Source organism: Entelurus aequoreus, linkage group LG08, assembly GCF_033978785.1.
Source record: "Entelurus aequoreus isolate RoL-2023_Sb linkage group LG08, RoL_Eaeq_v1.1, whole genome shotgun sequence".
NCBI lineage: Eukaryota > Metazoa > Chordata > Actinopteri > Syngnathiformes > Syngnathidae > Entelurus > Entelurus aequoreus.
The window spans coordinates 10,985,874-11,057,962 of record NC_084738.1 but is presented as its reverse complement, the minus strand read 5'-3'; the positions used below and the strand labels follow the sequence as shown (position 1 = coordinate 11,057,962).

The window sequence follows — 72,089 nt, the reverse complement described above, 5'->3', positions numbered from 1 at the left end:
GGTCTCCTCTTCACTAATGGTCCCCGAGGCTTCGCCACTATCTATTGATCTGCTGTCACCCAATTTCTCCGTGACTTATGCCCTTCTTAATTCCCATTACTGTGCACACTGAAGCCTTATCAAGGAGAACAATAGGCTTGTTGTCACTATGGGTGCGGGGGCAGAAAATATGAGTTGGCCCGTAACAGTGTGAGAGCAAACTCATGACTTCTTACCGCCGGAGCCCGCTCGGTGACCTCTACGCTCGTGTAGGCTAGCGTGAATGCTAACCTCCCTGTTCGCAGACAAATCAGAAAATTGCATCTAAACCTTTTTTCATAAAAAAAAGCTCCCCTCAAAACACAAAGCGGCCTAGAGCTATAAAAATGTCCGTGTGATGGGTCTCTCCGGCGATGAGTCCCCAATTCGCCTTCCTTTCAATTATGTTTCTCTTCTCTTTTTAGACAAAGAGTAATAAAGCCATAAATTGCATATCCGGCAGAAGGTACGGACATTCCGTCTCTGAACTGCAGCTAAAGGTGCCATAAACCACCCACAAAGTCACAGATAAGGATTTACAGTTATTTAACATCACCTAGTGCCTTAAATCACTCCGATAAGAGCATTAAGTGATGGGCTTTTGGTTCTTTGTCCTCTAGCTATTGAGTTTTCTAACGCAGATGGCCACTGCAGTGTTTATTGGGACTCTTTGCCTTGATTAGGTGTGGAATTGTGGCTTATTGTCTGTAAATGACATTTGTGGCGCCCCCTATGACTTGTGCTCAAAATGCTTTGAGTTTGAGTACAACATGATACATCATAATTTCCAGTTTCTCTATTCAACATGTTCGAAAAGGAGTGGGAAGAAGCAGAGTTTATTTAATCCTACCCCTTTTCCTTTACATAGCATTTGCTAAAACTTTTGTTCACTTCCTGTTCTGAATTTATTCACAATATACTCCATAAGTAATAACATCCATCCATCCATTTTCTACCGCTTATTCCCTTCGGGGTCGCGGGGGGGGGGCGCTGGAGCCTATCTCAGCGGCAATCGGGCGGAAGGCGGGGTACACCCTGGACAAGTCGCCACCTCATCGCAGGGCCAACACAGATAGACAGACAACATTCCCACTCACATTCACACACTAGGGCCAATTTAGTGTTGCCAATCAACCTATCCCCAGGTGCATGTCTTTGGAGGTGGGACAATATAAATAAATAAATAATAATTGGTGAAGTTATATTTCATATGGTGAGATGAGTAAGATTATCTTGAAAAGGAATGGATGGATGAAATAAATTCAGAATGTTTATCATGGTTCTTCATCTTTGTACGTTGTAAACACTTTAAGTTTGAAGAGTTTCTTGAAGTGGATCATATTAGTACATTGTTTGATTTATTTGCCTAATCCAGTGTTTTTCAACCTTTTTTGAGCCAAGGCACATTTTTGTTCATAAAATAAAATACGAAGGCACACCACCGGCAGAAAAGGTTAAAAAATGAAACTCCACCAAGTTGTCGTGCATTATTTTGAGTTTGTTGTTGTTTCCTGTGTGTAGTGCTTTAGTTTCTGTCTTGCGCTGTTAATTTGGTGACCCTTCCTGTTTTGTTGGTGTTCTCCTGTAGCAGCGTCACGCCTTCCTTTGAGTTCCAATGCCCGCACCTGCTTTGTTTTGGCAATCAAGACTATTTAAGTTGTGCATACTCTATCCTTCTTTGTGCGGACATTGTTGATTGTCATGTCATGTCATGTACGGACGTACTTTGTGGACGCCGTCTCCGCTCCACACGCTGGAAGTTTTTGCTGTCGTCCAGCATTCTGTTTTTGTTTACTTTGTAGCCAGTTCAGTTTTACTTTTGTTTTGCAAAGCCATCCCTATGCTTCAGTGCCTTTTGTTCATTTTTGGTTTAAGTATTACATACCTTTTACATACCAAAAAAGGTTGAAAAACACTGCACTAGACAACGGCACATTATTATAATTATTGATTTGCAAAAAATATTTTTTGGCCCAATTAGGTGAAGTTGCATAATTTCCCACGGCACACCAGACAATATCTCACGGCACACTAGTGTGCCGCGGCACAGTGGTTGAAAAATACTGGCCTAATCCATTCCATAATTGAATTCCACATACTGACATACTGAATAGGGGTGTGGGAAAAAATCGATTCGAATTCGAATCGCGATTCTCATGATGTGCGATTCAGAATCGATTCTCATTTTTTTAAAAATCGATTTTTTTATTTTTATTTATTTATTTATTTTTAAATTTTTTAATTTTTTTTAAATTAATCAATCCAACAAAACAATACACAGCAATACCATAACAATGCAATCCAATTCCAAAACCAAACCCGACCCAGCAACACTCAGAACTGCAATAAACAGAGCAATTGAGAGGAGACACAAACACGACACAGAACAAACCAAAAGTAGTGAAACAAAAATGAATATTATCAACAACAGTATCAATATTAGTTACAATTTCAACATAGCAGTGATTAAAAATCCCTCATTGACATTATCATTAGACATTTATAAAAAATAAATAACAATAGAGTCACAGTGGCTTACACTTGCATCGCATCTCATAAGCTTGACAACACACTGTGTCCAATATTTTCACAAAGATAAAATAAGTCATATTTTTGGTTCATTTAATAGTTAAAACAAATTTACATTATTGCAATCAGTTGATAAAACATTGTCCTTTACAATTATAAAAGCTTTTTACAAAAATCTACTACTCTGCTTGCATGTCAGCAGACTGGGGTAGATCCTGCTGAAATCCTATGTATTGAATGAATAGAGAATCCTTTTGAATAGGGAGAATATCGTTTTTGAATCGAGAATCGCGTTGAATCGAAAAAAAAAAAATAGATTTTCAATCGAATCGTGACCCCAAGAATCGATATTGAATCGAATCGTGGGACACCCAAAGATTCGCAGCCCTAATGCTGAAGGTTTTAAGTGTTGTACGTGCGTACAAATTTTTTAAATAAAATGTTTCTCTAAGATTATATTTCTCCTCTTTTGTTGAGAAGAATTGTTGTACATTCTTGGGTAGCAGATTATAGTTTGCTTTGTGTATAATTTTAGCTGTTTGGAAATGTATGTTAGCATGTTAAAGACATGTTAGCGTACGCATTTGAAAACTATCCTCAAATTTTCATAATCATTGGAAACAGGGTCAGTGTAGCCAATGGCAGCGGAACTTCGATTTACGAACGGCTCTATTTGTGACCTTTTCGGTTTACGGACCTTTACATTGCGCCAAATAGGTCTCTGTGTGCGAACCATGTCTTGGCGTACAAATATTTTATTCATTCATTCATTCATTTTGCCTGCCCCTGGAAGCCTTAGGGCGCTGACATTTTGATGACATAATTTCCTGTACACACCACAGCACGAAAGAACAATATAAGGCGAGCAGTGGGGTGGTTCGAAAAGTTAAAAAAGAGGACCGGTTGGTACACAAGCTCACCTCACATTGCTAGTTTGTGCTAACGTGAGCGGTGATTGTAAGGTTAAGCCACTGCTTGTTTACCACTCCGAAACTCCCAGAGTGTTAAAAAAATGCCACAAATATTCGTGGACGCCGACACAAGGTAAAAAGGATTTTCCTTTTTTTTGTTTTTTATTGTCGCAACATCGTTGTTAACGTTTTGGAGAATACCATAGGCAAAGGGACTTTTGTGTGTACGCGCACGTTGACAGTTAAGCTTGCTGTTGTTTGGATAAAAATTGTCGAGCCAATATCTCCTTATGTTAGTTTGAGATATACAGTACAGGACAAAAGTTTTGACACACATTCTCATTCAATGCGTTTTCTTTATTTTCATGACTATTTACATTGTAGATTGTCACTGAAGGCATCAAAACTATGAATGAACACGTGGAGTTATGTACTTAACAAAAAAAGGTGAAATAACTGAAAACACGTTTTATATTCTAGTTTCTTCAAAATAGCCACCCTTTGCTCTGATTACTGTTTTGCACACTCTTGGCATTCTCTCCATGACCTTCAAGAGGTAGTCACCTGAAATAGTTTTCATTTCACAGGTGTCATAGTTTTGATGACTTCAGCGACAATCTACAAGGTAAATAAGTTAAGTACCAATGATTGTCACACACACACTAGGTGTGGCGAAATTAGTGAAATGAGAAGGTGTGTCCAAAGTTTTGGCCTGAACTGTATATATATATATATATATATATATATATATATATATATATATATATATATATATATATATATATATATATATATATATATATATATATATATATATATATGTATGTATGTATGTATGTATGTATGTATGTATATGTATATATATATATGTGTATATATATGTGTATATATATGTGTGTGTATATATATATGTGTGTATATATATATGTGTGTATATATATATATATATATATATATATATATGTATATGTATATGTATATATATATATATATATATATATATATATATATATATATATATATATATATATATATATATATATACATATATATATATATATATATATATATATTATGGCTGCAACTAACGATTAATTTGATAATCGATTAAAATGTTGATTATTACTTAGATTAATCGATTAATAATCAGATAAAAGAGACAAACTACATTTCTATCCTTTCCAGTATTTTATTGGAAAAAAAACAGCATAATGGCACCATACTTATTTTGATTATTGTTTCTCAGCTGTTTGTACATGTTGCAGTTTATAAATAAAGGTTTATTAAAAAATAAATAAATAAATAAATAAATAAATAAAATATTGCCTCTGCGCATAGCATAGATCCAACAAATCGATGACTAAACTCATCGCCAACTATTTTTATAATCGATTTTAATCGATTTAATCGATTAGTTGTTGCAGCTCTAAAAAATAAATATATATATATATATATATATATATATATATATATATATATATATATATATATATATATATATATATATATATATATATATATATATATATATATATATATACGACTTGTCCAGGGTGTACCCCGCCTTCCGCCCGATTGTAGCTGAGATAGGCTCCAGCGACCCCGAAGGGAATAAGTGGTAGAAAATGGATGGATGGATATACATATATATATATATATATATATATATATATATATATATATATATATAAATTATATACAAATTTATTTGGTTCTTGAACATGGTTCGCCAACTGAAACGTTCGTGAAGTGAAACAGATTTCTCCATAAGAAACAATGTAAACATGGTTCTAGACTGGACAAAAGTCTCCATTTGTATTATCAAATGCACACTTTGAAGACACTATGATGTGTACATATATTGTATATGTTTCAAAATAACATAACAAGCGGGTAATGGCTCAACAATCTCTTTTTTTTATTCAAACGTCACAACGGCAGCCAGCTTAACTGTCATTGCGTCCACACACACACACACACACACACACACACACACACACACACACACACACACACACACACACACACACACACACACACACACACACACACACACACACACACACACACACACACACACACACACACACACACACACACACACACACACACACACACACACACGCACGAAATGTTACCAAACACGTTGCTACAATAAAAAACAAAATAAGGAAATGATTTTACTTTGTGACTTTAACTATCTGTGACATTTGGTGAACAGTCTGGGAGAGGTAAACAAGCATAGCGTCACTTTCCACATGTTGCAGCAAACACTAGCATTAGCACAAACTATCAGTGTGATGCGGTCCTCCATCGGCTTGTTGTGTTTCGGTGTTTTGGCGAAAAAGATCCCCTCTGGGATCTTTTTCCAAAAAAGTCCAGTCTTATCACTGTTAAAAGATAGGTATAAATCTTCCCCGCAAATAAAATCCAAGTTGAAGAGTCAGCGTTGTCCGAGCAGTCTTGCTGCATCAGCGGGCATGCTGCGTCCGGCGCTGTGAAAGACGGCTTCTCCTTTAAAACTTTCCAAAACACTTCAGGCTCACCTTAAATTGTTATTCCGTGCTGGTTCCAGCATGGTCACTTTTGGACATCAAGTCGCCATATAAATGGCAAACCTTTTCTCAAATGATAGCCCCGGAAATGCTATTGCTGATTCTCATTTAGCTATACTAGCCGCAACTTTCCCACCTTCCCTTGCACGTTCTTTCTGTCCTTGGGAAGTAGGGTTGTCCCGGTACCAAAATGTATTTCGATACACAAAAAATGCCATTATTGGCTTTATTTTAACAACAAATCTTATTGTACATTAAACATATGTTTCTTATTGCCATCGAAGAATAGTTTTGTCCTTAAATAAAATAGTGAACATACAAGACAACTTGTCTTTTAGTAGTAAGTAAGCAAACAAATGCTCCTAATTAGTCTGCTGACGTATGCAGTAACATATTGTGTCATTTCACATTCTATTATTTTGTCAAAATTATGAAGGACAAGCTGTAAAAAATTGATTATTAATCTACTTGTCCATTTACTGTTAATATCTGCTTACTTTCTGTTTTAACATGTTCAATCTACACTTCTGTTATAATGTAATAATCACTTATTCTTCTGTCGTTTGGATACTTTACATTAGTTTTGAATAATAATGCAAATTTGGGTATCGATCCGATACCAAGTAGTTACAGGATCATACATTGGTCATAATTAAAGTCCTCATTTGTCCAGGGACATATTTCCCAGACTTTATAAACATAAGGAAAAAATTATTTGTGACGACAAAAAGTATTGATGTAATCATAGTAGTATCGATTAGATACGCTCTTGTACTTGGTATCATTACAGTAGATGTCAGGTGTAGATCCACCCATGGCATTTGTTTACATTGAGGCACACTTGCCAACCTTGAGACCTCTGATACCGGGGGGTGGGGGGTGGGGGGGGCATGGTTGGGGTTGGGGGTGTGGTTAATAGGGCAGTATATTTACAGCTAGAATTCACCAACTCAAGTATTTCATATATATATATATATATATATATATATATATATATATATATATATATATATATATATATATATGTCTTAATTAGATTATCCAAAAAAAATATAGTGCTCGATACCGTGGTAGAGCGTAATATGTATGTGTGGGAAAAAATCACAAGACTATTTCATCTCTACAGGCCTGTTTCATGAGGGTTTCCTCAATCGTCAGGAGATTTTAATGGAAGCATTCACATACCATGGTTTAAACCATGGTATGTGAATGATATCGGAATCGGTAATTAAGAGTTGGACAATATCGGATATCGGCAAAAGAGCCATTATCGGACATCTCTATGTACCAACCATGTTCAAGATCCAATTAAGTTCGTAAATCGAGGTTCCATTGTAGTTGCTAAGGCTCGCTTACGCCCCTGGAAAGATGTTTTGCTTTTTTTTCACAAATGTTGCTCAAATTAAAAATGTCATATTCTTGTCAGTCCCCTAAGGGTGCGTATTAATATCTGTTGTGATTTAACAAAACCCCCTGAAGTTACAGCAAGAGATTTTGGAAAACACGCTGAGGTATACGTTTGAGAAATTTCAAGACAATCTGCCTTATGGGGTCTAATAACAGCGCCACAATGTGGTGTATTTGTCTGACAAACACAGGGTTTCATGTCTCGACACATTTCTACCAGTTTGTGTGCAGCGGTTCAGGGGTTCAAGTGTTACACCATGGAGTGTTTAATTTTTTCACATTACCACCTTAATTCTAAGATCTTTTCAGAGGCAGTGAAACGGAACAAGTTCATCTTGATCCTGACAAGCCATTTCCAGACAAGCTGGAGCCATGGCTTTATGCTCAATTTCGTTTTTAGACCCCCCTTTTTTTTTAAGGATGTGGTACAGTTGCTCCACTTATCTTATTTTCAGCCGTTTTATTGCCATCAAGGCTCATGATGGATGCGCTAGCATTAACCACTAAATAAGAATCCTTGTTCACTTTTGGCTTCCTCAGACAAAAAAAAAACAACCCCATGACTGGATCCATAGGAAGACATCCATCTTTTTATGAAGTCTGGTATTAATATCAAACGCGGCAAAAATCTGCCGTTAAAGCAGCCATTGTCTTCACCAAACCCCCGAGTGCACGTCGCTCGTAGCGCCGAATGTCCCAGTTTGAACAAAGACATGTTTAGCTCAGTGGAAGTTAGTCACTCGTTTCAGCGTGAAAACACTTATGTCAGTGCCTCGGAGACGGCGGAGCAGCAGCCACTCGTATTCAACGTCTCGCTCTCCCGAGTTCACGACCCCGCAGCTATGATAAATGTCAAGCGCGACAATGTCCCGCTAACTAGGCGTGCCACTGCCAGCCAATCATCTCCTTATTGACTGGGAAAGCGTAAGAGGCTGTAATGTGACTCTAAATGCTACATTAAAGCCTTATTTATCCGACTAACCATGTGGGCCGGTTATTCCGGCTGATGCAGTCACTCACTTTGCCCGCGAGCCCAGCTGTCAGTTGCTAGTCGGCGTCACCCGACAGAGCTGCGCCATGTGTTGATATTTCCATCAATCCCGACTTACGTTGCCAAATTGTCGCGTGGAGGAAATTGTCCTGCCTGTATTGTCCGCCATCTCAGTTTGCGCATTTCTGCACTTAAAGTTAAGGTGTCAAAATGCAGATGTTGCACTCAAAATGGCCAAAAATGTTGAGTGCTGGACATGCACCACCTTCAATCGTCACATATATAGTAGTATCTCAACTCAAGAGTTGAATTCAGGGGTGTCAAACTCATTTTAGTTGAGGGGCCACATGGAGGAAAATCTGTGCACACACGGGCCGGACTATTAAAATCATACCATACCATACCAACTTTATTTATAAAGCCCTTTAAAAACAACCACAGTTGAAAAACAAAGGGCTGTACACCACAAAGAAATAAAGGCAAAGGACAGACTAAAAAATAACATTTAAAACAGAAGTAAAATACACATTAAAAAAGCAAATACAAAATTACCCTAAGAACAATTTTGTTAGATAAAAAGCAGTTAAAAAAGTTAAAAGTTAAAAACAGTTTAAAGTCTCATGCTGGGTTAAAAGCCAGTGAATAAAAATGGGTTTTAAGAAGGGTCTTAAAAATAGCCAAAGAAGGGGCCTGTCTCACATGAAGTGGAAGATCATTCCAGAGACATTAAAACTAAAAAATAAAGACAACTTCAGATTGTTTTCTTTGTTTTACTTTGGCCAAAAATAGAACAAACACGTTCTGAAAATATTACAATAAAAATGCAGAAAAAAATACCGACAGCGGTATAGTTTAGATTCCATGAAGGAAAGAAGAAAGTGAATTAATGTTTATGACTGAAACTATTTACATATGCATAAAAATGTGTTTTTTTTGGTATTATTTTTTTAAATTAAGTAAGTAACGTTTGTAACAACCTTTTTCCAGAACACAATATAGAATGTGAGATATAACGGGATAATGCATACATTTATCATTTGTTTTCAAAACGCTTACAAACATACTTGCCAACCTTGAGACCTCCAATATCGGGAGGTGGGGTGTGGGGTTGGTGGCGGGGGGCGTGGTTGGGGGCGTGGTTATTTACAGCTAGAATTCACCAACTCGAGTATTTCATATATATTTCATATATATATATATATATATATATATATATATATATATATATATATATATATATATATATATATATATATATATATATATATATATATATATATGTATGTATGAAATACTTGACTTTCAGTGAATTCTAGCTATATATATATATATATATATATATATATATATATATATATATATATATATATATATATATGTATATATATATATATATATATATATATATATATATATATATATATATATATATATATATATATATATATATATATATATATATATATATATATATATATATATATATATATATTTTATTTACATAGAAAAAAAAAAAATACTTGAATTTCAGTGTTCCGGTGGCTATCCATTAGATGGCAGTATAGTCCTGTTTAACTTCTCCGTTCATGATGAGTATATCATTTCGGCCACCGTGTTCAATGGAGAAGTCTGTTCTACAAAATGTACAGGCAACATACACCTTCCCCTTCAAACTGTCCTGGATGAACTGAAATTCTTGTTTCCATTCGTTTTGGAACTTGCAAGCGTATTTCTTCATCTTGCTCGTCGACGGCGTCGCCATGTCTGTAATTTCCTCGTTCTTCTGCTTCGTCTCCTTGTTGTGTGCGCAGTTGTGCACTCTACTCTCTAAAAGCCGTAGATGTTATGACGTCATTGGGCAGGCAAGCTGTTTATATTTTGTAATCTGCAGTATGTGATTTCCTTTTCGGTGCCATTTTAGTTCAGTCGTTCTCAGTTTTCATAAGTTACCGCCAACGTTGATGTGGTCCATTTTAATAGCTCCGGCAGTAGCGTATAGCAGTTAGCATTCCAAAACCCACAATGCATCTCTGCCATGACCCGCCCCCGCCGAGTTCTTATTGGTTGGCGTGTGTGTGACGATGGCTGCCATTTGCTTCGTCGCTGACGCGAATGAGATAAATAATATTTGATATTTTACAATAATGTGTTAATAATTTCACACATAAGTCGCTCCGGAGTATACACTACCGTTCAAAAGTTTGGGGTCACATTGAAACGTCCTTATTTTTGAAGGAAAAGCACTGTACTTTTCAATGAAGATAACTTTAAACTAGTCTTAACTTTAAAGAAATACACTCTATACATTGCTAATGTGGTAAATGACTATTCTAGCTGCAAATGTCTGGTTGTTGGTGCAATATCTACATAGGTGTATAGAGGCCCATTTCCAGCAACTATCACTCCAGTGTTCTAATGGTACAATGTGTTTGCTCATTGGCTCAGAAGGCTAATTGATGATTAGAAAAGCCTTGTGCAATCATGTTCACACATCTGAAAACAGTTTAGCTCGTTACAGAAGCTACAAAACTGACCTTCCTTTGAGCAGATTGAGTTTCTGGAGCATCACATTTGTGGGGTCAATTAAACGCTGAAAACGGCCAGAAAAAGAGAACTTTCATCTGAAACTCGACAGTCTATTCTTGTTCTTAGAAATGAAGGCTATTCCACAAAATTGTTTGGGTGACCCCAAACTTTTGAACGGTAGTGTACGTCGCACCCATGGCCAAACCATGAAAAAAACTGCGAGTTATAGTCCGAAAAATACGGTATGTATTTTTTTTTTCTGAATTGGTTCAACCGCCACTATCTTTATCTATTTAAAATCAATTTTTTTCGTCATGCACCCGCCCGACCCGCGGATTATCCGCGGAGCCCGCGGTTGTGTCCGCAAACCGCGCATCTCTAATGGCTGCCAATTTGCGCCCCCTTCTGACAGCCAATAAACATTCATTGACATTCATACACCAGTGTGAGCGGCACTGGGAGCAAGGCGGTTGAAGTGTCTCGCCCAAGGACACAACGGCCGTGACTAGGAAGGCGGAAGCTGGACTCGAACCTGGAACCCTCAAGTTGCTGGCACGGGATTAATATCAAATGCTGCAAAAATTTGCAGTTAAAGCAGCCATGGTTTTCACCAAAGCCCGGAGTGCACAAGTTTGAACAAAAACATGTTTAGCTCGGTGGAAGTGACTAACTTCCACTGAGCTTGTAACTCCGATTGTTGCTTGCAACTTAAAGCATAACAATTAGCCCAGCAACTTAAATTGAGGTAGCATAGTTTAAGAAAAGCAAGGTGTTTGTTGCAAAATTTGCACATAATCTGGCTCTTTTCCACGCCTCCAATAGGCAGTTTTTAAAAAATGTAAATAAATGTTACAAACTGACATCACACAAAACATTTTGTACGTCAGTGCTAACCGTGTACAAGCAACAATGAGGCCCTGAGAAAAGTTTGCCTGGAGTGCAAAATCAAATGCATTATTTTTGGGTTATTTGTCCCTATTTAGATAATTGTGCTTAACATGATAAAGTCCCGGCCACGTTATGGATACATCATGAAGCTGGGAATACACCCTGACACTGAAGCCCTTGTCTGTTTTCTACGTTTTTAATTTTTTACTGTCATCGACTTGCAATATATCCTTCTACAAGATCTCACTCTCAGCTGTTCACTTGTTTTAGTTTATGCAGTATTTGTTGAGAGATGTTAATTACATCAGGGTGTCATATTTTGTAGCGCGGATGTGGTGACAGAAATGAATGCATTTGAGCGTTGCTGCTTACTTTATCTTGACTTTACCCTTACCGACCGCCCCCCCTGTTTCTCCTCGGTACCCCTACCATGCTTTACTGCTTTCACACCCTCGATTATCCCCTTGACCTTCTCGAATCCCACTTTACAAATGTCCTCTGCAAAGGGTAGGTAAATGAACAACTCTTATGATTTTATTCATAAATCAAACTGTGGTACCTCGTTTTTTTTTTTTTAAATAATCCTTCTAAAAGGTACGACGAAGACGGAACAATGCTAAAAACGAAGCAATTTTTTCCATAAGAAATAATGTCCATGCATTCATTTTCTACTGCTTGTCCCTCTTGGGGTGGTGAGTGTGCTGGAGCCAATACCAGTGGCACTCTGGCGGCAGGTAGGGTACGCCCTGGACAAGTCGCCACCTCATCGCAGGGCCAACACAGATAGGGGAAATAATCCCAAAAATGTAAAAAAAAACAAAACATGTTTTATGCAGAATAATTTTAGTTTTACATGCAGCAAATAAATTGAAATCAAATGAATAAATCTAAATCTAACTGAACTTTTAACCTTTTATTGAAGAGAGACACACGGATGCCCCCTTCGTACATTGCTGCGAGTTCTTTCTTCAATTCAATTGTGTTTCTCACCTTTGTTGTCAAAGTACTAGTACCGTATTTTCCGGACCATAGGGCGCACCGGATTATAAGGCGCACTGCCGATGAGCGGGTCTATTCAGGTCTTTTTTCATGCAAAAGGCGCACCGGATTATAAGGTGCACTAATGTGGTCATACTATGATTTTTTTTCTAAATGTAAAACACTTCCTTGTGGTCTACATAACATGTAATGGTGGTTCTTTGGTCAAAATGTTGCATAGATTATGTTTTACAGATCATCTTCAAGTCACTTAAAGGCCTACTGAAAGCCACTACTACCGACCACGCAGTCTGATAGTTTATATATCAATAATGAAATCTTAACATTGCAACACATGCCAATACGGCCGGGTTAGATTAGTAAAGTGCAATTTTAAATTTCCCGCAAAATATTCTGCTGAAAACATCTCGGTATGATGACGCCTGCGCGTGACGTCACGGATTGTGCGGACATATTGGGACACCATTGTGGCCAGCTATTAAGTCGTCTGTTTTCATCGCAAAATTCCACAGTATTCTGGACATCTGTGTCGGTGAATCTTTTGCAATTTGTTTAATGAACAATGAAGACAGCAAAGAAGAAAGCTGTAGGTGGGATCGGTGTATTAGCGGCTGGCTGCAGCAACACAACCAGGAGGACTTTGAGTTGGATAGCAGACGCGCTACCGTGAGTACGCAGCTTTGGCTTCCAAACATTTGATCGCTTGCCCGTACGTGCGTGCCGCTATGTGCATGTCACGTACGTAACTTTGGGGGAATATATGTGCTGTATGAACTTTACGGAGGTGAACGGTACTTTGGGCTGTGGGATTGAGTGTGGTGTGCGGGTGTTTGATTTGTATTGGTGGGTTATATGGACTGGAGGGGTGAGGTGTTTGTTATGCGGATTAATTTGTGGCATATTAAATATAAGCCTGGTTGTGTTGTGGCTAATAGAGTATATATATGTCTTGTGTTTATTTACTGTTTTAGTCATTCCCAGCTGAATATCAGGTCCCACCCGCCTCTCACAGCATCTTCCCTATCTGAATCGCTTCCACTGCCCTCTAATCCTTCACTCTCACTTTCCTCATCCACAAATCTTTCATCCTCGCTCAAATTAATGGGGTAATCGTCGCTTTCTCGGTCCGAATCGCTCTCACTGCTGCTGGCCATGATTGTAAACAATGTGCAGATGTGAGGAGCTCCACAACCTGCGACGTCACGCTACTTCCGGTACAGGCACGGCTTTTTTATCAGCGACCAAAAGTTGCGAACTTTATCCTCGATGTTCTCTACTAAATCCTTTCAGCAAAAATATGGCAATATCGCGAAATGATCAAGTATGACACATAGAATGGACCTGCTATCCCCGTTTGAATAAGAACATTTCATTTCAGTAGGCCTTTAATGACAGTCGCTTCAGGATGCGCCGTTTTGTGGGCGGTCTTATTTACGTGGCTCACCTTCGACTATGGTAGCCGTAATGGGCCGACAATCCATCAAGCGGTGCGGCTTCAAAGTCGTACTAAAACATTTTGACAGATTTTTGAGCGCCGTATGTAATGTCCTATATTTTTAATGTAACATTTAAAGTTTTGGTGTTGTTTACTGGCGTCATATTGCAGTCTACACATATCTCTTATATGTGACTACCATCTACTGGTCACACTTATCATTACACCATGGACCAAATAAAATTGCTTCGAGGTCAGTAAGCACAACCAGAATTATTCCGTACATTAGGCGCACTGTCGATTTTTGAGAAAATGAAAGGATTTGAAGTGCGCCTTATTGTCCGAAAAATACGGTATTTTCAGCAGAGATGTAAAACTTTAGGAGCACGGCAGGAAGTTATTTTTGTGCATGGGTGTTGCAAATGCAGCGCATGCGAGAACTTATCGGGCAGCTTAACGGATCAGGTAATGACAGAGAGCACAGAGTGTCATGATCCGTGGTCCGGATCATGTTTTTGTTATGTTCTGTTAGTTTTGGACTCTCTTAGTTCCTGTTTGTGCACTCCTGGGTTTATTTTGGTCACCATGGGGATTAATTGGGTTCACCTGCCTCTGGTTAGTGGTCCCACGCTCAGCTGCTGTCAACGACTAATCAGAGAGCTTTTTATTCACCTTGCTCGCCACGCTCAGTCTGGCTTCCTTGTTTGCGGTATGCAACAGTCACGCAGGTTGATTTCTTGTTTCTTGGCTTCTAGTTCATGATTCCAGTGCTAAGTTTTGGTTCTTTAGCTTCTCGTGCGAACGGCACACTTTCCTTTTGCACGTTTGGTTTAAGCTATGATTTATGACAATAAATCATACTCCTACCTTCACGCTTTGTCCGGAGTTGTCCGTTCTGCATCCCGGGAGAACGACCCCGCAGTGAGCTTCGACCCTCCACGTGACACAGAGAGCCACGTTTTTGTAAAAACGACACTTTACAAATGCAGTTGGACGCACGTAGGTTACTAATAACCAGTGTTGGGTTAGTTACTGAAAACCAGTAACTAGTTACAATTACTAGTTACTTTATTTCAAAAGTAACTCAGTTACTAACTCAGTTACTTACACCAAAAAGTAATGCGTTACTGTGAAAAGTAACTATTTAGTTACTTCTTTCCCCCCCCCCCCTTTTTTAAGGCTTCCATTAATGCCCTTTCAGCCTTCATTTCAGTACTGTTATTGCACTGGAGAATAATACCATCTGTTGATCAACTTGACATGCATTTGCATCACTGAACTCAGAAAGCAATGTGGTCTACATACAACACACAAACAATGTGGTCTACATACAACACACAAACAATGTGTTCTACATACAACACACAAACAATGTGGTCTACATACAACACACAAACAATGTGATCTACATACAACACACAAACAATGTGGTCTACATACAACACACAAGCAATGTGGTCTACATACAACACACAAACAATGTGATCTACATACAACACACAAACAATGTGGTCTACATACAACACACAAACAATGTGGTCTACATACAACACACAAAGACAAAGATATGTTTCAAAGGGCCAATTTATTCCAGGCCAGAAAAAATGGACAAAACTATTTTAAATAGCTGCAACATAATGGCACTTTAACTTTAACTCCAAGTAGATAGGATCTTTGATCCAAGACACAACTTACATTGAACTAAAATGTTATTTTCTTTGTGCTCGACAAAAGAAAAGTATTGAGAATGTCTCCATGTTAAAAAACTCGACTTCTGGCTTCGCCATGATGTCTTGTTAGTTGTTATGAGAGTAGCGTATGTGTGTGTGTGTGTGTGTGGCCCTTTAAGATATGACAGCATGAGAGGTGAGTGACGTCAGTGAGTGAGTGGGCGAGAGAGGTGAGGGAGCGGCGACAGTGAGTGCGTGCAGGTGCTCTAGCTTGGTGGATGGCTGTGTGCAATAAAGTCACAAAGTTGCAACAAACCGCCGGGCTCGTCATTCACCCTCAGCTGTAAAGACCCTCTTCCGGGTAAAGTGAAGGTTGTTAGACCCGAAGTACGGCTCTGGAGGAACGTCTCCCCTGAAAGCACGCCTCTTCTTTTCCACCGGAGCGCTCCAATAAAACACACTCAGATCTTCAGTTTCTAGCCGATACTACATACAAATAACGTAAAATAACGCAGTAACGCATCATGCAGTAATGGTAACTGAGTTACTGTATATAAAAAAATAAAGCGTTAGATTACTAGTTACCGCTGAAACTAGCGGCGTTACAGTAACGCGTTACTTAGTAACGCGTTAGTCCCAACACTGCTAATAACACGGCAAGACTAACTCGAATCTGCGGAAACAGAAAAGTTCATTAGGCGCCACGGTTGGGTGTATGAAAACCGAGACAGAAGTAAACTTTTGACAAAACCTTTTCATCAAAAACTGGCACCTACACAAAGCGGGGTGCACGAAAACCAAGGTACCACTGTACACCTTTTAACCAAGCTGGCTAACTGGTGTTAGCACGCTAACAACAAAGCACCAAAGTGACGGTCACGTGACTGAAGGTATTTACGATGCCTTCCAACTGCTGAGGACCTCTGCCATGCGGTGACCATATATCAGTCCGAATAAGAGCTAAAGGGTCACTTCTATGTATAGCCAGATGGCTTTTATTTTGGTCGGGTGCGGGAGGGGCGACATTTCATCTTTTAGGACGTACACCCCCCCCCTTGCAGTCTGTCAAGTCTTTTAGTGGCTGCTGAGTGGTGGTTAGGCAGGTGCTAAGACTGTATTGACAGTGACCAGAGCACATGCCTGACTCCTTTAAATCCTCATCTGTTTTCACCGTTAACGCCAACCGCATATAGAAACAGGTCGATATTTAGACACATCCTCCAAATAAGTTTAGCATAGCGGTGTATTTTAATCGGAGACAGGTGCGGACGGCAGGCAGGGCTGTTTTGCACCTGCACTCTCACACTATGCGGGCCAACACATGGATAATGTGGCTTGACTTGTTCAGGAAATAGCGGACATGACCCTGAAGAGGTGTCTTATATATGTGATAATGCTGTGTAAACAATGTTGCCATATGCCTGTTAATCTACATTTTGGATTATGTTTTTCCCCTTATAATAAGACCTATGAGTATTTTCTTAGACCAGGGGTGCACACACTTTTTCTGCAGTCAAGCTACTTTTCAATTGATCAAGTTGAGGGGATCTACCTCATTCATATATATAGTTTATATTTATTTATTTAGGAAAGAGACATTTTTGTTAACAAGTTAAAGGTGTTTAATAACCTCTTAAGGCCCAAGCTGTTTGTTTACATGCTTTTTTTATGTCTCTTTGCTATTTGGGCTTATTGGACCCTAAGTAGAATAAAAACTAAGAATCATCTTTTGATATGATGTACTTAGTCCATAAGTAACAAACGTGTACTTCATGTTTGTACACATGCTAATTCTTATTTTTACACTTTTTTTTTCTCCAAATTCCATTGTATGTTATACTCTTCTGACACCACCAGATGGCAGTATAAGTGTCCACATAAGCGGCCGTAAGACCCCAATTCAGTAGTGTACACAATTTTGGAAATAAGAGCTAAAAGGTGCTGTCCACGCATGTGGCCACTAAGTCCTTAGAGCCAAGCATGTTTAACACATATAGATTCCTTTTTTTCATGAAGACAAGAATATAAGTTGGTGTATTACCTGATTCTGATGACTTGCATTGATTGGAATCAGACAGTAGTGCTGATAACGTCCGCACTTTCTGTCCAAAAAAAAAGTCCTCCTTTCTGTCCAATACCACATGAAAGTGGTTGTTTTTTGGCATTTTATTTGTCCAGCTTCCATACTCCTTTTTATACACTTTACAAGAAATACATTGGCGGCAAACTCCGTAGCTTGCTAGCTTGTGCACGCCTTAAGTCCGGCTGGAAATCGGGAGAAATTCGGGAGAATGGTTGTCCCGGGGAGAGGCACTGAAATTCGGAAGGGTTGGCAAGTATGAGATATTCTCACTTCTTGTCTTTTGTCGAGCACAAAGAAAAGAACATTTTAGTTAAATGTAAGTTGTGTCTTGGATCAAAGATCCCGTCTACCGCCCAAAACAATAATTCAAATCTGCCTGGTTAGGCTTTGTGTATGTCACGTTTGCCTTCCTTAGGTGAAGCCAGGTTTACAGCTATGCTGTTTGTTACTTATGTATGTTATGTTGCAGCTATTTAAAATAGTTTTGTCAATTTGTTCTGGCCTGAAATAAATTGGCCCTTTGAAACATATCTTTGTCTTTGTGTGTGGTATGTAGACCACATTGCTTAGCAGAGTTCAGTGATGCAGTTCGGCATGTCAAGGTGATCAACAGATTGTATTATCCTCCAGTGCAATAACAGTACTGAAATGAAAGCTAAAAGGGCATTAATGGGAGCTTTTTAAAAAAAAAAAAAGTAACTTAATAGTTACTTTTCACAGTAACGCATTACTTTTTGGTGTAAGTAACTGAGTTAGTAACTGACTTACTTTTGAAATAAAGTAACCAGTAACTGTAACTAGTTACTGGTTTTCAGTAACTAACCCAACACTGGTAAGGATGCATGAAAAACTGGTTTTAAGCAGATACAAAAATATTCCTGTTTTTCAAGACTGATAACAATACCTTATTTAAATGTTGATGTAAGACTTGAGTCACCTTTGACCAAAAAAACGGTAATTTTCTGCATTTTTTTCCCTAGTCTTCGACAAATCAGTTAAATATAAAGGTTAGAGGCTGAAATTTGGTCACATACAGTAGTTTTGGACAAGTTTGTCTTTAAAATGGAATCATGGCACTTATTGCAACGTTATTCCAAATAACAAATATTGATTCACTTAACCCTGGGGTCGGCAACCCAAAATGTTGAAAAAGCCATAATGGACCAAAGATACCCCTAAAAAATCTGTCTGGAGCCGCAAAAAATGTAAAGCCTTATATAAGTGTTATAATGAAGGCAACACATGATGTGTCTATATTAGCTATATTAGCCTACTATCAAAGGCTGACGCCAATCTTCGTTAACAGCAATGTTGTATTTAAATTTTTATTCTACACATTTTTGCAACATTGAAAATCATTAGTAAAATGGAGGCTTCTCACAGGATGACAAAACTTCTGGAAATTACTGGCTCAGAATGGCCAAAGGTATAGATGTGTGTGTCCAAGTTTAAGAAAACGGCAGGCTGTCTTCTTCTAATGGATTTATTACAATCTTTGGCAAGCGAGGTAATGTTTGCTGTGGTCTGGAACAAGATGGCACACAAACAACTATGAGAAATGTAGCCAATATTACATACAGATAATGTGTCACGAGACATGCTAATATGAATTAAATACACCTAGGACATAAGTAAAGATAATTAAATGAGCTCAAATATACCTACAAATGAGGCATAATGATGCAATATGTACATACAGTTAGCCTAAATAGCATGTTAGCATGGATTAGCTTGCAGTCATGCATTGACCAAATATGCCTAATTAGCACTCCAACAAGTCAATAACATGAACAAGGATCACCTCTGTGCATTCACGCACAGCATAAAACGTTTGGTGGACAAAATGTGACAAAGAAGAAGTGGCATAAAACACGTCTTTCTGTTGCAGTGTTCAATAAAGATGTACATGTAAACAAACTAAGGTGAGTACAAAGATCGCTGAAATGAGTAGGACAAAACGGCGCTTGCCAAACACTAATACAGTGAAGTATGTTTAATATAAACAGTGGGATCTCATGTTTGTCCTCCAACAGAAACCATAGTAAAACAAAACTGTTTGTTTTTTTCATTTTTGTTTACTATGAGCTCAGTGGAAGCTTACGGAAGGTTTGCAGCACAGCACGAAGGAGAAAAGGAGCGCTTGATTTGCTCACTTGCAGTACTTTTTATTTTATTTTATTTTTTTAGCGGGTTTTCAGATATTCTTTTATGTTATAAAATTCCTCATATTGGCCCAATAATTATTGGTTTGAAATTCTCTGATTATAGTGTTTTGGCAAATGTCGTATTGCACCTTACTGGAGGACATGTTGCAATAAAAATGGGCATACTTAATATATGTATGTATAATTGGAAAGGTTTAGAGAATGAAAGATAATAGATAGACGAATACTTTATTCATCTACAAGATAAATTCACATTTCCAGCTGCTTTACATGGGTTGGCATGCAGTGTTTAGAAACTAAAAACAGCATAAAATATACCAATGACAGGTGAAAAACTAGGCAATATCATAGAAATTTAAATAGGAAAAAAGCTAAAACAGTTCCAGTTTCATAATAAACTTGCTGGTTTCCCGTCATATTTTTTTGCGCAAAACACAGGCCATGGTTTTCTTTGGAGCATTTTCAAATGTTGCATGTTGGTAACAATAATTGTGCTCTCACTATGGGACAACCATTGTAAACATTGGAAGATACCTGGTGAGATGCGTTGTGGTTGGCTACTATCATTGGTGTGCAGCAGGGTTGTCCCGATACCAATATTTTGGTACCGTTACCAAAATGTATTTTGATAATTTTCGATACCTTTCGATACTTTTGTAAATAAAGGGGAACCACAAAAAAATTGCAGTTTTACGGTACATTAAACATGTTTCTTTCTGCATTCGAAGAACAATTTTGTCCTTAAATAAAATAGTGAGCATACAAGATAACTTGTCTTTTAGCAGTAAGTCAACAAACAAAAACTCCTAATTTGTTTGCTGACGTATGCAGTAACATATTGTGTCATTTCTCATTCTATTATTTTGTCAAAATTATGAGGGACGAGCTGTAAAAATTAATTATTAATCCACTTGTTCATTTACTGTTAATATCTGCTTATTTTCTGTTTCAACATGTTCTATCTACACTTCTGTTAACATGTAATAATCACTTATTCTTCTGTTGTTTGGATACTTTACATTAGTTTTGGATGATACCACAAATTTCGGTATCAATTCGATACGAAGTAGATACAGGATCATCTATTGGTCATATTCAAAGTCCTCATGTGTCCAGGGACATAATTCCTGAGTTTATAAACATAATATGAATTTAAAAAAAAAAAGGAAAAAATATATATTGTGACGATAAAAAATATCGATGTAATCATAGTAGTATCAACTAGATACGCTGTTGTACTTGATATCATTACAGTGGATGTTAGGTGTAGATCCACCCATGGCATTTGTTTACTTTCAGGCACGCTAGCTTTTGTTAGCAGTGACGCCGGTGAGCTACGGTGTGTAGTGAAGCATGTTTAGCTATTCCTCGTCCTGCAGGGATGATACTTGTAAGAAACTTACTTTATTACTTGATTAGTGATTTAGAAGTAGCTAAAACACTGTCGACTGGGGATGGATGTTTGCTGCTAGCTAGCTAGCCATGTCTTAAAGCACCTCTTCCTGAGGGCGTTTCAGTGTTATAACTTCACCTTTATCGTTAGCTTTTAGGTCAAAATGCGCCCGTTCTCCCTTTTCTGTCGACACACTGTGTCTGCTTGTGAGTACTCTGTGATTATGCGCTGCCGAACATGCTCCTCTGCTCGTAAAACCAGCCATGTTACGACGTGATGATGCGCCGTCATGCCCGGGAACCGGTACTTTTCAAACAGAGTATAGTACCGTTTTTGATTCATTAGTACCGCGATACTTTATTAGTACCTGTGTACCGTACAACCCTAATGTGCAGTTATAAGTCATTTCATAAACAATAAAATAATAAATACAATTTGGTGTAGGACTGCCGATATTATCGGCCGATAAATGCTTTAAAATGTAACATTGGAAATTATCGGTATCGGTTTCAAAATTATCGGTATCGGTTTCAAAAAGTAAAATGTATGACTTTTTAAAACCCCGCTGTGTACACGGGCGTAGGGAGAAGTACAGAGCGCCAATAAACCTTAAAGGCACTGCCTTTGCGTGCCGGCCCAGTCACATAATATCTACGGCTTTTCACACACACAAGTGAATGCAATGCATACTTGGTCAACAGACATACAGGTCACACTGAGGGTGGAAGTATAAACAACTTTAACACTGTTACAAATATGCGCCACACTGTGAACCCACACCAAACAAGAATGACAAACACATTTCGGGAGAACATACGCGCCGTAACACAACATAACACAACCGAACAAATACCCAAAACCCCTTGCAGCACTAACTCTTCAGGGACTCTACAATATACACATTAATATTAATAACAGAAAGAAACAACCCTTTTGTGTGAATGAGTGTAAATGGGGGAGGGAGGTTTTTTGGGTTGGTGTACTAATTGTAAGTGTATCTTGTGTTTTTTTTATTAGGGATGTCCGATAATATCGGCCTGCCGATATTATCGGCCGACAAATGCGTTAAAATGTAATATCGGAAATTATCGGTATCGTTTTTTTTATTATCGGTATCGTTTAAAAAAAAAAAAAAATTAAATCAACATAAAAAACACAAGATACACTTACAATTAATGCACCAACCCAAAAAACCTCCCTCCTCATTCACACAAAAGGGTTGTTTCTTTCTGTTATTAATATTCTGGTTCCTACATTATATATCAATATATATCAATACAGTCTGCAAGGGATACAGTCCATAAGCACACATGATTGTGCGTGCTGCTGGTCCACTAATAGTACTAACCTTTAACAGTTAATGTTACTCATTTTCATTAATTACTAGTTTCTATGTAACTGTTTTTATATTGTTTTACTTTCTTTTTTATTCAAGAAAATATTTTTAATTTATTTATCTTATTTTATTTTATAATTTTTTTTTTAAAGTACCTTATCTTCACCACACCTGGTTGTCCAAATCAGACATAATAATGTGTTAATTCCACGACTGTATATATCGGTTGATATCGGTATCGGTTGATATCGGTATCGGTAATTAAAGAGTTGGACAATATCGGAATATCGGATATCGGCAAAAAGCCATTATCGGACATCCCTATTTTTTATGTTGATTTAATAAAAAACAAACAAAAAAAACCCTAAAAAAAACCTGATACCGATAATAAAAAAAACGATACCGATAATTTCCGACAGGCCGATATAATCGGACATCTCTAAAAATTAGGCATAATAATGTGTTAATTCCACGACTGTATATATCGGTATCGGTTGATAGCGGAATCAGTAATTAAGAGTTGGACAATATCGGAATATGGGATATCGGCAAAAAAGCCATTATCGGACATCTCTAATCATTATGTAATTTTACAACATGTAAAATACAGTTTTGTACAGAATCCTACTAAATTAATGTAAGAACTATATTGAAACACCCAACACCATATAAACACCTTTGTGCAAATATTTTTTTTTTTTTGGTCAAACGTAAAACACGGGGAAATTCTCCGGGGCGTCGTCCAAACTTGGCCGCCATAAATCAACGATATTGCCAACGCGCGTCCATGTACAGGACATGGAGAAACTGCTTCTTTAAGCATTTCTCCGGGAGGCATAAAAGTGTATTTACGGTCACCACGGGCAGGTATAAAAGAAGATTGGCAAACATGAAAATCAAGTCGTCTCGCGGGTGCCATCGAGCCGCGTGCTGCCGTGCTAAATCATGGGCGGGAGGGGCGAGGGGGGTCTGGAGAAAAAGCACTGCCTTGGGCGTACGCTTTGCATTTTCCCCGCATCCGAGTTATTGCAGTTGATGCTTTGCTTCATACCTGTTTTCAGCTCTCTAATGAACTGCATCCGTCTTTTCCTGCATGCCAACCACGCGCCACACTTTAATGTAACCTATAGTTTACCGTTTATTACCCGCTGCCAAGATTTAAGGATGCTGAGGATCGTGTTTCTGCGCATAAGTGATGCGGGATTGATTTCCTTTACAAATATATGAATCACCGGGGTCATTACCGCGCTCCACTCTTTCATTAAATTGAGCTATATCTCCTGCTGCGTCCCCAAGACCTTCTGAGAAGCCGGGGCTACACTGTACCTCTGCGGACTACTTGGAAAATGGCAAACATGTAAACTATAGCTTCATTTGTCCCACCGTTGCCGCGCATCGATCCCGCTGCCTGCAGAATAGGGTGGCGACGTACTCTGGATGCCCTCAGTGTTTTTAATAATTGAGATGTAGCCGAAAGAAAGGATGAGACGGAGGAGCGGGATGTGTGGAAATGTAATAAATACCGACAAACTACTCTTAAAAATAGCAGCGTTGCGTTAATCTTTTGTAACTGGGCATGCCCGTAAAGGATTGCGGCGTGGCGCTCTCGGAAATTCCTCGCACGCGCCGGCAATATTGGCTTTTCAAATAAAAAGGCATTAATGTAGATAACGGACATTTTGAATCCTCATTAGTCACCGCTAATCTGGAAACACGGGCGATATGTTAGGGGGGTGGTGGTGGTGTTTGCGGCCGGCCATTAAAGGAGAAATAAAAGACAAAATAAATCCAATCTTGGAAGGCGCGCTATTAATCATGTTGGCCACCGCTGGCTGGCTGCTTAACAGTTTTATTGAGTCATTCAGCCTGGCTTCCCTGATAATCCATTTATCCTGAATAATACCCCCAACCCTTCATCCTCAAAGTGCTGTGTTCAGGTGCTACTACTCTCAGGCAAATATTTATTGTACTGCATACATTTAACATTATGTACATCTGCAGAACTGTATGACCCAAATCAACCTACAACCACAACAATGTTCGGATAAGGCATTTAAGGTGACGCTTCGGTTTTTGTACGCCCCACTTGTCATTTGATTTGGTCTTCAACAGAGATTTTTGCCAAAGGTTTGCTGTGGTTTTAATATACTGCCTTGTAGGGATGTAACGGTACACATCACTAATGATAACCTGCGGTAAGACCTCCAACGGTTAGAAGTGCTGTTTTAAATTAAAACGTTTGATAAATGACTGGACCTGCTAGCGCTAGCTTGCTAGATAGCTTAAATGTTAATATGAATATGAGACATTGCAGGCCTTGAATTAAAACATTTTAAGGTCAAGGCAAGTGTTGCCTTAAATGAGGGCTCATATTTTAGGGCACCAAGGCAAGTTAGAAGGGCACCAAGGCAAACATTATTGTCTTTTGAGGCAGGGGCTCCAAGGCATGCATATATAAATATATATATATACACTACCGTTCAAAAGTTTGGGGTCACCCAAACAATTTTGTGGAATAGCTTTCATTTCTAAGAACAAATATAGACTGTCGAGTTTCAGATGAAAGTTATCTTTTTCTGGCCATTTTGAGCGTTTAATTGACCCCACAAATGTGATGCTCCAGAAACTCAATCTGCTCAAAGGAAGGTCAGTTTTGTAGCTTCTGTAACGTGCTAAACTGTTTTCAGATGTGTGAACATGATTGCACAAGGGTTTTCTAATCATCAATTAGCCTTCTGAGCCAATGAGCAAACACATTGTACCATTAGAACACTGGAGTGATAGTTGCTGGAAATGGGCCTCTATACACCTATGTAGATATTGCACCAAAAACCAGACATTTGCAGCTAGAATAGTCATTTACCACATTAGCAATGTATAGAGTGTATTTCTTTAAAGTTAAGACTAGTTTAAAGTTATCTTCATTGAAAAGTACAGTGCTTTTCCTCCAAAAATAAGGACATTTCAATGTGACCCCAAACTTTTGAACGGTAGTGTGTATATATATATATATATATATATATATATATATATATATATATATATATATATATATATATATATATTAGGGCTGCAAATAACGATTAATTTGATAAACGATTAATCTGTCGATTATTAATTATCGGATAAAAGAGACAAACTACATTTCTATCCTTTCCAGTATTTTATTGAAGAAAAACAGCATACTGGCACCATACTTATTTTGATTATTGTTTCTCAGCTGTTTGTACATGTTGCAGTTTATAAATAAAGGTTTATAAAAAAAAAAAAAAATTGCCTCTGCGCATGCGCATAGCATAGATCCAACGAATCGATGACTAAATTAATCGCCAATTATTTTTATAATCGATTTTAATCGCTTTAATAGATTAGTTGTTGCAGCCCTAATATATATATATATTATATACACAATATATAGTGTATATAAAAGTATATATGTGTATATGTATGTATATATATATATATATATATATGTATATGTGTGAATATACAGTGTTTCCCACACATTCATTTATTTGTGGCGCCACGAAAAGAATTACGTCCGCCACAAATAAAAAAGAAAAAAAAAAAAAAAAAGAAATCTTTTTTTATATATTTTTTATTTTTATTTTTTTTCCTCTCCAGCTTCTCAGGCAAATCATATAGTTGATGTAGATGCCCATATCGGCTGTTCAGATTTACTTTACAAAAGAGAAGTGTAGGATACTTCTCTTGTTGCCTTATTTGTATTTGACTTTATTAAATGTATTTATATTAGAAACACAACATGTGTATATAACAAAGGGTGCAAAGTCTGCAGGCAGTAGGAAACACATGGTTAAGTGTAGGGAGTAAAACTGATGGCAGTCTAAAGTTCAAGATTTTTGGAGCTCTTTGTTCAGTCGATCAGATGTTTGATGAAGCTCTGTGTCTATCTACCACCACTACTGTTTTCTGTTTATTTGTTACTGACTGTGGCAGGACACCTCTGCCTCTGTTTCACTTTATGTTGCTGGTAAATAATATGGTTGTAGTAGTAGGCTAAAGCTTTTATATTTTATCAGATACATTTTTTGTAAGAACCACAATTAATAAATATATTTCAGTGAATAACTTATTGTTCAAATCTGTATATAAATATGTACATAGAGTGTTGTAATTATATTGTAAAATGGATGGATGGATGGATAGACGTTTAAAACAAAACTGTTATTATTAATTAGTAAGTATACATTTTTTGAGCCTTTTTAGAGAAAATCATATCATTGTAGTAAATTATGCAAATTACTCGATGATGTCATGGTGACCACGCCTATAGCCAAGCCCATGGCCACGCCCCCACTGCCACAGGTATCTTGGCAGTTTATGGGAAACACTGATATATATATAAATGTGTATATGTGTGTGTGTATATATATATATATATATATATATATATATATATATATATATATATATATGTATATATATATATATATATATATATATATATATATATATATATATATATGTATATATATATATATGTGTATATGTGTGTATATATATGTGTATATATATGTGTATATGTGTGTATATATATGTGTATGTGTGTATGTATGTATATGTATATATATGTGTATATGTACTGTATGTATGTATGTATATATAAACTGTTTTTTTTTTTCATTACTAATATAAACTTGTCAGCTTTTTGTCATGTCATGATGTCATTATCTCTATATTTACTTTTTTTTTTTTTTAAATTTAAGTACATTAATATGTACATGTAGATGCTGTATCGGGACAGATCCATTAAGAGTTTGAGCAGAAATATGTCGTATAGGAATTAACTATACACAATAACACATTAACAACACATTTGTGACATGAAAAAAACACAAGTAATGTAAAAAGCAACTTGGCGTTTACTTTTTGATATCAAAATAAAACACAAAGCAGTTTGGCTAATGAAGACGAAGTCTAATAAACAAGCTTTGTTCTTCTCCAACGCCCCCTTGTGGTTCAGTACAACAGTTTTGCCGACAACAAAAAAAAACAGGAGTGACACCTCTCACATCGAATGCACTATCTTCCCAGCCTTCATTCAATTCGATGAGATGACAAAACATTTGAGCTAGTATTGATGTTACTTCAGCACTGATACAGTTTGCAGTTAAATAAAGGACGAGGGAACATCCCAGTCAACAAACTAAAGACTTTATAAACAAGTTGTGACAACGTTCACAACACATCACCTGCTGCATGTTTCCTCACCTCATTAACTCTGTCTCAGCAGCTGAAGGAAGCTGTATTGAAAAAATTCAAGCAACATCAAATAGTTTTTCTCCTTCGCTGTATACATTTAGTGTGGGGACAAGTACGTCTGTCTCCAATATTGTCCACACCTGTTGACATCTAACAGCAGTGCGCTCTTAAACGCACGCCGGGAAATGAGGGAAAATGACGTTAAACCAAGTGCTTGGCTCCGTTTACTGTGAGGGGAAATCTCCCGAGCAAAGTCCGTGTCTTTATGATTATCAAGCCAAATGACGCTAGTGCACATGTGCCTGACTTCGTGTTGCCTAAAATGCATTAATAAATGACGGGTAATTAAAAAATTGGACGGTATTACTAACCGTCTGTAATTTTATCGCGAATTATCATTATACCGTCGACCATCACATCCCTAGTCCATTAACAAGTAAAAAGTCAAGGGCGGTCACGGCATGTTCTTGCCGCAGATGTTGGTCAATTTTTTAGGGCATTACGACAAATGACGAGGGCGGTCACGGCTTTTGCCGCAGTTGCCGTGGTTAAATTCGAGCCCTGACATTGTCTTTCCCCATTAAGAAACGTCATACCACAATCTAAATTTGTACAAATACATTACTGTCTGTGCCATTAAGTTGTTCAGTTGTGCACATTGAATATAGACGCTGTGCTCTCTTAGCACAGAGAACTAGATCTATAGTCAGAGGACTATGACACGGCTGTGTCTGCAACAGGAAGTGACCTTGCATGACGTCACATAAACCAGACTCGTTTACCTTTATCGTAAAAATCGAATTTAACCTTTACATATTAAAACAAAAGAACGTAAACATTTTTAAACACTCAAATAGAATTTTACGACTTACCATGAATTGATTTACGTGGACCCCGACTTAAACAAGTTGAAAAACTTATTCGGGAGTTACCATTTAGTGGTCAATTGTACGGAATATGTACTGTATTGTGCAATCTACTAATAAAAGTTTCAATCAATCAATCAAAGACTCTTTAGATGCCAGAACATATTTTTGTTCCTTTTGCCAAGAAAGGATATAGGATACCGTTCAAAAGTTTGGGGTCACCCAAACAATTTTGTGGAATAGCCTTCATTTCTAAGAACAAGAATAGACTGTCGAGTTTCAGATGAAAGTTCTCTTTTTCTGGCCATTTTGAGCGTTTAATTGACCCCACAAATGTGATGCTCCAGAAACTCAATCTGCTCAAAAGAAGGTCAGTTTTGTAGCTTCTGTAACGAGCTAAACTGTTTTCAGATGTGTGAACATGATTGCACAAGGGTTTTCTAATCATCAATTAGCCTTCTGAGCCAATGAGCAAACACATTGTATCATTAGAACACTGGAGTGATAGTTGCTGGAAATGGGCCTCTATACACCTATGTAGATATTGCACTAAAAACCAGAAATTTGCAGCTAGAATAGTCATTTACCACATTAGCAATGTATAGAGTGTATTTCTTTAAAGTTAAGACTAGTTTAAAGTTATCTTCATTGAAAAGTACAGTGCTTTTCCTTCAAAAATAAGGACATTTCAATGTGACCCCAAACTTTTGAACGGTAGTGTATGTATTTATTATAAATTTTTTTTTAAATCAAACTTGATTGAAGAAATACTTTTTGAGCACTTTCAAAAATACCGCAATAATAATGATGGTAGATCGGTCATCTAAAAACCTTAGGGTTACTGGTTTGGTACGAATCCAGCTTCCGCCATCCATAGTCTCTGCCGTCGTGTCCTTGAGCAAGACACTTCACCCACGTGAATGTGTGTGGTCGGACTTTTGAGCAAAATAAATTCTTAATCTCAATAGGATTTTCCTGGGTAAAGGTTTAAAACAAAAAATAAAAATGAAAAAATCCTTAGATATTTTTGGTCCCAATAAACGTAAAATGACATTTTAATATCATTACAAACCCCACTGCTTCAGTTGTCGTTTTATCATCGTATAATGACAATAAACTAGTCCCTTAGCCTGCGTGTCTTTACGCAGATTCAAGTTGAAACAAAGCATCTCACACATTTGTGACTCAGATTGTGCTTATTTACCGAGTACAATGACAAAATAAGCCACAATGGAGCCAAACAAAGTTGCCAGAGCCAGCACATTGATAAAGAAGCTGAGAAAAACTATTGAATTCAAATGTTTTATTTTCTTGTAGTGTTGTAACGATTTAATTAGATTTACTGTATATTATCTCTTATGGGAAAAATGTATTTGTTTTTTTTTGTACGATTGGGTTTTTGGAATATTGTTTGAAATGAATTCCTAACAAAAACGTATTTATTGTATTTAAACCCTCATTTATTTATTTCATTTATTTATTTATTCAGGGCAGTGCACATTAAACAATCTGCTGTAGCTTACGGACTGTAAATAAGACAGAAAATAGCATAGTTGCTAATTTCCATCTGTAGTCCCCCTTACTAGTGTGTTTGGCACTGCGAGTAAGGTAGGTGAATTATCTTGCCTAAGGACATAACGGCAATGACTAGGACGGTAGAAGCTGTATTCGTGCCAGGAATCCTCATGTTTCTGGACAACTCTACCATCCGAACCACAGGCTAGTGCTGTATAATATGGCCCATGAATGACATCAGACCGGCCTGCAAGTTTAGTTTGAATATTGGTAACGACTAACATTTTTGCAGCTCGCTCTTAAAATCACAACAGGGCTTCTGTCAGTCATAGGATCTTTGACTCGCGTTTTTGAATTAGGTCCTTAAAAACAACAGCGTGCTCCTGTCATACAGAGAATCCTGTCTGGCATTTTTGTAGTAGGTTCTCAAAAACTACTGTCACAAAGGACCTATACAATAAACTAGGGATGTCCGATAATATCGAACTGCTGATATTATCGGACGATAAATGCTTTGAAATGTAATATCGGAAATGATCGGTATCGGTTTCAAAATTATCGGTTTCAAAAAGTGCAATTTATGACTTTTTACACGGACGTAGGGAGAAGTACAGAGCGCCAATAAACCTTAAAGGCACTGCCTTTGCGTGCCGGCCCAGTCACATGTTATCTACGGCTTTTCACACACACAATTGAATGCAACGCATACTTGGTCAACAGCCATACAGGTCACACTGAGGGTGCCCGTATAAACAACTTTAATACTGTTACAAATATGCGCCACACACAACATAAACACAACAGAACAAATACCCAGAACCCCTTGCAGCACTAACTCTTCCGGGATGCTACAATATACACCCCCCGCTACCACCCCCCACATCAACCCCGCCCCCCCAACCCTGCCCCCGCCCACCTAAACCTCATCATGCTCTCTCTGGGAGAGCATGTCCCAAATTCCAAGCTGCTGTTTTGAGGCATGTTAAAAAAATAATGCACTTTGTGACTTCAATAATAAATATGGCAGTGCCATGTTGGCATTTTTTTTCCATAACTTGAGTTGATTTATTTTGGAAAACCTTGTTACATTGTTTAATGCATCCAGCGGGGCATCACAACAAAATTAGGCATAATAATGTGTTAATTCCACCACTGTATATATCGGTATCGGTTGCTATCGGAATCGGTAATTAAGAGTTGGATAATATCGGAATATCGGATATCGGCAAAAAAGCCATTATCGGACATCTCTACAATAAACATATTGTTTTTGTTTTCATTTATGACTTTGTTAGTCATTTGTTAAGGAGGTGAATAGAAAAAATACATTAAAAAAACAACAACTAAGAATACCATATTTCCCGGGCTATAGAGCGCACCAGTATCTAAGCTGCACCAATTACATTTTTTAAGAAAAAAAGATGTTTACATATATATTAGCCACAGATATATACCGGTATGAAAGATTTTGTGAATGTTCATTTACATACCTTAATTGTTTCCAAACGTTGTGTGTAAAACGGCTGATCAAACAAAACAGAAGTCATCGTCATGGACCCACTCGCAGCGGAAGCTAGCTCTCCAGTCAGCTAAACAGATTCAATAACTCTACGATGACGTTTTGGTGAATTTGCGAAACTGAAACAATACAAAAAGAATGCCATTGTAAGATAATAATACTAACAGACACATGTAAGAGTGTTAGCGTATGAGCTAATGCTAACAACGCTAGCTTGTTTATATTATGATACCTCATACAAATATACATGAAAACACTCCTACAGACATCACTCATGAGACCGTTTAGTAAGTATGTGTTAGAATAATTATGTATAAATTATCAAACAACTCTTATGCTTAAGGGCCGTTGCTATAGTCATTATCAATTGTGCTGAAGTTGTACTTTTCTATCTGTGCAAGGGGACAGCTGGCAATCCAAAACATTGCGAGTCGTCTCGTATCAGTGTTGTCTCCAGACTCGGCCTGCTGACTGCCAAGGCCGAACATCGTGTACCGTGACGCAGACAAAGCAGAGACAGGGCGATATCACGAGTGTCAGCACATTTGCATTTCATTAATAGTCATATATTGTGTCTAACTGGGGCTGTTGAGATTACCCCCTTCCCTCAGCGACAGCCTCAGTGATGTAACCATGGATCTCCCAGATAAATAGAGGAAGCACGTGGGCAGGATTTTAGAGCGTAGTTTGGATCTGTAACGAGAGTACAGCCCAATATAGTCCCTCCTCATTGAGCCAATGAATGTTTTAGTTACACTACCGTTCAAAAGTTTGGGGTCACCCAAACAATTTTGTGGAATAGCCTTCATTTCTAAGAACAAGAATAGACTGTCGAGTTTCAGATGAAAGTTCTTTTTTTGTGGCCATTTTGAGCGTTTAATTGACCCCACAAATGTGATGCTCCAGAAACTCAATCTGCTCAAAGGAAGGTCAGTTTTGTAGCTTCTGTAACGAGCTAAACTGTTTTCAGATGTGTGAACATGATTGCACAAGGGTTTTCTAATCATCAATTAGCCTTCTGAGCCAATGAGCAAACACATTGTACCATTAGAACACTGGAGTGATAGTTGCTGGAAATGGGCCTATATACACCTATGTAGATATTGCACCAAAAACCAGACATTTGCAGCTAGAATAGTCATTTACCACATTAGCAATGTATAGAGTGTATTTCTTTAAAGTTAAGACTAGTTTAAAGTTATCTTCATTGAAAAGTACAGTGCTTTTCCTTCAAAAATAAGGACATTTCAATGTGACCCCAAACTTTTGTACGGTAGTGTATATTGCAAAACTTTTGCTTGGAGTGGTGAATGACAAATCCTTTGGAGCAGAAACGACAATGAGTGAACTCGTCCAAATGATGGCGCCATAGCACAAACAGTAACACACCTTTTCAGTGTCTCTGTCGGTGTAATATAAACACTGTTTGTTGAATACAAAACATTACGGCCATTAGCAAAGAAAAATCCATAAATTAGCCGCACCGTTTTATAAGGTTCAAAGCTTTGGTAAAAAAAAGTAGCGACTTATAGTACGGAAAATACGGTAATAGTCGGAAAGAAGCCCCCCAGTCCTCAACGCTTTGACATTTTTCCTGCAGAACAATTTAGTTGGCTTGCGCCGACCTAAAATAATAATTAATAAAAAATGCTGTACTGTTCTTTAAGAGCGGTATTTTAAGGGTACTCAAGCCAAACTAAAGCATCCTGTCTACGTTCAACATTAGTTTATTTGTATGGTATTGATTGATTGATTGAGACTTTTATTAGTAGGTTGCACAGTGAAGTACATATTCCGTACAATTGACCACTAAATGGTAACACCCGAATAAGTTTTTCAACTTGTTTAAAGGCCTACTGAAACCCACTACTACCGACCACGCAGTCTGATAGTTTATATATCAATGATGAAATCTTAACATTATAACACATGCCAATACGGCCGGGTTAACTTATAAAGTGACATTTTAAATTTGCCGCTAAACTTCCGGTTCGAAACGCCTCTGAGGATGACGTATGCGTGTGACGTAGCCCGGCGAACACGGGTATGCCTTCCACATTGAAGCCGATACGAAAAAGCTCTGTTTTCATTTCATAATTCCACAGTATTCTGGACATCTGTGTTCGTGAATCTGTTTCAATCATGTTCATTACATTATGGAGAAGGAAGCCGAGATAGCAAAGAAGAAAGTTGTCGGTGCGAAATGGACGTATTTTTCGAACGTAGTCAGCCACAACAGTACACAGCCGGCGCTTCTTTGTTTACATTCCCGAAAGATGCAGTCAAGATGGAAGAACTCGGATAACAGAGACTCTAACCAGGAGGACTTTTGATTTGGATACACAGACGCCTGTAGAGAACTGGGACAACACAGACTCTTACCAGGATTACTTTGATTTGGATGACAAAGACGCAGACGTGCTACTGTGAGTATGCAGCTTTGGCTTTTTTTTGCGTATGTACGTAACTTTTTAAAAATATATAAGCTTTATGAACCTTGGGTTAGGTGAACGGTCTTTTGGGCTGAGTGATTGTGTGTGTTGATCATGTGTTTGAATTGTATTGGCGTGTTCTATGGAGCTAGGAGCTAGCAGAGGAGCTAGGAGCTAGCATAACACGTACCGTACCGTACGTGCGCGTCACGTACGTAACTTTTTAAAAATATATAAGCTTTATGAACCTTGGGTTAGGTGAACGGTCTTTTGGGCTGAGTGATTGTGTGTGTTGATCATGTGTTTGAATTGTATTGGCGTGTTCTATGGAGCTAGGAGCTAGCAGAGGAGCTAGGAGCTAGCATAACACGTACCGTACCGTACGTGCGCGTCACGTACGTAACTTTTTAAAAATATATAAGCTTTATGAACCTTGGGTTAGGTGAACGGTCTTTTGGGCTGAGTGATTGTGTGTGTTGATCATGTGTTTGAATTGTATTGGCGTGTTCTATGGAGCTAGGAGCTAGCAGAGGAGCTAGGAGCTAGCATAACACGTACCGTACCGTACGTGCGCGTCACGTACGTAACTTTTTAAAAATATATAAGCTTTATGAACCTTGGGTTAGGTGAACGGTCTTTTGGGCTGAGTGATTGTGTGTGTTGATCAGGTGTTTGAATTGTATTGGCGTGTTCTATGGAGCTAGGAGCTAGCAGAGGAGCTAGGAGCTAGCATAACAAACACGCAGGTGTTATTATGCAGGATTAATTTGTGGCATATTAAATATAAGCCTGGTTGTGTTGTGGCTAATAGAGTATATATATGTCTTGTGTTTATTTACTGTTGTAGTCATTCCCAGCTGAATATCAGGTCACCCCCGGCTCTCACAGCATCTTCCCTATCTGAATAGCTTCAACTCCCCACTAGTCCTTCACTTGCACTTTACTCATCCACAAATCTTTCATCCTCGCTCAAATTAATGGGGAAATTGTCGCTTTCTCGGTCCGAATCTCTCTCACTTCATGCGGCCATCATTGTAAACAATAGGGAACTTTGCGTATATGTTCAACTGACTACGTCACGCTACTTCCGGTAGGTGCAAGCCTTTTTTTTATCAGATACCAAAAGTTGCAATCTTTATCGTCGTTGTTCTATACTAAATCCTTTCAGCAAAAATATGGCAATATCGCGAAATGATCAAGTATGACACATAGAATAGATCTGCTATCCCCGTTTAAATAAAAAAAATTCATTTCAGTAGGCCTTTAAGTCGGGGTCCACTTAAATTGATTCATGATACAGATATATACTATCATATATACTATCATCATAATACAGTCATCACACAAGATAATCACATTGAATTATTTACATTATTTACAATCAGGGGTGTGGGGGGGGGGGGGGTAGGATATGGACAGCAAGTAGTGGACATAGAGAGAGAGAGAGATCAGAAGGCATAAGAAAAAGTATCTGCATTTGATTGTTTACATTTGATTATTAGCAATCTGGGGAGGGTGTTAGTTTAAGGTTGTAGCTGCCTGGAGGTGAACTTTTATTGCGGTTTTGAAGGAGGATAGAGATGCCCTTTCTTTTATACCATTTGGGAGCGCATTCCACATTGATGTGGCATAGAAAGAGAATGAGTTAAGACCTTTGTTAGTTCGGAATCTGGGTTTAACGTGGTTAGTGGAGCTCCCCCTGGTGTTGTGGTTATGGCGGTCATTTACATTAAGGAAGTAGTTTGACATGCACTTCGGTATCAGGGAGGTAAATATATAATAAATAAATATAAATATAGCAAAGAGCTTTTTGAGCATTCTCAACAGCGTAGCCGGAAACTTTCTCACAGGGTTTTGCCTGAAAGCCCCGAGGCCTATCAAGTATCGCCCACAGCCCAAGTCCTAGCACCTGACGACATGGGTTTCTGCAGGGAGTTGCCGCTGTCACAATAAATCACTCGCAGACTGGGTACAGTTTAATCGGGCCGGTGCCCCGTTTCACTCGGCCCCTCCGGAACGCTCCACCAGAATTCGTGCTGCAAAGTCGTGGCACATACCACAATAGTGCAGACATTGCCATGCCCTGCACTGCTTGATGGTTGACTTAAGGAGAATTATCCGTTGATGGCAGTCAAAGAGCTGTTGATGGTTTGCACTACAGGTCATCTATCATGCACAAATGATGTATTGTGCTACTTTTTGATGCCAGATGCAATAAATACGATCAAATCAACCTGGATGGTCTGTTTTAAATCCCAGCATATTGCACATACTTGACAAATGAGGCGTAAAAGACATTTAACGACATTTGCGCACAGAGCCCCTCATTCTTAAGTCATGTGAGCTGACCGAAGTAAATCAAGATGCCTCAAATAGAGCAGGAAAGGAATCATGATGACTTGATTTGATTCCCAGAAATCATTAAAAAAAAAAACTAAAACACACTTCTCCTTTTAAAATTTATTTTCAAGTCGAATCTTTGTGCGAAGCATTCGTTGCCACTTGGTGACGCAAATACGCTGCGTTTGATGTGCCTGACATGATGGATGATAACCCGGGGCGTTGCCCTTTGTTGTGGGATGGGCCTACTGAGCGTGTGCTAGATGTGAGGACAAGACTGGCTGAATGGAAGATGTCTTGTGCTGACACTGAGGTCTTAAAAAACACGCCGCTTTGAACTTGATGAATGATTGCGGGGCAAACACAAATAGAGGAGTCCAGTGTGCTGCTGGAAAGTTCTCTTTGGGTTTTTCTTCTAGAAGTAGCAAGGGCTTCTGTATTTATTTAGAGGCTAGGCGTTAGTTTATGTTGCCGGTATGTAAAATGTGATTTATCAAGCCGGTGGACGGCCCGTGTCATTGGCTTCTGATCCGGTCCAAAAAAATACTGCACACTTTTTCATGAGGCTATCCGACTCTCTCAGCTGACCCCCAACATCTGCTTTTAGTTTGTATTATATTAGCTGTGAGAATAGGGCAGGTGTTCTCAGCTGGAACATGAAAAACACATTGGACCCCTGCTTCATGCATTTCGACTAAACGTGTCTACCATTAACTTTTCCCATAAAATATAACCATGAATGTTATGGTTTGAAGGGCACGGGGGAATTGTCCATTCAGGCCTGATTGCTGGTGGCTAAACAAACCCAAACTGGCTGTGGCCAGCATACTAATCTATTAAGATCAACATTCATAAACAGCAATCGTTAAAATGAAAGGCTCCATAAATTGTGTCATAATGTATAGCTAAGCACAGCTCAGTGTGTCCACAGGAGGCTCACTTTGATGTTTACTTAACCGTCCTTAAACCTCTAATCACAACGCTCTTTAGGCTTATGAGCAAACATTTACCAGTGTTTATTAAACTGCACCTATGAGAATGGGGTGTAATTAAATGCATCTGGCGACGAGCCATTATTAAAGCTACAGTATGTACAATCTGAGCTGATAAACTCGCCTGTGAGCAATGTTGTTTTTGACAACCATCTTACATTTAGTCTGAGTCTTAGTCTTTTGGACTAAAATGCTTATTAGTTTTAGTCACATTTTAGTCACTTTTATATGTGATAGTTTTAGTCCAGTTTTAGTCGACGAAAACTCAAAAGGGTTTTAGTCTAGTTTTAGTCGATGAAAAGTCAAAAAGGTTTTAGTCTAGTTTTAGTCCAAAAAACCCCAATAAAAAGTATAATATAAGTACACTACCGTTCAAAAGTTTGGGGTCACCCAAACAATTTTGTGGAATAGCCTTAATTTCTAAGAACAAAAATAGACTGTCGAGTTTCAGATGAAAATTCTCTTTTTCTGGCCATTTTGAGCGTTTAATTGACCCCACATATGTGATGCTCCAGAAACTCAATCTGCTCAAAGGAAGGTCAGTTTTGTAGCTTTTGTAACGAGCTAAACTGTTTTCAGATGTGTGAACATGATTGCACAAGGGTTTTCTAATCATCAATTAGCCTTCTGAGCCAATGAGCAAACACATTGTACCATTAGAACACTGGAGTGATTGTTGCTGGAAATGGGCCTCTATACACCTATGTAAATATTGCACCAAAAACCAGACATTTGCGGCTAGAATAGTCATTTACGACATTAGCAATGTATAGAGTGTATTTCTTTAAAGTTAAGACTAGATTAAAGTTATCTTCATTGAAAAGTACAGTGCTTTTCCTTCAAAAATAAGGACATTTCAATGTGACCCCAAACTTTTGAACGGTAGTGTATATAAGTATAGTCTTTTAACAAATTAATTTAGGTCAATAAGTATAGGAGATTGCAGTTTGGGCAGTGTCACACATAAGTTGTGAAAATAGCAGCAGATCTATAAGTTCAACCCATTGTAAGCTTGCAGATCTGCTATTTTCACAAATAATAACAATAAAGGAATGGTTTTAGACATATAAGGTTTCCACCCAACAGCAAATTTCTGATCCAAGGATTGTGTATTACACACAGATAAAGTGGTAACAGTGGAATCAAAGTTCATTACTCCAAAAAAGCCAAAAAACAAAAACATTCTACTTCAGCAATTGTGGCTTTATTTCTCAGAATTTGTTAAAGTACAATGAACATAAACATGCCCAAAATATGAGTGATGGATGAGGACCACATATGCTCAACTTGGCCCTGTCTGCCAGTGCAATTACAACAGATATCATACAACCCCACTCTCTTTCATTTGTGCAAACCATGTAATAAAATAATCAATTAATTCCTGATTCCTTAATGGGGCTGCACAACGTCACTTGTGGCTTTTAGGCTAAAGCTGGCAGACTCTATGTATAACAGTAACTCCACCTGTTTAACATATCAAGTTACGTGCTGACAGAACGTACTCACAAAGACATAACCACACCGTCACTGAATGTAAACATGGCTGAACATGTTGCTAAAGTAACACACACAAAATGAATTGACGTTAGCGTAACAAAAGCTAACTTTAGCCTGAAGTTAGTAGCCCTTTTGCGCCAGGAGTATGTGGAAAACGTACTAATGTATTAGCTTACTATGACATTTATCGATTATGTTAACAGCATTTGTAACTTACCTTCGAAAAAATATCCTTGTGGCGAGCCTTAAGGTGCCGCTTAAGGTTGGTCGTATCTTTTCCGCATATTTTGTGCCCACATTTGTCACCGTCTTCCTTCACAATACACTCTGTTTTATTATCTGCTGGGTTATATTTAAAATACACCCATATGTCGTCTCTACGTTTGCGACCACCGAGCCCCTGTGTTGAAACTGCCGCCGCCATCACGTTCCATTGCCTGATGAGTAACAACAGTCTGACGTGTTGAGCACGTTGTGCGCTGCACGCCAGTTTGTGGGCGTGGTTTTAATTGACACACACAATAAACAGAAATGGTCATGCATTTTAAACGTCTGACAGATTACCCACTAACATTTTCGTCCGTTCTCGTCTCGTCAACGAAAACTCACACACGTCTCGTCATGTTTTCGTCATCAGAGAGACATGTTTATCTCGTCACAGTCTCGTTATCGTCGTAAAAAAAAAGTGGCGTCAACGAAATGATTTCGTCATAGTCATCGTTGACGAAAACAACACTGCCTGTGAGACAATTGTGTGTCAAGTAATCCATTCAAATAATGTGTAGATTTATCTAGCTACCTTTCTACCTAGTTACGTTCCAGAATACAGAAAATATACACTATTGTCTAGAATTTGCGTTACTTTCGGTGCATTCTTAACGCTGAATCGATAAAAAAAATCTCTTAAAATTGTTGCCCCAATTACAGAGTAGCGCAGTACAATAGCAGCATTTCCACCAAGTAGTTCCCTTTCAAACAGTAAACATTTCATAGTGTTTCTATTGTGTCTATGCATGCTCTCGTTCATCCAGGTCATTGTATTCTCATGGGCATTCAATCAATCGCAACTGGACTGTTCAGTTTTTCTTAGAACTGTCTATTGTAAAATTTCCTAGTTTTGGTTTGCATTAATCATGTACTTGTGTAGGTTAGCTTGAAACGTTGCTATCCGTTGATTGGTAACTTCTGGGTGGAACGAGAAGATGCCAGAAAGCGATAAAAATTTAAAGGCCTACTGAAATGAGATTTTCTTATTTAAACGGGGATAGCAGGTCCATTCTATGTGTCATACTTGATCATTTCGCGATATTGCCATATTTTTGCTGAAAGGATTTAGTAGAGAACATCGACGATAAAGTTCGCAACTTTTGGTCGCTGATAAAAAAGCCTTGCCTGCGTGACGTCACAGGTTGTGGAGCTCCTCACATCTGCACATTGTTTACAATCATGGCCACAAGCAGCGAGAGTGATTCGGACCGAGAAAGCGACGATTTCCCCATTAATTTGAGCGAGGATGAAATATTTGTGGATGAGGAAAGTGAGAGTGAAGGACGAGAGGGCAGTGGAAGCGATTCAGATAGGGAAGATGCTGTGAGAGGTGGGTGGGACCTGATATTCAGCTGGGAATGACTAAAACAGTAAATAAACACAAGACATATATATACTCTATTAGCCACAATACAACCAGGCTTATATTTAATATGCCACAAATTAATCCCGCATAACAAACACCTCCCCCCTCCCGTCCATATAACCCGCCAATACAAATCAAACGCCCGCACAACACACTCAATCCCACAGCCCAAAGTACCGTTCACCTCCGCAAAGTTCATACAGCACATATATTTCCCCAAAGTTACGTACGTGACATGCACATAGCGGCACGCACGTACGGGCAAGCGATCAAATGTTTGGAAGCCGCAGCTGCGTACTCACGGTACCGCGTATCCAACTCAAAGTCCTCCTGGTAAGAGTCTCTGTTGTCCCAGTTCTCCACAGGCCAATGGTAAAGCTTGACTGTCATCGTTCTGGAATGTAAACAATGAAACACCGGCTACTTGTTTGTGTTGCTGCAGCCGTCCGCTAATACACCGCTTCCCACCTACAGCTTTCTTCTTTGCTATCTCCATTGTTCATTAAACAAATTGCAAAAGATTCACCGACACAGATGTCCAGAATACTGTGGAATTTTGCGATGAAAACAGACGACTTAATAGCTGGCCTTAATGGTGTCCCAAAATGTCCGCTACAATCCGTGACGTCACGCGCAAACGTCATCATACCGAAACGTTTTCAGCAGGATATTTCGCGGGAAATTTAAAATTGCACTTTACTAATCTAACCCGGCTGTATTGGCATGTGTTGCAATGTTAACATTTCATCATTGATATATAAACTATCAGACTGCGTGGTCGGTAGTAGTGGCTTTCAGTAGGCCTTTAAATACAGAGGCTCTACTATGTGTTAAATTCCTTTTAAATTACATGCAGTTTTTAGGTAGTAGCCAATATGGCGACCACATTTCCGTCTATGTACTAAATAGTTGGTTATAAATTTTAATAAACTGATCTGAACTGTATTGCTTGGTGGCAATGTAGCTAACAATAACTGACAATCAGTGTAAATAAAATCCTGGATATTTCTTTTGGATCTCCAATTTCCTTGTCGTCATGTTGGTAACGTTGGGAACAAACAAAGAAACATGGCCTTGCTTTGTGTTGTGAGCTTAGAGGTTGTGATAGTGATCTAAAACATCTGGAGATGTTTGACATTGAAACAAAACAATTACCAGAGTTAAGATCGACTACGGCTTTGCACCTGTGTGGGCGGAAACAGCATTTGACTCCAAGCCGCCAGATGCAAATGAATAATGTGTGGCTGGACGATAGCCTGCGGCTTCAAATGGACCGATCTCAAAATTGTAAATGTACGTGCAAACCTAGCTTGATGTTGTACGCAACAATCCACCATCTAGCCATCTGGTTTTCATTTCCTACAAAATTCGAGATAGTCAGAGAACCGGCGGCTAATGTAGTCAGGATGGAATCTGTCACTCAGTCTATTGCCTGCTGATGACTAAGGGCACTTTCAGCTGTAAGCAGAACATGATTTATGGACGCCCAGTGAACCCTTGGAAGCAAAAGCCAACTCGGGGGTCCAGGGGCAGCAACTGGGCCTTTTTTTGGCTGTGGCGGCCTGCCTTAGCATTTTCTTTCCGTTCGTGCCAAAGTATTTCGCACGGCAATTAGCTCTGTCTTCATTTGGGCCTGCAATCCCGCAGGGTTAGCAGAGCCATTTATCATCCTTGGGGCTTGGAACGCCGCCCCTCCAACTTAGGTAGTTTTTGTAAACAGTCTTTTTCCATGAGAGGGGGGTGATTCTTTCATCCAACGGTCTGTCTGCCGGATGCTTTGCTTTTTCTCTACATGTGCTTGGGTGGAAGGGAAAAGTCATTACGCACGCCTCATTTCTCAGATGATAAATGCATGAGGGCGAAAAGAGTGATGACAACATGGAGGATCAACTGCTTTAGACTGGGAACGAATAAAAAAAACTAGAAAAACCCAAAGCAGTTTGTTGTTTACGCTCTTCATAACCTTAATGACACTAAGCCATTTATGGGAGAGATTTATAGCGCTCTTGACTTGACATTTAGCTCATGTTTACACAGATATAGACGCAAGATAATCAAGCTTGTTAGAACGACGGTTATTAAAGAACTATTCTTTTTTAATGTTGATCCGTGCCTTGAGTTACACCGAAAGCGTTGGCTCCTTTACAAGTATTTATATTGCCTCCAAATGCCTGCAGGGCGTCATTAAAAACACACATTTGAGTAGGCAGAGCCATAAACACACGCTGGATGCATTTTGGGCAACATCTTCAGAGGCAGCCAGGAAAATAATTGAACTACAGTATGTGCGTTCTATCCTAAGAGAGTCATTACTTCACTGAGAGCTTGCCAAGTGATTCCCGAATCCATCATATGTTGAAGCTATACACCGTCCTGTCGCTGCTACTGTCTTTATCAATCAGAATTAGGGAATTGGATGAAGCACTTTGGCGTTTCCATTCCTTGAAGTGGAGTCACACCGCAGTGCAAGGCCCGGAGGTTGCTCAAGTATCAGATGGGACTAATTGTCAAGGTTACGTCTCGGTGGATGATTGATGTGAGGCCGGGCTGTTTTTGTCGGCCTGTCAGGTGGCTGGAATGTTTAATGTTCTCATTATTGGTTGCTGTGCTGTGTGTGTGTGTGTGTGTGTGTGTGTGTGTGTGTGTGTGTGTGTGTGTGTGTGTGTGTGTGTGTTTGTCTGTCAGCGCGGCCGAACCCATCTGACTTGCCAGAGCACTTCAAAGGCCTGCAGGTCATCCGTCTTCCTCCCGAATGTTCAGCCTCACTTGAGTGCCGTTGATTTGTTATGACGCCAGATCCAGCTGACAGGCAGGTTTCCTCGGTAAGAAAAAAATTATGTTCACCATTTTTCTTCTTTTCCTGCTGGCGAAGCGTTGTTGCGTTGGGACGGTGGGGAAGCAACGTCTTTGACTGAAAATTAGTTCTTTAAAAAATTCATTTTTACCGTTGTGTCCAAGTTAGACTTTTATCGGAGAAAAATACATTTCTATTTTTACTTGGTAGTTGTCGGGTTAATTGGAAACTATTACCTAAAAAGTCAACAAAGAGCGTCAGTATGTACTAGACCAGGGGTCGGCAACCCAAAACGTTGAAAGAGCCATATTGGACCAAATATACAAAAAACTAATCTGTCTGGAGCCGCAATAAATGAAAAGCCGTAAATAAATCTTATAATGAAGGCAACACATGACGTAAGTGTCTATATTAGCTACAATAGCCTACTATCAAAATGGCTATGTGTCGCAGGCTGAAGCAAATTTTCGTTGACAGAAATGTTGAAATGTAATATTTATTCTACACATTTTTACAACATTAGAAACCATTAGTAAATCAGAGGCCACTCAGAAGGTGAGATAACTCCTGGAAATTACTGGCTTTTAATGGCCAAAGGTATAGATGTGTGTGTCCAAGTTACAGGAAACGGCAGGCTGTCTTATTTTAATAGATTTATTACAATCTTTGGCAAGCTAAGTAATGTTTGCTGTGGTCTGGAACAACATGGCACACAATCAACTATCTGAAATGCAGCCAATATTACATACAAATAATGTGTCATGGGACATGCAAAACTAAATTATATACAAAGAGGATAAAAGTAAAGGATATTGAATGAGCTCAGATACAAATGAGGCATAATGATGCAATATGTACATACAGCTAGCCTAAATAGCATGTTAGCATTGATTAGCTTGCAGTCGTGCTCTGACCAAATATGCCTGATTAGCACTCCCACAAGTCAATAACATCAACAAAGCGCACTTTTGTGCATTCACGCACAGCATGAAACTTTTGGTGGACAAAGTGAGACAAAGAAGGAGTGGAAGATTTTACATGTAAACAAACTGTTACGTCACAGTCCACACTATGGTAAGTTCAAGAACCGCCAAAATTAGTAGGACAAAACGATGTTCACCAAATACTCTAATCAGTGAAGCGTACACACAAACATATTAAACAGTGGGCTTTTTAACATTTGGGAAGGTTTGTGTCGTGTTTGTCCTCAAACAAAAAACATACTAAAAAAAAAAAAAAATTTCGCACCATCTTTTTCCATTTTCTAAATGCTCGGGAGCCACTAGGGCGACACTAAAGAGCCACATGCGGCCTGAGAGCCTCGGGTTGCTGACCCCCGGACTAGACTGACCTGACAATAAGTACGTAGAAAGTCATCCTAAATTCTTAGCGCTGTGCAGTACACAACCTAGATTATCAAACACTGTATTCCATGTCTCTGAACGGCCTCAAATTTGTTTTTGTTTTTGGTATCCTACTGTAGATTTTTCTAAGTCACTTTAGAGGTATATTTCCCCAAGTTTTCAAACTAATTCTGAATTGTATTAAAAAAAAAAGCCAGAAAAATGGCAGCAAAACATTGATAAAAACACAAAACTGCGCCAAAAACAACATAAAAACACTATTTTGCAGCAAAACCATAACCATGACCATAATCAGATATATAACACTGTGCAACAATATCTCTTCTTCACACAAACACATAAGCCGTGAATGTAACGGACATATTAGTTACAATATTTAGTGACAGTAATACTACTATTGGTCTTAAAGAACACAAAAGCCACAAACACGACGGCTATACTGTGCTAAAAATATATTTGTCCGTTATAAAAACTTTATTGCTTTGTCGTAAAGGCATGGCGAACATGCGCTAAAACCACACTATTGTAACTCAGTTAGTTTTTTTATTACATTTTTATTTATTAACTTTTTTTATTTTCTTTTTCTTTTTTTTGCTGCAGCTGTTACATATACTGTAATATTGTACATGGTATTTGGGATTTGTTATATATTGTATATATTATATAAAATATAATATAATATATCAGTATATATTATATACTGTTTTTGATTGATTGAAACTTTTATTAGTAGATTGTACAGTACAGTACATATTCCGTACAATTGACCACTAAATGGTAACACCCGAATAAGTTTTTCAACTTGTTTAAGTCGGGGTCCACGTTAATCAAATCATGGTAATATATAATATATAATATGTATATATAATATGTAAATATTACATATATGTTAAATGTTATATTGCTACTATGGTACATTTTTAGTCTACTTAATACCTGCATTATCCTTTCCAACCTTACCCTTTCCATCCTTTGAAACTAAGCTACAGTGTGGAACAATTTCCCTTGTGGATCAATACAGTTTGTCTAAGTCTAAGTTTTATACTAAAACGGCAAAAAACACAAACATTACTGAACTGTGCTAAAAATACAATATTTTTCCATTCAAAAAAATGTTGCTTTGTCGGAAAACTAGAAAAAACACAAACATGACAGCTGGCTATACTTCGCTAAAAATACAATATTTATCCATTTAAAAATTTGTATTGCTTTGTCGTAAGGGCATGGTGGACATGCGCTAAAACCACAACATTTAATACAGTAACACTCATGCTAAAACTACATAAACCACAAACATGGCAGCCGGCTATATTGCTCTAAAAATACGATATTTATCAATTAAAATACTTGATTTGTTGTCGTAAAAGCATTGCTGATACTGTATGTATTAAAACCACAATGTTTTAACACTGTAACACTAATACTTCAATACAAAACTGTAAAAGCCACAAACATACTATAAAAAAGTAACATTTAGCCGCAATAACAGAAGTATTCTGCCACAAAAATGCAAAATCCACAATTAGGCCTAATATTCTGCACTAAAAGCATGATGATAGTTTGCCACAGTATCACTTATACTTTGGTACAGAGCTGCAAAACCAACAAAAACGGTGGCTATACAACTATTAAATGTAGTATTTACCTATAAAATCTCTATTTTGCCATGCCGTAGCAGTTGTAAACACAGCAAACCTGTTGTGTTAAAAACTCCACATTTAGCACTTAAGTCGCCACAGAAACTCACAACATTAACATAACGGACATACGGCGCTAAACCACTTTATTAGTCACAGTAAAACTGTTATTTCTCCGCAAAAACACAAAAGTCACAAACACGGCAAATAAACTGGTCGAAAAATTCCTAAAAATAGCATTTTTATTTTAAAATATTGTAAATGGTAAATGGATTATACTGGTATAGCGCTTTTCTACCTTCAAGGTACTCAAAGCGCTTTGACACTATTCCCACATTCACCCATTCACACACTGATGGCGGGAGCTGCCATGCAAGGCAGCTAACCACGACCCATTAGGAGCAAGGGTGAAGTGTCTCGCTCAAGGACACAACGGATGTGACTAGGTTGGTAGAAGCTAGGGATCGCACCAGGAACCAGGCCTGGCCCTAACCAATCTGGCGCCCTAGGCAAGATTTTAGGTGCCCCCCCCCACATCGGCAGTGAAGTGTATATACTCACAAGAAACCGAATAGCTACGTCTTTGACCTTTTTTTGTACTTAAAGAAAGCAAATTAACATATTATATGAGAATGTTATGATTATCTTTAACCGAATCACAGCAGTGCTCAAATTAAAAAACAGCATTCCCTCTCATGTGATATTGCTTAATTAACATTAATGATGTGCACTTTAACAACTAGGCTTACAACTATACCTAATATATAAAGGGGTGGAAAAGTGACTATTACCTGCAGGTCAAACATTAGCTAACCAGAAGGCAATAACAATGTAAACAAAAAACACCTGCTTAAAAGATCTAATACAAATGTCCCTGAGCAATGTAAGGTGGGAGTACTGTAATTACCTAACGTTACATTATTATTTTCCATAACAATTAAGCCCCCTCCACAATATTAACCCGACGTTAAAACAGAACTAGCTATTTATTGATTAGCAATTGCTGAATCATGTGACATTAGCTTAATGCTAAAAAGCCAGGTTACTATCACATTCTGTAACAGACAAATAATTTCATGTAGGCTAACGTTACCTACCTGGTACCTCTGTCTTTTTCTCGTTTCTCCTCCTCTTCTTTTCTCTTTTTTCTTCCCTGGGCACCTGACAGTTTTGGCCGTTTTGACATCTTGTGTTGATTTTTTGATGTGGTAAGAGTCATGATACGGGAAGGGAGGTGGCGCACCGTGCGGGGGGTGGGGGTGGGGGGTGGGGGGGGGTGGGGGGGCGTAATGTTGTAACAAATAATATTTCTATTAAATAGGCTTTACTTTGCATTTTAATTGACGTGGGATTATTTTTTGTATTTAGAAATAATAGTACCAACTTTTTATTTATTTATTTTTCTCCAACATTTGTGGCACTGGCGTGGCGCCCCCTGATGGACGGCGCCCTTAGCATTTGCCTATACGGCCTATGCCACGGGCCGGCCCTGCCAGGAACCCTCAGCTTGCTGGCACGGCCACTCTACCAAATGCGCCACGCCTTCCCCGTTGTGGTTTAGGATTGTAAGGCAAAATATCAATTGTGTACTAATGAAATTTTCATATGCAATCCCACTAAATTGTCAACAACTGTTAAGGGTGACCAAGCCTAAGTGTTGTCCTCACATTGTGGCATTGAGAATTTCTGAAAAAAAAGAGCGACTGAACATCCTTTTTTTCCCAGAGCCCTTTTGCAAGATTGATTGTTTTCCGCTGGTCTAATTTTGGATCGTGCAGACACAGTCCATTTGTCTCGCAGGACAAATGATGTGCCACATGGTGCAGATGGACTTTTTTTTTTTTTTTTTGTGTGTGTAGAAAGCTGAAAACGATTAAAGAGAATCTGCACTGCTCTTCAAGCCTAATCACGAGCTGTACATTACACCGGCCATTTAAACAGATGGCACACTTGATTCTGCGGGCCCCTTCTTGTATATTAACACACTATCGTCTGTCATATTTGACTGCGGAACGTGACATGTCCATCACCTATAATGGTCTGCCAGCTGGCATTATGCATTATTACACTTCACTCCATGTGGCATTTTTCAATTCCAACAATATTTTGCAGTTCTTTCGCTATTTCCATCACTGTCACTTACCCTGGCCCCGCCTCCTTTACCAGGAAAAAAACAAGTTGTGTCCACAGCTAATTTCCTCTCATAGGTCAGCGCCATAATTCTGGCACTAAAACTGTCGCACCTGGCAAAGAGTACGAGTTTGATGGTAACTTGATTAAGTGAGTTCTGTCGTCACGGCGATGGGTTTATGCTAACAAACCTAATCATGAGGAAGCAGGCCAGTCATGTGTATGCCATAAAAGGCCGTGGACCTCAAGTAACGGAGTATGTTGTTTTTTTTTTATTAGCATGTTTCTTCTCGGGGCTTTCCAAACGAATTCTATTTTTCATGGCTGTATCACATAACCGTGCAAAAAAGAAAAAAACCTTTGTGAATACCCCGGGTGTAATTTTAAGCTAACAACATGGAGGGAGGTGGGGGGGGGGGATACTTTGGCCGTGGTCCCCCAGCGAGAGAGCAAGAACAGCAGGGAGGCACCGTGCCAGCGTGTCGTACATTTAAACACTGTTAAATTAGAGGCTGTTTACTCTTCTCAGCGGCCATTCATCTTAGTCAACGTTGGTCTGCCTCTTTGCAAATTTGTCAGTAAGAGCTTCCACATGCCACCACGAAGAAGGTGGGAGGGGGTAAAAAGTCAGGGTTATCGGAGGCGGTTTTCTTATAGTCTCTTCAGTGGGCCTGCAGTTAATTAGCCACCTCCACACAATGAAGCTTCCAGTCATTAATCACCCCGAGCGACAAACTGTGAGCAAGACATTTGGACCCCCCCCCCTTCTGAAAACAAAAAAAGTTAGTGGCCTGTGACAGACTTCAGAAAATGGCCTCTTGTCAGTGGTGTGTAAATTATAGGCTGTGTGCAGTGCTGAAAGACAAGAACCCACTGTTTCACTCACTGTTGCTCTTTTCCCTTTTTTGCTCGGCGTGTTGACAGAGTCCTGACGCGGCAAAATTCCCCTTCTCTGCGTGGTTGGCTGGCCTGTTGGCTTCAACCGACGCTCGCTCTTGTGAGTATGTTGATTGAACACGACACTCCTTTACATATCTGTTGAATCTAAAATATTGCCTTAGGAAAATAGATAAGGGAATGGAGAAGTAACACACCCAAAATATCAAACTTTGCTTGGAGCACTGTTTTTTTGTGCATCATCACTTACAGTTTAGTGCCAGACACCAGGCTGGTGCTGTTGGCGCGTCATACAAATAAAATTTGATCTAAAATCATTTTCAGCCGATCGTGTTTAATACATGTGTACGGTTATTTCAGATAGGTATGTTTCTAATATTTTTTCAGTACCGCCAGATGAATTCCTGCTTACCACACGTGGTACTCGCACCCCAGTTTGAGAACCAATGTGCTAAGGCAGTGGTTCTCAACCTTTTTTCAGTGATGTACCCCCTGTGAACATTTTTTTAAATTCAAGTACCCCCTAATCAGAGCAAAACATTTTTGGTTGAAAAAAAGAGATAAAGAAGTAAAATACAGCACTATGTCATCAGTTTCTGATTTGTTAAATTGTATAACAGTGCAAAATATTGCTCATTTGTAGTGGTCTTTCTTGAACTATTTGGAAAAAAAAGATGTAAAAATAACTAAAAACTTGTTGAAAAATAAAGAAGTGATTCAATTATAAATAAAGATTTCTACACATAGAAGTAATCATCAACTTAAAGTGCCCTCTTTGGGGTTTGTAATAGAGATCCATCTGGATTCATGAACTTAATTCTAAACATTTCTTCACGAAAAAAGAAATCTTTAAGATCAATATTTATGGAACATGTCCACAAAAAATCTAGCTGTCAACACTGAATATTGCATTGTTGCATTGTAATGAATGGAATAGCCTACTTGATTTGATGTTCAGTTTATGAACTTACATTCATATTTTGTTGAAGTATTATTCAATAAATATATTTATAAAGGATTTTTGAATTGTTGCTATTTTTTAGAATATTTAAAAAAAATCTCACGTACCCCTTGGCATACCTTCAAGTACCCCCAGGGGTACGCGTACCCCCATTTGAGAACCACTGTGCTAAGGTGCAATTTTAACAATACCTCCAAAGTCTAAAAAAGGTCAAAAAAACCTAAATCTAATTTCTGTGGTTATTTGAAACTCCATACATTTATTTTACTTTTCCTTTATATATATATATATATATATATATATATATATATATATATATATATATATATATATATATATATATATATATATATATATATATATATATATATATATATATATATATATATATATATATATATATATATATATATTTTTTTTTTTTTTTTTTACAGAGATGCAAAACCTATAAAAATGCCACAAAGTGACAGTATTATTGCGTAACGTGTCCGTCAATTGTCATTAGAGGGTGAGTAGTTTTGCTTTGTTTTGGTTTACTTACTCGTACAGGTGAAACTCAAAATATTTATATATTGCCACTATGATACAACATCTGTATTATAATCCTTGAACAAAGTAACAGTGAAACTCATGTGAATAATCACTGAATGGAGAACTGGGGTTGGGATTAAATAAGTTACTCCCTTTTAGGCAAAACTGGACAATCATGCATTACATACTATACATTACCTTTTGCACAATATTAATTTATATTATTATGTGTTGTCAACTTTGTACTTTTTTATGTCATTGCCTGAAATAAATAAATAATGGATGAATGAATGAATGAAAAGTGTCCAAAAGTTCATTCATATCAGCAATTCAACTTCAAATGTGAAACTAATATGTGATATTAACTAAAGTGGGAGCCTTTATCTGTTATAGTTTTAATTATCATGTCTTACAGTTTCTGAAAACCTCACATTTTCTGAGATTTTCAATTTCAGGTTTTTATTAGCTGTAAAGGCACAATAATCAAAATTATAGGCTTGAATTATCTTAAATTGCATGTTATGAGCCTATGTCATATATAAGTTTCACCTTGTGAATTTAATTGCTGGAATAAATAAACACCTGCACCATATTACATTTTTTGGGAGTTTCACCTTTATACGTCTATACAGTTAAAAGATTGCCTGTACATTAAACACATGTTTTTAGATGGCTGCGGTTTGACACTGGAACAGATTATTTCATTTACTCAAATGAGTAAATGTTTTACAGAGTCAGAGCAACTTGAAAGTCAACCAGCACTGGCGTTTATTATTGTGGTATTCTTGCACCGTACAAACCAGACCATAATTAAGTTGGCAACGTAATATAAATTCCTATGCAGTGCAAAAAACTCCACAATAATACACATTTTAGGTGAGAGCATACATTTGACTTTTCATTGTGCCACATTCACCCTAAAGACACCAAAATATTACACGCAGGGCTTAGTGTGATGCAAAGCAGTTTCACATATATGCAAAAATAACCACAATAAGAAATATATTTTTCAACGTTAAATTAATTTTCATATGTATTTTCAAAATGCTAACTTTTTCGGGGCTACTCTTGTATGGGATCTCTTTACATTATGTGTGATTCCATTGTTGTCAGTGTATGCATACAGTATGTTTGAACAAACTGGATTGTAACAGATTATTTACTCAAAACAGGAAGTTATAGTCTGCTAATGGGTCGATGTCTGTGTGTGATTATTAAACCGGTAAAGTAGTTGACTTTTACTGCATATTGCAACATTTAGAAATGTTGTATTAATATTAAGACACTATATGAGGAGCAGATAAAGATACGAACACTTCAAGGTTGACTGTCTGCAGTGATGAATTGTGTCTCCATGCTGTGCATCTGCCAGCCACGTTTAGGACTAATCTGCAGGAAAGATGACTTTGTTTGACAAATAACCCACGTGATGCTGATTTTTATTGCTAAGGGGAGCAGATTGTTGTTTTTTTAAAGAAGGCATGACACTTGATTTAGCTGATTTGTTGTAAAAGGGGGGTGCAGGAGACGCTGCAGATTAAAAGCAGCTAGGCCTCGCTGGATGTTGTTGTGCCTTCATGATGGCTTCATTACAGCAATGTCACCAAGCTGGAGGAAAAGCTCCGAGTCTGGGTGTCAGGGAGAATCTCTGTTTAGCCGCTGGCTGATATCACTAGCTCATTTGTCATGCTTAATGAAAAGATTGCCCCTGACCTCCTGCCGCCGCCTCTGAAACGTATTAGCAGTCGATACATTATGTTAGCACACATGTGACATCATCAGAGGACCCAGCCTTGGATGCTCATGCTGTAGAACACCATCCATCCATCCATCCATTTTCTACCGCTTATTCCCTTCGGGGTCGCGGGGGGCGCTGGAGCCTATCTCAGCTACAATCGGGCGGAAGGCGGAGTACACCCTGGACAAAACGCCACCTCATCGCAGGGCCAACACAGATAGACAGACAACATTCACACTCACATTCACACACTAAGGCCAATTTAGTGTTGCCAATCAGCCTATCCCCAGGTGCATGTCTTTGGAGGTGGGAGGAAGCCGGAGTACCCGGAGGGAACCCACACAGTCACGGGGAGAACATGCAAACACAAGTATTTTTTTCTTTCTTTTGTATTTCATTTAATATTTTTTAACAGGATATGGTAATATTAAGTAACATTATAACATGTGATGAAATCCAATTAAACATGATATACAACTTTTAAATGGTTTACCATAATATATGCCACTAACATCACCACTTCCACAATATTAAACATATTGCTAAATTAGTAGCTTAAGTGTCTAATTTTGTGGGTGGTTTATGGTTACTCATTTGAAACTAACGGCATTTAAAAAATATATAATTATATACATATATAGTCTTATTGTTGAATATAAAAGGCATTTGGATGTTTTGTACAAACTTGAACAATTCAGAATGTTAATTTTTTTTTTTTTAAGTATTTGTAATGAACTGTGAATCCTCTTGTCTGCTGGGTTTAAAAAATGGGCTCCATGCTGCATGAGGTCACACAATAAATCAATGACATTTGTTAAGAAGCTGCTGATTGATCTTCCACATCCATCACAGTGCAGACAACCTTGGAGGCCCTGCTACAATCCAAGGAGCTCTTTTTTTAGGTCACATTCCAATCAGCTCACTAATCTCCCAAATAATGCACATTGACGCTGTTGACAGTTTTATATTATAATATTTTTTTTATTTTAGTCACGCTTGAAGCTATCTCAAATAAATACACTGATCCCCACATGGATCCAGTCCCTGCATGAAGTACATATAAAACTCATTGGGCCTAAATCTTCTTTATAAATGTATATATTTGTAATAGTCTCTACTGGTACCCCAAAGCCGAGGCTGTGGTCAGTCTTTGTCCGTACAGGGCGTATGGAGAGTAATAGGGTCCAGTGGCAGCAGGCACCGGCACCGGGGCTCCCGGGCCGGGCATGGGGCTCTTGGAGTACGGGTGATAGCGGCTTCCCAGTCCGAGCGGGTGGTGAGGCCCCCGCAGAGCCAGCGTGCCGGGGCTGCCCGGGCTTCCGTTGGAAGGCATGTGCATGTGGCAGGCCATGGCGGCAGCAGCCGCGGCGTTCGCCAGGGACGACGAGCCCGGGTAGCCGGAGAGAAGCTTCTCCGAGCCGACAAAGGCCGTGTGAGTCCGCAGGTGGCCGAGCAGCTCCTCGGAGCTGGAGAAGCGCTTGTCGCACGGTCCGTTCGCCGACACCCAGTTGCAGACGTGCGGCAGCGGGTCGTTAGGCAGCACAAAGCCGTACGGATACAACGGGTGTCCGCCAAATGACGGGGCCGAGGCGTGCACGCCGTGAAGCGGGTGCGCGGAGTACATGAGCGGGTATCCGGATTTGAGCGCGGCGGCGGCCGCAGCGGAGTCGTGCGCGCAGTTGGCGCTGGACGCCGCGGACAAGTGGCTGGTGCAGTGGTAGCTGAGGCAGTAGGGGTCCCGGCACAAGCTGGCGGACATGAGGGAGGGCGGCGACGCCCCGGCCAGGGGGCTCGTCCCGGCTTTGCTGCACCCCATCGAGTTGGCAGCGGCGAACTGCGCGCTCAAAAGCTGGCTGCCGGACTTGGTGTGGTCGAGGGTCATTCCGTGAGGCAGGAACGTCTGCGGGTATGCGGCGTAAGCCCCCGCTAAACTGCCAGGGTAGGAAATGCCAGCATGGGGCAGGGGGAACACAGTGTGGCCGGGCTTGTAGGGGGAAACCGGTGCCACCAACCCGGAGCCGAGCACCGAGGAGGACGCGGAAGTGACCGATATGGAATCCGACGTGACAACCTTGGATCCGGACGTGACTTCCTGGTTCCCATCGGGGGTATTTCCACTGTTCCTGTTACTCTCCCCTGACGTGTTTTTACCGCCATCGCTCTCCTTGTCCTCCTTGTCCGCTTTTCCCTCGCAAGGCAGCGGGGAGGTGGACGCGCAGGAGCTGGGGCTGCCTGTCCTTGGCGTGAACGGCTGGCAGGTGGCGCTAGGCACTCGGAAACTGTTCTTATCGCCGCTAGACTCCTTCTTGTCCGAGGACTTGGAATAGGGCTTGAAGCTCGACTTGTCCTCGGCGCCGATGTCGCTGATCTTCAGCGGGCCGCACTTGCTCTCCTTGTCGCTGGATCCGCCGGAGGCCACCGAGGAGAGCTTGGAAGAGGCCGGGGGGTCCGGTTTCCCGATCTGGGAGCATGTTTGAGCCAAAAGTGCCAGTGGACTTTTCTTGGCGTCCAGCTGGAAGATAGGAAACATCACAATTAATCAACATTTGTATATTAAACAAAAGATCGCATTTAAAATTGTTTTGAAAATGGCATACGGACTTACCTCGATGGGGCTGACCGGGGTGGACGGTAGAGGCTGGAGGTATTCCGGGTGCAAAATGTGTCCTGCCCTGGCCGTCAGCATTTTCAGGACCTTGATGGGAAGGCGACCGGCTTGACGGGACGGGTCTGCGGGAGAAACTGCGCTGTAGGCGGACGGACGACTGGCGCTTCTCTGCCCCAAGGAGGTGTAGCTCTCCCACGCTGGATTGGTGCTATTTCTCAGGAAGGACACCGTGGGCGATGTGATCATGACCCAAATGTCGTGGAAAAGGCGGAAAAATGCATGTGTGTGTAGGTGTGTGTGCTTTTAGAAAAGCTCCGAAACACTCTGCGTCAAAGCCATATGCGCGCACACACACACAGACGAAAGCGAGCACGTAAAATCCTCATGCAAAAAAAAAAAAAGGCGTGCAGAATCCGTGCGTGTCGTGTCGAGGTTGACCGTCGTGCGCCTTCACCCCGTCGGCGTCCTGTGGCAAGTGTTTGGTCGCAGGTCCGAGAGCCAGACTCGGATTACAGCAGGGGGAGGAGGAGGACGATCACTCCGCCCCCCGTGGTCCACAGCCCCCCAATCACAAAAAAGCAGAGCCGAGTTGATGCGAGGTGAAAGAGGAAAATGACGCCCCATGTCCACCGGAGGGTGCATGTCACTTTTGCAGAGCCTTTTAATTTGGATTTCTCCCCTTTTTAAAAAAAATAAAAATTGGCAGTGTGGCGCATGCGCATCGGATCATCTTAGTTTGAGTCAATATGAGCGTCTTTTTATGAATTTAAGATTTTGGCCAACACATCCTCTCTACAAAGCATGGAAAATAAGACCAAATAGTATTTTGCTTGTGCACATGAGTCATTAGGAAATGACCAAAGGGCTGCAGAACATCACCCACACATCCATCCATCCATCCTTTGACATCCGTCCTCCTCCCCTCCGATGCAGCCTGGCATCTGTCACTTCCCTGTCCTCCTTGCCAGTTAGCTGTCAGCTGTCCCCTTCTTCTTCTTCTCTGTCTCCTCAGTCACATTCAGGTCAACACGGAGTGCAAAAAACACAGTAGTAGTAGTAGTAGCAGCAGTAGACGAGAAGATGTCTTTCCCTTAAGACTTGGGTGTCAAACTCTGGCCCGCGGGCCAAATTTGGCCCGCCGTGTAATTTCATTTGGCCCTTGAGGCAATATCAAATTAACATTAGAGCTGGCCCGCCGGTATTATACAGCGGCACCGCATTCACCGCTAATACTCATACTTGCCAAGACTCCCGAATTTCAGTGCCCCTCCCGAAAATCTCCCGGGGCAACCATTCTCCCGAATTTCTCCCGATTTCCACCGGGACAACAATAATGAGGGCGTGCCTTAAAGGCACTGCCTTCAGCGTCCTCTACAACCTGTCGTCACGTCCGCTTTTCCTCCATACAAACAGCGCACCGGCCCAGTCACATAATATATGCGGCTTTTACACACACACAAGTGAATGCATGGCATACTCGATCAACAGCCATACAGGTCACACTGAGGGTGTCCGTATAAACAAGTTTAACACTGTTACAAATATGCGCCACACTGTGAACCCACACCAAACAAGAATGACAAACACATTTCGGGAGAACATCCACAACATAAACACAACAGAACAAATACCCAGAACCCCTTGCAGCACTAACTCTTCCGGGACACTACAATATACACCCCCCCGCTACCACCAAATGTGGATGTTTACCTCAGAAGGCTGCAAATAGAAAAGAGGCATTACATTTTTGATTTAAATTTTATTTAATATACCATTGATGTTTTTTCGTTTGTTTTTTGAAAGTTGATTTTGCTCGTTGCTTTGATTGTTCCATATTCAGTGTTAAAGCAAATCAGTGTAGCAAACTGAGCAATAATTAACGTTTTATTCATGCACTTTCTCTTGCTACTTCAAGGCTTGAATGTTTGATTCATTCATTATTGTTATTTTATTTTCAAATGTATTATTAGCCTGTGGAAAAAGTTTATTTTGATATTTACCTTAGAAGGCTGCAAACTCGATTTTGCATGTCACTAAAGTTATATAAGCCTTGCTTGTTCAATAGACAATGCAAAACTTGTTTGGGTCCCAATTGAAAGGTTAATTTGTTCAACCTAGGCCCGCGGCTTTGTTCAGTTTTAAATTTTGGCCCACTCTGTATTTGAGTTTGACACCCCTGCCTTAAGACATCCGTCATGTTGTCCCCCCACACTGTTATCTTCCTGTAATTCTGTTTAATGAAAGACAAACAAGAACAGAACAATGATACAGTAGACGAGTCTTAGGTCTCCTTTCCGGGAGCAAACGGCTTGTCTTAGTCCCCGTGGTACGGTTCAAACAGACTTATTTCAAGAATGTTACCAAGAAGTTTATTGATTAAAAACAAGAGCGAAACTCCCTCTTTTGTTGATAGCTTGCTTTCAATTGCAAAAAGTATCCCGTCTAACAGACAACTATTGAAAGCCAGCTGTCCAAAAGTTAAAACCTAACGTAAAAGATTGCTTTAGCATCAGCGTGGGATCCACCATGACATTTCCGACGGTTTGGCAATGTGACATTTTTTTGTCGCAAAGTACAAATGTGTCAGTTTTTGTGTTGCTTTGCCATATTGAGCTTACTCCTCCGGTAAATTTGATCTACAGTCATTCAACGCAGTCCAAATGTATTAAATAAACAAATGTCACAAAATAACCATTCACTGATTCAAGTTTATCATAATAAATCCACGTTATTAGTTTATGTACGCATATGTTAATGTTCCGGCAACAAGGTTGCGGCTCACAGACAACATACAAACTCCATACATGCTATTTCCAAAACATAACATTTGGTAAGTATCTTTGGTTTACACCAGGGGTCGGGAACTTTTTTGGCTGAAAGAGCCATGAAAGCCAAATATTTTAAAATGTATTTCCGTGAGAGCCATGTAATATTTTTTTAAACACTGAATACCACTTAATGCATGCATTTTTTGGAAGACCGTTTTTAGAGTAAAATAGGTCTCCTATTTTTTTTAATAACATTGTTATTCTGAAGCTAACCAATAATAAATAAAATACTTCTTACCAAACCTCTTAAGGCCCAAGCTGTTTGTTTACATGCTTTTTTAAATTTATCTTTGCTATTCGGGCTTATTGGACCCTAATTAGAATAAAAACTAAGAATAATCTTTTGATATGATGTACTTAGTCCATAAGTACACAAACGTGTACTTCATGTTTAATGACATGCTAATTCTTATTTTTACACTTTTTTTTTTTCCAAATTCCATTGTATGTTATACTCTTCTGACACCACCAGATGGCAGTATAAGTGTCCACATAAGCGGCCATAAGACCCCAATTCAGTAGTGTACACAATTTTGGAAATAAGAGCTAAAAGGTGCTGTCCACGCATGTGGCCACTAAGCCTTTAGAGGTTTTTAACGCGACTTCTTAAACAGGTGCGGTAGAAAACGGATAGATGGATTGAAATGCATGAGAATGTTTTATATTTTGAACGTTATTTTTAACACTGTGATTACCAGCGGAATTATTCATTACTTATCATGTTAAGTAATGTCAGCTAAGATTTATCTGGGAGCCAGATGCAGTCATCAAAAGAGCCACATCTGGCTCTAGAGCCACAGGTTCCTTACCCCTCCCTGCTTTACATGCTATCTCGACTTGGGGCTTTATCCCATTTTTACAATTGATGGTTGACTGAGATCAAATCGCTTCCAAAACAACCGAACTGCTCGGAAACATACGAAAGGTACTCTCTGATCGATTGATTGATACGTAGTAAAAACCGTGGGTAGATTTGGTATAAGTTACATGCATTGTCAAACTGTGGTACTGAACTAGTACCACTGGAGGTACGTTGGGCTCTTTCCAGTCGTACTCAGGAACCTTTGAAAAATATAATGGGGACACATAGTCAGTGATGGGCAAAATGTAGTAAGCTAAGCTACAAGTTACTCTCTAAATGTAACTAAAGTACAGGGGAAGCTATCCCCGGAGAATTGTAGCAAGCTACAACAGCTTGCTACATTTAATTTAATGTATATCACATGCTTAATATCAATGTTAATGTAACTGAGAGTGTACAATGGACCCAATAAGGGTCCATTACCATTAACTATCTGTCATTGAGCTGGGGACACCCTACAACTAAATGTCGGGGTCCCCATAACCCACTGTATGTATTTATTTAGTTTGCCTTATCTTTGGCCCACCACTTTAATGTTATTATTTTTCTCTACCTACATTAAAAAGTAGCATATATCTATATATTGCTAAAAAACCCAATGATGTAATTGTTATTTGGGAACAGTTGGTAATAGTTATGTGCAGTAAAACTCAATCCACTTGAATGTGTGTTCCTAACTTAGTGTTCCACGTTTTTAATGAAGACAGCAGTTATGTTTTTGGTTTACAGAGTAAACAACTAAAACCTAATGTTTTGGGCATTGTTTTCTCTAAACACAAAATGTTTCTAAATATGGCTAAGCACACACACAATTGTGGGTTTCCTGCACCCCATCTTCATCACTAAAGGAAAAATCAAATCTGTGGGAGAGAATCCCTCTGCCATTTTCAGGTATGTTTTTTTTTTGAGTGGTCAGCTTGAAGTGTCCCTCTGTCTGTGACTCCTTTGTCGTCATGTGACATGAGTGCGGGACTGTTATGATTTTGCTTACTAGTTTCGATGATCTGTGTTATCTGTAGGGTTGCAAAGGGGTGGAAAGTTTCCGGTAAATTTCCAGAAATTTACCACGGAAAGTTAAGCTCGGGAAGTTTGGAAATATTGACAATTTTTTGATTATTAAAGTTGGACACCGTCCATGGGAATTCATGGGAGTATATGGGAATTAATGGGGAATTACAATAATAATATATTATTGGGCACTTGTCTATATGCTGCTGAATATTTGGGGCATTTTTGACGTAGCTCTTTGCACAGTATTTGCAAATGTACACAGCCTTTCCGCCTACATTGGTTGGGGTGAAATGTCTCCACACGTCAGATGGTGTACCTGGCATTATTCTGTTTGTATTTATTTATTCTTGTAAAACACTATTGCAATGCCACACACAGATATAAATAGTCAGCTAAACAATTGGAGTAGTCTTTAAAAATATTTTACTGATGGACAATTTAATAGAATAGGTTAGATGAATAAATTAACACTCAATCAGCATGCTGAATCAAACTATAACCTACGTTCTTGTATGACAACAGAATGGCTAGCATAACAGAAGGCAGAGGAAACTACACATTTTGATTTAGTATTTGCTAGTTACAGATCACAAAAAAGGTAAATTCGGATCACTAACGTTGTTAGCATAAATGAATGGGATTTAACATAGAGAAAATTAGCATCACGGCTAACGGAGAAATATTTTTGGTTCATTATGAGACTGTGGTGGTACATAAACCTAGCTTGCTAGAAATATTGGCCCCAAAATCGTTTAACAAGTACAGGAACAGCTAGCTAGCTTGAGTGGAAGTCTGCTGGAGTAGTCTACAGTCATACAGTTTAAAGCAATTACACCTCTATTAAACTTAAATACCATAGATTAAATATATTTACCCCAGTAATATCATCAAAACTTACCTGACTGGATGAAGTCCTTGGGCTCAAATACTAGTGTGGCCTCAATAGCCCTGCTGTAGTGTATAGCATGCTGGGAATGATCTGTGCATGTGATGGAAGAATGCACTACACATGTGATGGAGGAATGCACAGTGCAGGGTTGAAATTCTACTGAATTTGCATTAAATCGGGTTGTTTTAGCTAATAATCATGCTGCAAGATCTAGCATGTTGCATTCAATTTGTATTCCCATTAATTTCCCATTAATTCCCGTTAATTCCCATATATTCCCGTTAATTCCCATGGAAAGTTTCCAACTTTGAATATTCCCGGAATTTTGCAACCCTATTTATCTTGCCTCTGATTGTCCAGTTTGTAATGTTTCGCCCTAACATTAGCCAATTGTAAATCTTCATACAAACACCAACCGATCATCATGGATCTTCTCCGTATGTATGGATGTTCTCATTTATCCAGGTCGTTGTATTTTCTCAATTTTTTTGGGCCTAAATTCGCAGTCCATTTTCTCTCTTTGTAGCTTGTAGCTTTGATGTAAACTATGTCGCGGCATGAGTCTAAAAGTAGCTAAGCTACAGGAATCGCTAATCGTTAAAAAAGTAGCTACGCTACCGGCAAGCTACTGGAAAATGTAGTTAAGATACGTAGCTTAACTTCATGTAGCTTGTTACTGCCCATCACTGCATTCAGTATATGTATTAAATAACTGAAGGAATGCAACTTTTCTAACTAAAGATTTGCTGAAATTGAATTTGAAATGTGTTTAAATATTTTTGTACACCTCTCCTCCTCAAGCCAACTACCAGCAAGTAGAAGTCACACATTTTACAGTAGCTAAGCTGATAAGCGGAGGTAGAAAAAAAATGGTGGTACTTGCAAAACAAAACATTTTTCTGTGGTGTTAAAAAAAAAACTTTGATGTACATTAATGCTGGCACAAACCAATGCTTATAGGAATAGGTACTTTTCTAGGCACTGACCATATTCGGTCACGTAAAATCAAACAGTGCTGTATTTCGATAGCTTTTGTTGCACATTACGTAGTCAACATATGTTGCAATTTCCCATGCCAAAAAAGCAAGTATGCCTGATAGAAAACACTTGATTGTACAGTAAGGCTCCACTTTTAAAAATGTGCTAGCTCGATGCTAATTTACATTGGATTTGCCATAGGCATGCTATATATTAGCATTAAAGATTTTCCATGACGATTTTAACACCACCAAATTTGGTAAAGAAAACTACAACTAAGATGCATGTTACAATCAAACAACTGGTGTGTAATAAATACAATACTTACAGTATAACAACTTTTTAGGACGCAACAAACGACTAGATTCAGCTTAATGATAAAGACTACTTCCTTACTAGGCAACACACGTCACCTATACACTACTGCCATCTAGCGTCTATGAATTGCAACTGCATGCAAACAGTACTACAATACTTGCTCAAAAGTGTAGGAAAACAACATTTAACTGGACAGCACAGTTATCATTATCAGCTCATTGTTAAATGTTAAATAAAAGTGTAGATTTTATTATCAAACAAATTTATTAACACATGAACACACATAAGTACCCGTCCCTAATGCCCCCGCACATTTATTGGGCAACTGTTCATACCTTTTCCTGCAGGGCCAAACATTTACAGTATGTCCACAACATAATTAAGCTAATGCTAGCAAAGCAAAACCATTGTAGATTTTTGTCTATGTGGAAAAAATTAAGTACACATTTGAGCCAAAAACACGCGCTTCTCAACGCAAAAAGTATTTTCATTGTGGTCACCATTAATCATTAAATCTTCCATTTCCCCCCCACTGAAATGGACCCACTTATCTTATTACTCAATAGCCTATAAATGTCTTGCTGATCAGGCGAAAGTTAAACAGATGCAAGTGTTTTTTGATTGATAACGCGGCTGCTGTTTTCGGCAACGGCCTGTCAGCCCGGTGACACGGCCGTTTGACTTATTAGGACAGGGAAGGGCGACCATAAATTCCCGCCGTCAGCCAAAAACTCTTTTATTGTGGCCCTGATGGATGGCCCGCCGAGGCGCACACCAAATTCTCGGCTTCGTCCCTAAATGGCTGCACATTTTTCCACCCCCTCCCAGCTCCTCCTGTCGTCGTAATTCATTACTTTTAAACAGAGCGCCTGAAATCTCCTGGTTGTATTTCACCGACGCCGGACACGTTTATGGATCAGCTAGAGCCGCTGCCAATACAGCAGCTTTTTAAAAGTAGGACATCAGCTAAATGATCGGGGTCTCTGCAAGCGACCTATAGCCTGCAATCTAGCATGAGGACACACTAATTAAAAAAAATAACCTCTGCTGGGTATTCTTTTTAGGAAGAAAAGTCATCAAAGCTTCGTCTTTTTATTTATTTTTGAACTGTTGCCTTAGCTGTTCCTGTTGTCTGTAATAAAAGTGACTTTAAATACCATATAGTCAGTCTGAGTAAAATGTAGGTACTTTATGTGTAGAAACAACAAGTCTATGTTTGTCATAGTGGATAAAAAGCTATTAAAGGGGAACTGCACTTTTTTTTTATATAAATTTTGCTTATCGTTCACAATCATTCTGAGAGACAAGAACACATGTCTTTCTTTTTTGGATTTCAAAGCCCTCTAAAACAACTTCAAAACCCTCCATCAAAGTTTTATATACTCACTGCAAGCCTATATATCAGTGACGTGCGGTGAGGTTCATGGCTGGTGAGGCACTGACTTCATCACAGTCAGATTTACAAATATATGAACCCTAAAGAGTATCTTATTCACCATTTGATTGGCAGCAGTTAACGGGTTATGTTTAAAAGCTCATACCAGCATTCTTCCCTGTTTGGCACTGAGCATCAAGGGTTGGAATTGGGGGTTAAATCACCAAAAATTATTCCCGGGCGCGGCGCCCCTACTGCCCACTGCTCCCCTCACCTCCCAGGGGGTGATCAAGGGGATGGGTCAAATGCAGAGGACAAATTTCATTACACCTAGTGCGTGTGACAATCATTGGTACTTTAACTTAACTTTACTTTACACATACAAACTGTAGCACACAAAAAAACACATTTAATAAAAAAAACGTTATTATGGTCTTACCTTTACTTATAAATGAAGTCCATGCGCCGCTGTTGTGCTGGATTAATGCACCCCCGCCGTAGAATGCACCCCCTGACGGGAGTGTTAAATCAACTAAAGCCCACACTTGAACTTTCCACGTGCAAGATTGAATCTATTTAAAAAAGTTATTTAATAAGAAGCCAAAAAGTGCAAAAACAATAATGTTCGTGTTGGAGGAGTTGTGAATGAATGAAATATGAAAAATACTTCGTATTCTGAATACTTCCGTTTCAACCATTGACGTCACGCGCATACGTCATCATACATAGACGTTTTCAACCGTAAGTTTCAGGGGAAATTTTAAAATTGCACTTTATAAGTTAACCCGGCCGTATTGGCATATGTTGCAATGTTAAGATTTCATCATTGATATATAAACTATCAGACTGCGTGGTCGGTAGTAGTGACAATTGTTGCTATTAAGGTTATGTTGTATAATGCAAGCTTGCATAAGATGATCTGAATACGGGTCTGGTTTAATCAATTAAGATAGACTCGCATTAGTATGGCACATAATGTAAGCTACGTGTTGCACGGACACATTATAGTAGTTTTGCACAAATGTGGTATGTATACAGTATAGACATTATTATAAATGACATAATTTGGTCCCCTATTGGTTGTGCCTAAAATTATTTTCAACCAATCTTGCTCAATTTCTTCTTGTTGTCGATTTCTTAAAAGTATGTACCCAAAAGTTACAGTGGATGTTTTATGGAGTGTATTGAGCTGTGTGAGAAATGCCAAGTCATTTCTATCAAAAGGGAACTGCACTTTTTGAAAAAAAATTGGCGATCACAAAAATCCCTATGTAAGACAAGAACACATATGTTTTTTTAAAAAATGCATTCAAAGTCATAAAAGACTGCATTGGTTGTGAGCTGGTGAAAGTTAATTCTATATTTTACATTCTAGATCGTAAATCATACCTCCCACCTGAATAGTAGCAGGATGTGGCGATAAACCGAGAAGTTGGTCAACCTTTACAGTCAACTTATACCCGGAGTTGGTGAGAAAAACACTAATAGATGCTTGTTTGCGGCACTTTTTATTTTTACCCTTACTGATGATTATGATGAATTCTTCTTCTAAACAGGAATATATGAACATTCCCTCAGTAGGCATCCTAGTGAGAGCAGATATTGTACAGTAAGGGATTGTTTTATTATGTTCAAAGTTCAGCACTTAGCAATACTGCTGCATGATACTTAGTGTTTGTTGAAGGGACAAGCGAATGTTATGATGTGTCTGTGAAATGAATGCGCTGCTGTATGCTTAAAGTGATGAAAATAACTAAATATTACATGTTAGTATGAATGTGCTTGTTACTACATTACATATATGAATTGAATTGAAGTATTTATTTCAAACCTCCACAGTACAACAACACATTTTTTTTTACATCTTGGCAGAGACGTTTGTGCAAGGCTTAAAAAGGGGTTGGATGAAGCAGATGCTTATAAGTGAAGTGAATTATATTTATACAGCGCTTTTCTCTTGTGACTCAAAGCACTTTTACATAGTGAAACCCAATATCTAAGTTATATTTAAACCAGTGTGGGTGGCACCGGGAGCAGATGGGTAAAGTGTCTTGCCCAAGGACACAACGGCAGTGACTAGGATGGCGGAAGCGGGGATCAAACCTGGAACCCTCAAGTTGCTGGCACGGCCACTCTACCAACCGAGCTATACCGCCCCATATAATAATATAATATCCCAACCCCTCTCACTCAATCCACATTTAACATAAACAATATAATACAAGAACAATACCGTACATAAGTAATCCTAAGTAAGTAATCATAAGTAATACATAAGTAATCATAAGAGGCTGCGGAACCTCTTTCCAGAGTCCAGCAGTGAAAACAGTCCTTGGTGGGGGTGGGAGGAGTCTCTACTGATTTTCTGAGCCCTGGTCAGGCAGCGGCTTTTTACGTTAATAGGTGCACTAAAGGCCTGAAATAATTTTTATTTATTTAAAAGGGGATAGCAGATCCATTCTATGTGTCATACTTGATCATTTTGCGATATTGCCATATTTTTGCTGAAAGGATTTAGTATAGAACAACGACGATAAAGTTCGCAACTTTTGGTCACTGATAAAAAAAAAAAGCCTTGCCCCTACCGGAAGTAGCGTGACGTGGTCGGTTGTTCGCTTCCTCATATTTTCCTATTGTTTTCAACGCAGCTAGAGCGATTCGGACCAAGAAAGCGACGATTACCCCATTAATTTGAGCGAGGATGAAAGATTCGTGGATGAGGAACGTTAGAGTGACGGACTAGAATGCAGTGCAAACATATCTTTTTTCGCTCTGACCGTAACTTAGGTACAAGCTGGCTCATTGGATTCCACACTCTCCTTTTTCTATTGTGGCTCACGGATTTGTATTTTAAACCACCTCGGATACTATATCCTCTTGAAAATGAGAGTCAAGAACGCGAAATGGACATTCACAGTGACTTTTATCTCCACGACAATACATCGGCGAAGCTCTTTAGCTACTGAGCTAACGTGATAGCATCTGGCTCAAATGCAGATAGAAACTAAATAAATAAATCCATGACTAGAAGGATAGACAGAAGATCAACAATACTATTAAACCATGTACATGTAACTACACGGTTAATAATTCTCAGCCTGGCAAAGCTTAACAATGCTGTTGCTAACGACGCTGACGCTAACTTAGCAAGTTAGCAACCGGACCTCACAGAGCTATGATAAAACATTAGCGCTCCACCTACGCCAGCCAGCCCTCATCTGCTCATCAACACCCGTGCTCACCTGCGTTCCAGCGATCGACGGTGCGACGAAGAACTTCACTCGATCACAGATGCGGTCGGCGAGACGGAGGAAGTTAAGGTGAGTTTGGCGGCTAACGCGTCTGCTATCCATCTCTGTCTTCCTGGTTGTGTTGCTGTAGTCCGCTGCTAATACACCGATCCCACCTACAACTTTCTTCTTTGCAATCTCCATTGTTCATTAAACAAATTGCAAAAGATTCACCAAAACAGATGTCGAGAATACTGTGGAATTATGAAATGAAAACAGAGCTTTTTTGTATTGGATTCAATGGGTCCGAATACTTCCGTATCAACCGTTAACGTCACGCGCATACGTCATCATACATAGACGTTTTCAACCGGAAGTTTAGCGGGAAATTTAAAATGTCACTTTATAAGTTAACCCGGCCGTATTGGCATGTGTTGCAATGTTAAGATTTCATCATTGATATATAAACTATCAGACTGCGTGGTCGGTAGTAGTGGCTTTCAGTAGGCCTTTAACTAAAAGCTTTACTAAAAAGAGAAGTTTTCAAATGTTTCTTAAAAGTTTCAACACAGTCGAGATCACGGAGGGACTGGTGCAAATTGGTCCAAAGTCTGGGAGCTATAGCCTGGAATGCCAGGTATCCACGGGTTTTAAAACAAGTTTTTGGGATATTTAGAAGACCCTGGCACTGAAGACATAAAGGCTGCGCCCTGAAAAGTAGGGGCATAGCAAGTCAATGATGTACTGAGGGGCCCCACCATGCAACGCACGGAATGTCAGGACTAAAATCTTAAACTCAATGCGGAGTTTAACTGGAAGCCAATGAAGACTGGATAAAACGGGGGTGATATGGGCTGTTCTGGGTGCACCGGTCAGAAGTCTGGCAGCCGCATTTTGTACAGTCTGAAGTCTCTTTAGTGTTGACTTGTTGAAAAGAGTGAAAAGAGAATTGCAATAGTCAATGCGAGACGAAATGAAGGCATGAATGATCATTTCGAGATCCAATGTCGACAACAAATTTCTCACTTTAGAAATATTTTTCGAGATGATAAAAACAGTTTTTGGTCAGTTGACGACAGTGACCCTCCAAAGACATGGACTCATCAAACACAACTCCAAGGTTTGTGAGGCTGTTTAACAGATGGACCCAGAGCACCAAGGGAGTTTTTGATCAGGGGGATTCTCAGAGTTTCCGTTTCCCCTGATCAAGGACTCCTGATGTTCTTTTCCGCCGTCCTCACCACTCTCTGCAGAGGCTCTGGGTTTGAGATTGACATCTTGAATTTTTCCAGTACGTTGTACACAGTTAAAATACCCCAGAAGACCTGTACTGTAAAACAGGTGTGAAAATTGCAATTTTGCGTACATCTTTTTCCAAAGATACCCACATCTGCGTCGTAAACATTGCAGCCTTCCTCATGCCTCAGCTAGCCAGCTAGCCAGCTAGCCAGCCAGCGCGGGGCGTGCCACGTCAGCACCGAGACAGGCCGAGTGGATGTGACAGGTAAAAAGGGGAGATGATGGTTAGAAGGTGCTATTGTTTCATGCCGCTCTCCTGCCCCTGTCAGGTCCGGGAGCCGGGGCCTGCGTCACGCGGCCCTCTTGTCACATGAAAACAGCCTTAAAAGGCCCCCGCCATTCCAGACAATGCTGATTGCTCCTGTTTAATTGATTTGCCTTGCGCCGAGGCCTGTCACATTAATAATGGTTAAGTACAGCCCCAGTGTGTCGCCCGCAGTGGCGCGTCTACGGGGAAATTAACGGCCTTAACTAACTGCCGTCTGTGTGGCAAGGGCTACCATTTTATACTTCTAAGCCTAAGACGCCCTATACGGCTCTTTATGTACATTCTTCTCCCCACTCTGCCACAATTTGACCTTTCCATTTGAATAGCTCTAAATCTGGCTATATTATATCCTGATCTCATTATGATCTACCGTCCAGAGGCAAAGAGAGAGCGCCGCGTTGACAAGTAAATGGTGTCGAGTGAATAAGATCCCGATTACGCTCTCCGCCAACTTCACATGGGCCTTTGACAGCTTGCAGGAGACACCGAGTCTCTCTGATATTTCCATGACTGAATGACAGCTCCAAATTGCTCCCATCACCTCGATAGCATGGTAATGCACCTTGAATGCGCCGCGTCTTTAAAGTGCAGGGAATTAGACGTCGAGTCGAGTCGTCCTTCAAGCAAATATGACAAGAAAATAGACCGTGAGGCAGGCGGGGGAGGCTTTAAGAGGGGCAAGAGGCCCCACCAGAAAACTGGCACGGAATAAGAAGTTGTCTGGAGGTGTTACGAGTGCGATGCGGTTAAGACGGGACGTTTGGCAAGACTTAGATCTGAGGCGTTTGACGGCGGAAGAGTTCGGAAAGGAGTCGAGGTGCAGCCGAGATCACCGCGGTTGAAGGGTCTTTTCTCACTTTGTCTCCTCGATTAGTTAAAGCTGGTCAGGAAAGCCCTGGGAGATTAAGCACTGTCGGCCACTCGCCATATCAGGCAGGTGAGGATGACGGCGGCTCGCAGTCATGCTGTACGGAGGAGTTAACTTCACCTAACCCGCCTCGTTAGCACTGGAACTGACACCTCGATTCAACCCGACAGCTGCCATATTAATCGTTAGGAACTTTGCGGGAACCTGCTGAAGCCTCTCCTGTACGGCGGAATTAGCAAGACTCCGCTGTCATTAGGGGTAAACCTTGTCACCGTATTGATCAATTCATTATCCAGTCGTCCACAAACACACCACCGATGGCGTTTTCTGTAATCCTCACATTTACTTGTCTAGATTTAATTTTTGAATCCTAATCCGGGGTGGTGAAAATGTACAGGTAGCGTGTTTTGACACCGCACGGCCTGTGATGGGCAGATTATTTAGCGTAAAGCGGGCCTAAAGAATGATCTTGTCACATTTCCCAGGCGGGATTAGGGACTGGCAGGAGGGGCGCTTGAGTCGGGGAATTAACGTCATGCGGTCGGTCGGAGTCGAGCGTGCGAGGCATTCGCCGAGACAGCCTCCGACACTTACCGCTCCATTTGTCGACTTAGTGATCAAATACCGCGCTTGATGGCTATTTCTCTTGTCATTTGCGGTTTGCGCGTGTACATTTTCACCCGCCTGTTTTTCCATGAGGTCGGACCGTCTAGAATCAGGTTAGTTTCGCCTCCTTTACAAGCAATTTTCCATTAAACAAGTGAGATTCATGGAGCGCAATATGAGCCCGGGAGCCTTCAGGCTCTTCTCCCCCGATGACTCAGGAGTGATTGAGCTAGAAGACAAAGAAAGAGGCCCTGACAAATGAAATAAAACTTCATAAAACCTGCCAGTGGTGTCAGTTATTATCCATATCTCAAGCGCATTATGGTTCTGCGTCGCAGCCCACCGCCTTCCCGTCTTGTCGGCTCGGATTCATCACGTCCTCGACTGTTTCTTTTAAGTCGCGAGTGTCGGCGCGGAGAGGACTCTTAATTGACAAGTGAGTGGCACGGCCGTGGACGGGCCGCCTTTATTTCGGTGCCAAGAAGCGCTGTGTTGTTTTGATGAGCTATTATTGGCAGGAGCCAGAGGCGGATGGCAGTCAGGCTGGAAATTAGATGTGACATTCGACAGAGAGGAGCCTTGTCATTGTCTCCGGGCGAGTTCAATCTCACTGTAAGTTAGGAGCTGCCTGTTGGAATGTCACTCCCGAGACTTTCTTACCTGTTTGAGTGGAAGAAAGCAATCCGCGGAGCGTCGGAAATTTTTGCTGTTACGACTCGGTTTGGTTGGTAGGCGCTTCATCATCAGGCAGTTAACAGAAATAGAGCTGTTCATTAAATCCCCCCTCCTCGTGAGGCTAATTTGCTGATGTAATATTGTGCAACGGCAGCCATAATTAAACGCTTGGCATGTCTTGTGGTTATCTAGTTAGCCACATAAGACACACAGCTAGGTAGCAACTAGGGATGTGCATTTAATTACATTTCTCTGATCTGCTTATGTTTTCTGGTTGCATTTCCTTTAATCAACTATTGACTACACACATTTGACTAAAGCCTTGTTTCTTAACCATAGCCAAAAAATATCTGTTTGTCATCTGTAGTCTTTATGGTCACAGTACGGTGCTCAGTTGTAATACACTAGTGGCAGTAATGACAATATCAAACAAAGAGAAGAACTTTGGAGCTAAAGTCGTGAAGAAGTTTCTGTATTTTCATTTGCACTTTAATTTTATTGACAGTTTAGTTAAGAAACCTAACCAGTATTAATTTAGTTGATTTATTTTAGCACGTCATAATTGTATGTACACTTATTTTTCACAGGTTATGTGCTCCAGCGCACCACCCGCGACCCCGAAAGGGATAAGCGGTAGAAAATGGATGGATGGATGGATGTGAGTCTTTTCTTATGCAGTTTTATGGTTAGTACTAATTTTTAAAGTTAAAGTTCCAATGATTGCCACACACACACTGGGTGTGGTGAAATGTGACATTTGCATTTGACCCATCCCCTTGTTCACCCCCTGGGCTGTGAGGGGAGCAGTAGGCAGCAGTGTGCGCCGCGCTCTGGTATCATTTGGTGATTTAACCCCCAATTCCAACCCTTGATGCTGAGTGCCAAGCAGGGAGGCAATGAGTCCCATTTTTTTGTAGTCTTTGGTATGACTTAGCTGGGGTTTGAACTCACAAGTTCCAATGATTGCACCACCCGCGACCCCGAAAGGGATAAGCGGTAGAAAATGGATGGATGGATGGATGTGAGTCTTTTCTTATGCAGTTTTATGGTTAGTACTAATTTTTAAAGTTAAAGTTCCAATGATTGCCACACACACACTAGGTATGGTGAAATGTGTCATTTGCATTTGACCCATCCCCTTGTTCACCCCCTGGGAGTTGAGGGGAGCAGTAGGCAGCAGCGTGCGCCGCGCTCTGGAATCATTTGGTGATTTAACCCCAAATTCCAACCCTTGATGCTGAGTGCCAAGCAGGGAGGCAATGAGTCCCATTTTTTTGTAGTCTTTGGTTTGAACTC

At 39.5% G+C, this 72,089-nt stretch overlaps 1 protein-coding gene across 1 annotated transcript; it reads right to left on the bottom strand.

The window, feature by feature from the left end:
* Window positions 1–53,466: 53,466 nt before the first annotated feature.
* On the bottom strand, window positions 53,467–56,195 carry LOC133654968 (zinc finger protein 503-like). Its single transcript, XM_062054841.1, has 2 exons — window positions 55,584–56,195; window positions 53,467–55,490 (listed from the first exon to the last, which is right to left on the bottom strand). Exons 1-2 carry the CDS (start codon window positions 55,830–55,832, stop codon window positions 54,093–54,095), a joined length of 1,647 nt encoding a protein of 548 aa, XP_061910825.1. The 5' UTR covers window positions 55,833–56,195; the 3' UTR covers window positions 53,467–54,092.
* Window positions 56,196–72,089: the final 15,894 nt, after the last annotated feature.

Bases quoted from the DNA above. Each gene is read 5' to 3' on its own strand.
- LOC133654968 (XM_062054841.1), bottom strand. From the start codon at position 55,832: ATGATCACATCGCCCACGGTGTCCTTCCTGAGAAATAGCACCAATCCA. The intron at 55,491-55,583 runs GTAAGTCCGTAT...CCTATCTTCCAG, and splicing joins CCCCGGTCAGCCCCATCGAG to CTGGACGCCAAGAAAAGTCC.